The 65641-nt window shown below is 34.8% G+C and overlaps 6 protein-coding genes and 2 pseudogenes across 11 annotated transcripts; 5 read left to right on the top strand and 3 right to left on the bottom strand.

The window, feature by feature from the left end:
* Positions 1–5715: 5715 nt before the first annotated feature.
* On the bottom strand, positions 5716–9476 carry LOC122308131 (zinc finger protein 4-like). Of its 6 annotated transcripts, none has more exons than XM_043121310.1 (3): positions 9158–9476; positions 8743–8844; positions 5716–6747 (listed from the first exon to the last, which is right to left on the bottom strand). In XM_043121310.1, the coding sequence occupies exon 3, from the start codon at positions 6706–6708 to the stop codon at positions 5938–5940; it is 771 nt and encodes a 256-aa protein (XP_042977244.1). In that variant the 5' UTR covers positions 6709–6747; positions 8743–8844; positions 9158–9476; the 3' UTR covers positions 5716–5937. The 6 variants fall into 6 exon arrangements, with proteins under 6 accessions (XP_042977244.1, XP_042977245.1, XP_042977243.1 ...); XM_043121311.1 differs by having other exon boundaries at positions 8743–8789; XM_043121309.1 differs by having other exon boundaries at positions 5716–6802; positions 9158–9475.
* Positions 9477–14573: 5097 nt separating this feature from the next.
* On the top strand, positions 14574–16220 carry LOC122306129 (U-box domain-containing protein 21-like). The gene has a single exon (XM_043118540.1). It carries the CDS (start codon positions 14702–14704, stop codon positions 16034–16036), a length of 1335 nt encoding a protein of 444 aa, XP_042974474.1. The 5' UTR covers positions 14574–14701; the 3' UTR covers positions 16037–16220.
* Positions 16221–18320: 2100 nt separating this feature from the next.
* Positions 18321–25675, top strand: LOC122307188 (annotated as a pseudogene).
* A 2617-nt stretch (positions 25676–28292) lies between these two features.
* On the top strand, positions 28293–31941 carry LOC122307318 (annotated as a pseudogene).
* Positions 31942–32279: 338 nt separating this feature from the next.
* LOC122307317 (glutamine synthetase cytosolic isozyme 1) lies at positions 32280–36458 on the bottom strand. Its single transcript, XM_043120127.1, has 12 exons — positions 36260–36458; positions 34960–34999; positions 34762–34865; positions 34608–34656; positions 34381–34487; positions 34201–34288; positions 33876–34004; positions 33714–33788; positions 33563–33616; positions 33391–33428; positions 33112–33271; positions 32280–32701 (listed from the first exon to the last, which is right to left on the bottom strand). The coding sequence occupies exons 1-12, from the start codon at positions 36331–36333 to the stop codon at positions 32549–32551; spliced, it is 1071 nt and encodes a 356-aa protein (XP_042976061.1). The 5' UTR covers positions 36334–36458; the 3' UTR covers positions 32280–32548.
* A 17728-nt stretch (positions 36459–54186) lies between these two features.
* LOC122308524 (nudix hydrolase 18, mitochondrial-like) lies at positions 54187–57097 on the top strand. Its single transcript, XM_043121889.1, has 6 exons — positions 54187–54290; positions 54401–54552; positions 55636–55747; positions 55881–55964; positions 56287–56415; positions 56522–57097. The coding sequence occupies exons 2-6, from the start codon at positions 54455–54457 to the stop codon at positions 56651–56653; spliced, it is 555 nt and encodes a 184-aa protein (XP_042977823.1). The 5' UTR covers positions 54187–54290; positions 54401–54454; the 3' UTR covers positions 56654–57097.
* A 1947-nt stretch (positions 57098–59044) lies between these two features.
* Positions 59045–60224, top strand: LOC122307622 (15.7 kDa heat shock protein, peroxisomal-like). Its single transcript, XM_043120612.1, has 2 exons — positions 59045–59453; positions 59751–60224. The coding sequence occupies exons 1-2, from the start codon at positions 59315–59317 to the stop codon at positions 60035–60037; spliced, it is 426 nt and encodes a 141-aa protein (XP_042976546.1). The 5' UTR covers positions 59045–59314; the 3' UTR covers positions 60038–60224.
* A 422-nt stretch (positions 60225–60646) lies between these two features.
* LOC122307621 (ADP-ribosylation factor-like protein 8c) lies at positions 60647–64522 on the bottom strand. Its single transcript, XM_043120611.1, has 6 exons — positions 64196–64522; positions 62596–62677; positions 62488–62520; positions 62276–62397; positions 61178–61339; positions 60647–61071 (listed from the first exon to the last, which is right to left on the bottom strand). Exons 1-6 carry the CDS (start codon positions 64231–64233, stop codon positions 60954–60956), a joined length of 555 nt encoding a protein of 184 aa, XP_042976545.1. The 5' UTR covers positions 64234–64522; the 3' UTR covers positions 60647–60953.
* Between the last annotated feature and the right edge of the window lie 1119 nt (positions 64523–65641).

Raw genomic sequence — 65641 nt, 5'->3', positions numbered from 1 at the left:
ATGAATAAATATAAAAACCATTTAAAATTTTAATTTTTAATAATATACCATACTTTTTAAAAATAATTGCACGGCACTTGCATACTCCACAACTGTATATATTATTACTCATAATCGCAAAATTGTACTCCTTAATTGTAATTTGCATGATGCTCACAGCTCTATGATAAATATAGACACAGTATTCTATAATCTCAAAATATTAAATAATGTACGTAAGCAGTAGTACTGCATGTGGACTCCAACCTTAATAAACACAGTAAAATCGACATAATGTTTTTATATTATATTACCAAAAGGCGGGATGTATAAGAAATCATAATCTTTTTTTGTTGGAATCATGTTAATAATGTGGATTAATGGAAGGGAAAAACAGGGCTCGTTCCAGAATTTCATTCCCTTTGGCGATGGAGCGAATAAATTATGTACTTGTTGAGAGAACAACACATGACCATGAATATTGTACGTACTTGAAAACATGCAGAAACTGATCTATCAACCCTATACTCCCAACCACCATCCAAATAAAAACATCTCACCCACTTGCACTTTTTTTCTTCTTTTCTACTTTTCTTCCAATGAATTAAAGCGCGTCCAAGTTACTACCACATTTCATGGTTTATTTATACCTACGTACGTACACACAGAGCCGCGAAATAAATTAGCGGCGATGGATGGTTTCGGCAATGACAAACCTACTTCTTCAGTTAGCGAAAGTAATGTATTATGTATATATGTTCGGGTAATTTTAGGTTTTGAATGTTTAATGTCGGTACTGCGGTACTGGTACCGGCCCTAATACCTACAATTAACCGACCTCCCTCTCAAACTTAAATAATTACCCTAGCTAGGCGCTATTACAATCCGGTAGGGTCCTTCTTCCGGACCTAGCTATTCTACTCCATGGCTATATTCGACCCAGCTCCATCCCTAGTCTAGACAAGTACTTTTGTCTTTTTCTTAGTAGTCTGCATGCTTAGTGTGTCTTGACATGAATGCTCAATTCTCAAAAACTTGAGTGATGTTTTTTCCTCCGTACCAAGGACAATTTCCAGACGAAAGATAATGGTTTTTCTCTTTAAAAACCCTAGTTCACTTATTGGAAATATGGTAATTATATATAGGAGTGGGAGCTATTGATATGATTGAGCTATATGTGTTTTGAGTTGGATAATGTTCCAGTCATTCACTTATTTTTGTGGCTAAATATGTACCATAATTAGATTTAACCACCAACATATTCATATAGTACGCTTTAAATTGACATATGAGAGAGAGAGAGAGAGAGAGAGAGAGAGAGAGAGAGAGAGAGAGAGAGAGAGAGAGAGAGAGAGAGAGAGGTGTGTGGTCCGTTGTTGGGTGCGGTAACCCTAGATGGCCCGTTCCTCGAAAGAAGAGTAATAAATGGGAAGGATACAGGACTTCTTTGGCAGAACAAGAAAGAAAAGAATGATGTGAGAGGTGAAGAAATGATTTTGTAATCGATTGCTTTATGATTGATGAGGTTGAAAAGGAAAGAAAAAAATAAAAAGAAAAGTTATATATATTACATATGAGTGAGAAGGTGGAAGAAAAAGGCAATTTCACAAAACTTGCTACTTTTTCCATTCATTGATTTTCGCGACGCCAAAAAGTGACAAGATATGGAGCTATGATGAGCATATGATATAATGCACGCATGCTCTTATTGCAGGAGACTGGGAGTGGGAGAGAGGTGGGTTTCTTTTCTTTGTTTAGGGTTGGGTTGCTGACGGTAGCAAAGTTTGAGACAGCTTAAAAGAGGGATCAGGTAGCGAGAATGGTGGGGTTAATTTTTGTGTGGGGGGTTGTGCGGATGTGAGACTGAGCTTTCACATCCTGCCTTGTTAAGGGGCCTGAAGAGCGAGGCTGACATTGTCCTTCACGAAAGTCGCTGACCGTATTGTCTGCCCCGCATTTAAAGCGCGCTGTGTGTCCCTTTATATGTATACAGTCTCGTAAAATTCTTTTTTATTTCGTGTGGCCCCCTCATTTATATTCAATTTCAATAATAATAATAACAACAATAATGTGTTCTACTACTATTTCTGTCCTCACATCGATCACATTTTCTAGGGTTGTTTTTAATTGGTAGCTAGGATTTGGGCAACTCAATGTCCTGTATATTTTATTATCTTTACTGTTATAAAACGAGATAAAAAAATATTTATAAATAATAGCCATATAATATATGAATATGAGTTAAATGATTTGACTTTATACTTTTAATAAAATAGTAATGTTACATACAAGTCATAAATAGACAATATTTTTATAAAAATATGGATCTAATTAATAAATAATAGTTTTTTTTCACTTTTTAAAAGTGGGGTCTACCTTTTTACAAATAGAGTTTGTTTATTTAAGATTTGTATAAATCATTTTTCTTTATAAAATTTTAAAAAATGACATAAAGGGAGTTTGAATAAAAAATTATAAAATTAAAATATTGTTAGAATATAATTTTTATTTTGAAACTTTAAAAAGTTGTATTATTTTTTATGTTTTGTTTGACGGTTGAAAAAAGTATAATAATTAGGTAATGATTAAATGAAAAGTTTGAAAAGTTAAAAAATTTAAACTTAAAAAATATTTATTTTTTAGTGGTGTTTGGATATTGAGATAAGTTGAGACCATCTCAATAAAAACATAATTATTTCTTGTATTAAAAATTTTCATAAGTTCATTCCCAGATATTATTCAAATATAAAAAAATTTTAATTTTAAATTTTTAAATTTTTTATTTAATCATTATAACTTTTTCAAACGGTCAAACAAAATAAAAAAAATTAAAAAAATGACTTTTTCAAAATTTTTTAAAAAAATTAAAAAGTTAAATTCAAACAAAATTCTAACTTTACAATATTTATATTCAACTTTTTCTCTCTCATCTCCTAAAATCCAATAAAATATCTTAACTCAAATCATTTCATTACTATTCACATAATTATCATCCCATCTTCTTACTCAAATATTTCCTTAATTAGATGAAAGTAACTTAATAAAAACCATGCTAAAAACTAGGATTCTAACCAATTAATTATGTTAATTGTGTTGTTGATCATCATGTCTTGATGGCTTTTAGTGTCAAACTTAACTTGTGTTTATCATTTGTAACATAGGCCAAAGGCAATCATATTTGTTAGATTTAGTTTAGGGATTACATGTATGGGTAGAGTAGGGGCTGGATGACTTCTACTTTCTTTTCTTTTTTTTTGTGTGTGTGGATACGAAGGGGTTTCATTTTTGCTATCTCCCAATGGAGGAGGTACAAGCTACACCTAGACCTAAACCTAAACCTAACTCACATATGTGCTAGCTTATACTCCAAAATGTTTATAGGTATAATTGGAGTGTCGCTAGAATATTCATTATTATAAGAAACAAGAATTTCTAATTTTCAAATAATGTGATCCTACTCAATACCGTACGAAGTATGATCACAATCCTTATTCCTCCAAATGAGTTGGATAATTACAGTAATACAAAATGACAAAACATTTTCTTGTCAAATTGTTGCAATCGTTTTAAAGTATTCTTCAGACGGGAAAACAGTAACATCTGAGCTAGGAAGGAAATTGTAGTCAAGCTGGAATGCGCGCAGTGGCTTTTCTATTTGTCAAATAACATTATAAGGCCTAATTACAAGGAAGTCAATACTCGTACGACGTACGTGGTGGCCTTTGAATATCAAATTGATAGATCATCTTCTAGATTACACAACATCACTTGTAATTCTCTTATCCTCAAGAAAGGAAAGGAATAAAATATATAGTACTGCTAGACTTGTGTAGAAGATTTTTCTACGTGATCGATGACCTTTAAAGATAATATTGGGGACCAATCCAGAGAACAGATCATCATCAGGCCGCAGAGCCAGACCCAGTAATAAGTGGGCCAAAAACACATATATCTAGCTGCACGCTACCCCCCTACGAAATCCTTACTAGATAGATAGGCTAAAGTGTATTTCAATTTCTTTTCTTCCTGGATAACGTTTACTGGAGAGTTCTAGCTATGATCTATGTGCAATATTTGATGGTACCAGTACTCTAGTTCAAAAGTCGCCACCTGTAATGGTCTTCATGATCATGTACGTTTGTTAGGTCGAGGACGACATTAAAGAGCATTACATGGGGTTTTTTGACCAGCCAACATGATCGGTCTTTTTCATGACAAGTGTGGAGAAAGACTCTAAATCTCTTCTCTACACGAAGAAGTGGTCCGGTTTGGCTGTTTTCAAATGCGAGAAATAAATTATATTGTAGCCATAGAGTGCGCAAATGTCGACCATTATTTTTGAAAAAAGTGATGAACTCTACTATTTTTTTAAAAAAATGTGCGACGAATTACACAAGGTATAACTGCATCTAGCATTATTCAATCTAGATTGATGTTGTTTTAACCCGTTTCGGTGCAAAATCAGATGTCCAACATATATGCGACTTCAAAATATTTGGGCTTTGAGCCCGTTTAGCTCGTATGTGATTACATTTATTTGTGGGCTACTTGGGGAAGTCAGAATAAGAAAATGAGACTTCCCCAAGCAAGCCCAGTCCATAGACTTTCTAATTAGACGTTGTCCAGAGTTCAAAATACAAAACAGGCAGATTTAAAAGCAAAAAGGTTCTTCACGGAGAGGAGTTTGCAAATTGAAATGAGAGAGATATAGATACAATATTAAAATGTGTAGGGTCTAAAAATTCTATATAAATAATATTAAACGTACATGATGTATTTATCTCTTTATAATCTGACCATCCACTTCGATAAAACAATTGAAGAGGATCTCTATTAAAAGGCTTGTGTATTTTGTACTAGCCGAGTAATACAAGAGTGAGTTAACTTGTATTAGAGATGTACCAAAAATAATGATGCATACAATTATGAAGTGGGTAAGTGTCATGCAGTAGCTTTAAAAAAGAGTAGAGTCTACTATTAAAAAGTTAATATCTTTTTATGTAAATTTTGTATTCATTCACTTTTTTCAAAATGATTGTATAATGCCTGTATATTTACAACTGTAAGTATCATTTCTCTTTTTAAAATTGTAACGAGTTCTACCAGACAAGTATCATATAAGCCGACCTATGTGTAGCAAAACTTACCTGGATTTGTAAGTGCCATGTGCATTTGCTAGTAGGTCCTTTTAGCTTGAGATGATCAGGTCTTGGGGCCTTCGATATTTGAACGGCCTCATTTATTAAATTTAGCTATTCATTGGCCCAAAGTATCAACAGCTTTGAATAAACAAACGTTTTGGTGTTTGTATTCTTCTTTTTCTTTTCCCTAATTAAGGTTTTTGCATCCATATATATATCATACCATGCTCTCATGCCATATGTAGTTAGTCATTCCTTGTGGAGGTGTCCCAGCCATGTCATCGCTAGCATGAGATTCTTGATGGATTTTTCCCATTGACACCTCATTCATAGAATTATAGTCTTAGATGCATCAGATTTTGGACCACATGTTAGCTAAACTAGTAAGAACCTACTAGAAAATCGAACACCAAGGTTACAGGAAGACGCATATTGTTCTTACAGGTATAGCTAATTATTAGATAATCTCGAAGTATAGATGAAGGAATACCATCAACCTATCATAAGGTGACATTACTATTAAATTGTACAAGTAAACACGAGTTTTTAATGATGTGGAATGTAATGGTAGAATGAGAGTACAGAAGATGATACGTGTCACAACAAGCATATATAGGAGCAACACATTATCCATATTCCATGAGAAGCTCTTATACAATGACAAACATTCCAAGTAGAATATCAAAGCGAAGACTTGGGTAACCAAAGGAGAAAGAAAATATCTATCACAACAAAAGCTTGGCGGTCATTTGGCGAGGCACACCTCACTATACAGAAAGATAACACAAGTGAGATACTAAAAAAGCAACCAACCCTCTCAAAGTTTCAATGTGAGATCGGGTATGGAGTTATCTATGTTCACTTGTGGAGTCACCTCTACGAAATTTGTGTCTGAGCTTTCAGTCAGTACGAAACTCTGATGTGGGTTACCTGCCTCAGCAGCCTGATGGAAACTTCCAGGCCACAACAGCTCTGCCTCATCATCCTCCACGAAAATGGGCATACCCAAATAGCCATGTTGAAACTTTGCGGTGTTTCTGATCTCAGGGGACCTCACTGATGGCACAAATTCATAATGTGCAGAACCGTGTGCCTTGATTCCTAGTGACCTGAATGGAGATCCATGCAGAGGCAGAGATGCTAGGCTGGCATATCTCTCAGAGAAAACACCCATTCTCATAGCCCGCTTTGCCAGTGTTCTTTCCCTCTTGTGTGCATTCTGGTGGCCGCCAAGAGCCTGCGAGCTGAAGAACTTGCGTTGACAGTAATTGCAAGAAAAGACTCGAGGGATGGCAGCTGTTGTTGTATGGGATGCGGGCTCATTGCTGCTCTCGCTTGTGCTTGACAGTGAGAGTCCTGCGGAATCCTTTCCCACTAGATCATCAGTGTAGAAGCTGAGAGTTAAGTCAAGTGCGACTGGCTCTAACTCTGATTTAGTCACCAGTAGATTTGTGAGTTGGGAAGAGTTGACGAGGCTGCTTTTGCAGAGACCAGCAGAGGAGAAGGATTTGTTGGAAGCTACTTGGCTGCTAACTTCAGAATCATTTTCCCAAGAGGCCATTACTTCAAGGTCAAAGGCAGGTTTCATTGTTGGGCTGCGTGGTAGGCTGAGAAGCTATTTTACATCCTGGATTTACAACAAACAGGTTGAGCCACTCTGCATTTCAAGATATCTAGAGGACCTGAGAGATAGAGAGAGAGAGAGAGAACAGAATCCCTTAATTCCAAAAAGGCACAATCAAAGTCTAGTGACAAGTACAATCCAACATTTCTGTAATGGGAATCTTCAAAATTATATATTTATATCAGAAGCAGCATTGTTTAGAATTGAACTAGTCTTCTCTGCACGCTGTTTTCTATAATCTATTGTATGCTTCGAAGGAAGTCTCAACTCTGTCAACCGTTTGGCCCTACAATATCTCAAGCATTTGCAAAGTATCAAACATTTTTACAATTTCCACCAAGAAGAAAAGGAGGAAAAGGATGCATTAATGCTAGTGGATCTTCCTCTTCTCCAATGCTGTCTAGGGCAGCCTGTGAAGTAAAAACCAAACAGTGATTTTGTCTGAAACCTAAGAAGAAGCCTCAAGGCATACAACCTGTGTTTTGCAAGCCTTTCATGTTAAGCTTCAAAAGACAGACTTAACATTTTACTTCAAGGATTTCTTCAATCTCAATTAAAGTCCTCTTAAAGGAAGCAACTTTGCCCTTCTTAAAATCTGAAAGAACGGGAATGAGACTTAAAAAAAAAAAAAAAAATGAAAGCTCAAACAAAGTCTTCCATCACATTTTGTTGGAGATTGGGCATAAAAGTTGAAACTAACTCTACCTCTCCCAGGATACCAAGAATGGAGAAAGTAGGACATGTTCACATTATGTAAACCATAGATAAGGAAGAACATGTTTGATTGTTTATGTGCCATTGTTTGCACTTTCCATCTGATTTGATTTATATATGAAATCACACAATTTGAGAGCAATCCAATAAGTTCATTTCTTTTCACTAAAGGAACTACTTTTCAATCGTTCTCTTCTTGGAAATGATAACCAAGGGAACAAAATGTTCACTGGGTATTCCTTCCAAGTGTTGTGGCTGTGCCATCAAGTTTGAAAGGAATCTTATATGTTATTTTAAATTTTCCCAAAACATATATAGTCCTTTAAGTATATGAGAAGAGATGTATGTATCCGCAAAATAATCGATGGACAAAATATACCTATTGATATGATAAGGCCTTAGATTTAAGAAAAGATTGAAGTGTAAATATTTAGTCAGTATTACTATCATATGACAATTTTCTTTATACTTACAGGAAAAAGAAAAAAAAAAGGCTATCATATAACAATTGCGTTAGCAATGGACAACTTGCATAAACATCCTTTTAAGAATATGAATGGGTGTCTGAGCAAGTGTGTGCAGCAGATACAGAGAACATTGTTGTCCCATTCCCAAAACAATGGGACAACAATGTCAACAAACACTTTCTCACAGGAATATGGTATGATAACCAAGAGAATTAACCTCTATGACTCAGATAGTGATCGTAGTTACATAACTACTGAACGAGAGCTATAACTGGAAACTAAGGCCAGAAACGAAATGCACCCAATGATAAGAGAGGAAGGGATATGGGCAATTTAGATTCAAAGAATCCACGAGGATAAGTAGAGAATATATACAAACGAGTTCAGGCATATCTTAATCCTAGTTGAGGGAGGAAATTATCACAAAGCATATGTCATAGATCGATCGTGTAAAATTATGATTCCCAAAAGGAGTTGGTACAAGCTATCGGGAAGAACGAGAAGGACAAGAAAAAAGAGGCACATCAAAATCACACGAGCCATGTGAAATTCGATGTTCTGCCTAACCAATGTCAAATTAACCTAAGTCTACATATTTGGGTCTTTTTTGAGTTAAAGATCAACCGGTGTGGAAGATCTAATAGAATAAGGGAGACTCGGAATTCAATTCTTGGACGGTGACAGAATTTTACAAGCCAGCCTAAACACTATTTTTTCCTTTTTTTATCCGAGCAAAAGAAACAGAGGGCAAAAAGGCACAAGGAAAGGCCCGAGACATAAAAAAAAAACACTCGCTGAAAATACGAAACTCCAAGACCTGGACTTAGAGAACTGCATGCAGCAACGTCTTATTTCATCTTCATCCTGCAAATTTTCTGGAAATGGATCTCACTTTTCCACAGTAAACGAACATATCCAACTTTATGAATGGCAAACATTTAAAAGCTAATTAGCCCATATATAAAATTAAAAACGCTTGTCGAAAGCTCGCAGAGACAGAGAAAGAGAGACCACAGATTACAGGTTTAGACAAATATACATATGTGCACACCCACATATGTATATATGGATAAGCACAGATTACAGTAGTTGTCCTTTGCAGAAGCCTACGCTTACACTAGAACACCACAACCAGAGAAAACCAAAAGCCAGAAAACCAATCCACTTACTGCTAGTTGTATTTTTCATAAGATAAACAAGAGGGACTTATAAAAAGGACATAAGCACCGTACCGTCATGGAGATCAAGAAGCGGAATTGCAAAGTTCATGGATTTATTGTACTGTTTTGAAAGTTTAGACATCTGGTTCAGTTGTGCTTTCTGTATGGCTGATTATATCCCATGACCATTACACAATTAATGGAGGTTGAATGAAAGGACACAGCTAAAGAAAAAAAAAAAGAATAAGGAAACGGAAAAGGCCACACAGAGAGAGATGGTGGGTACTGATGTTTAATTATGGGAAAGCAAAGGAGTAAGGAGAGTGGTGGGGGGGGACAGTGGTGGGACGTCAGGGAAGTCAGAAGGAAAGGTGGTGTTGGGTGTTGGATAAAATTTAACTAAGGAAAAAGGCAGCAGCAAGATATATACATATATATATATATATATATATGACATAATAATACATAATAATACTTATCTCCACTCTCCAGTCTCAGCCAGTGTACTGTAGTACCTACGACTGCCTTGTTGATTCTTTTTTTTTGGGGGGGTTCTTTCCCTAAACACAAAAACAACTGCTTACTCACACTACTACAAATCTACAATCTACATTGTTCATTGGAAGCGATGGAAACACAAGCAGCAACAATCCAACAGCATTGGTTACATATCCGTCCCACCAAAGATTCTCTCTCTCTCTCTCTCTCTCTCTCTCTCTCTCCCCTTTAAAGTGCTTTAGATAACTCCACAGAGCATAGGGTCGGCTTCAGATTCACCATCAACTTTCCTGTACCCGTCCTTGCAGCTTAACTAATCGTTTCCCCTTCTTCCATGGAATACTAGGCATGCAACATGCATATAACCCCACTCCCCCATATTCTAATAATTTCTTAATCCTTATATTTCGAACTACGTACGTACCACCTCCCCCCCCCCCCCCCCCCCACCCCCAAAAACCAAAACTGGCGCGTTTACAATCTCACGTAAATCCAACATCTTGTTTCGAAAAGATCAAGCTAACAAGACTACTCTCTACTTTCAAAAGATTAGCCAGTGTAATGTTTAAAAAAAAAAAAAAAAGCGTACAGTATTTACGCAGTCGAAATATCGAAATTGTCATGCAGATAGCAGAGAAGCCTAGTGCTACGGAGGGAGTAGGTTAATTAGTAGAGAAGGCTAGTAGTCATGGACATGCTAAAAAAGTAAATAGTTTTTCTTTTTTAACGAATAAAGAAAAGAAAAGTATTGGGAATGAATGAAAAGTGAATTAAGCGTATCAAACGAAGTAATCCTATTTAGATTTTGCACGTAAAGAGCTACCTACCTATGTCTATAGTCATATCACAAGTAGCTAGCTAGGTTGGGCTCTTTTTTTTAGTCTGACCCAACAAAAAAACAATAGGGACGTGCAATATCCGACCAATGTAAACTCGACTTATCATTAAAATTCACTGGAGCTTTGGTCTATTTGTCGGATCAAGTTTTGCAATTAAAGAATGTGAATTATAAAAGGTATTATCTATATCTCATAATTTAGATAAATATATATTTAAAAATCTAATTAGTTTAAAAGATTTTTATAATAATTATTGAATATTTAAAATTATTTAAAATATTCACATGATAGATTATAAATGAAATAGAAATAGAAATGAATATTAATTATTCTCTAATCACGTCTTTTATATATATATATATATTATATATTAAAAGAAATATTAAATATGCACAAAAATTTTATACAAATTGAAAGTGGTTTGATGGACGTGGAATAGATCTACTTTCAATCAAAAATAACTTTACAACTTTGGCATCTCGCGTTTTCGATGCACTAAACTGACCCAATTCCTACGTTCTGATCACCAGCTGAAGATTCATGACAGAGACAAAAAATAATAATAATAATAATAATAATATATTGCAGGTCGTGAGGCATGCAATGACACACTTTGTTCCAGTATATGCAGAGCCCGACAGTGCCACGTACGTTTGCGCCGCTCGGTGTGTTTCCCAGGCGCCGGTGGGCCGTAATCCCAACTTCCTCCATGACCGACTTTAACGTGGTCCCCCACCACACGCTTGACGCTTGGCCTCTTCCAAAATTTTCGAGCTGGGTATCATTCTCCGGTATGTTACTTCAAAGAGGAATATTGATTCACCTTAACCATTTTATATCCATTTTTACGTGACTGATATCCAATATAGTTATAGGTTGCGTAAGTGTAATATATTTTTTTAATTAAATTTATAAATATAAATATTATTTACCTTTTCACATTGCATAAATTTAATTGGTATAATAACGCTGGAATGATTAATAAATTAGAGTATCTAAATGTTAAATATTTAATATATGTGCGCATTAATGTTCCACTATAATGGTGGCTCTTTGTCCTTTATTTATTCAATTATCAGGCTTAATTGCTTTATCATGTTTAACTATAAACGTCAATGGGCATAAGTGGGCAGATTAGTACGTAAGGCCCACTTAGGAGTATTATGCCCAACTTCTTCATTAGCATATCCATTAATAATTATTGCCCATAATACCCTAATATCTCTATACAATTAATTAAATTTCTTCTAATAAAAACTTAATATGGTTGCAATTTTATTAATTTTTGGCGAATCGATATTGCTGCCTCGGAATAAAACCGGGTGTCTGCTGTGCCTTAGGCTTAATGAAATTATGTGGATCATGCGGAATAATTCAGTTTGTGGTAGCATTACAACAATTAATTAATTCAATTTACTATACTTTTGAAATATGAAGAAAAAGTCGTTGGAAGAATTTAGATTTAAGTACTTTTGTTTTGGGTCCAAAGACGGCCCAAAACCACCCATAATGCTCTTTCATAAGATACCTTGAACATGCCCTAACACCCATGTAAAAATAATAATTTTTTTAAATATGAATCTTATTTTAAAAAAAATTTAAAAAAAAAAGAAGAAAAAAAAGAATGCAGGGCTTAAATACCCTAGACTTAACTAACATTACTTTTTTTTTTTTTTTCATAACTCAGAAGATCTCAGATAAAAAATAATGCGCACAATATTTATTAATATCGGTATAACTTACTTTACACACTTCTCTCACTTGAAGGATCTTAATCCAAAAATTTTATCACTTCTGCATACAAAAGTTTGAGAAATAAACTCTGTTTTTATTTTAATTAATAATAAAAAACTAATAATAAGATAGATGGAAGAAATAACGATGGTAGTGTTCTTAACATTGATTTGAAAAGAGGTAGTGATAGGGTTATTATCTTATTTTCATTTCAAGTTTTTTTTTTTAAATATTTTTTAACATTTTTAATCACTAAGAAAAAAATAAAAATATATATAATTGTACTAATATTTACTTTTTTTAATCATTAAATAAAAATAATAATTGATAGATAATAATAAGGTAATAACCTTATAATTATTCTTTGTAAAGATATTTATATTGCGTACACACACGACACATACAACTTCGTAACGCAGTACAACCCATAACCTTTAAATTACACGTCTATTAAAACATATGGTTGAGAAAAATCCTTCAAAGCGAGAAAAACGAAAGTGGGCGGAAGGGAAGGAAAAAGGTGCGGTTACAGGCTTGCAGCCTTCTAGACAATGGAAGCGTGTTGATATACTTGGGTGAATCGGTGACACCTAAGGAAAATTTGTGAATTTTGCATTACATAGCTTATAACTTAAAAGAGTAAAATGATAATATGAATATTAAATATGCTTATTAAATGTATCTATTTATATATTTTTATTTTTATTTTTTTAATAGTTAAAAAAGTAATTATCAGTAAATTTATATATTTTTATTTTTTTAATAGTTAATAATATTTAAAATGATTAAAAAAAAATTATTTATACTAGTGTACACATTTGGTGGGTACATTTAGTAGATACCTTAGCATTGTCCCAACTTAAATAGGTTTTAAGTGCAACCTTTTTTTCTTTGGTAGTCTCTAATGGTATGCTATTGCGATGTATGTGGAGATTGTGTAGATTTTTTGTTTAAAAGGGTAGATAATTAATTTAAAAATAACATTCGAAATTGGTATGGATGATAAACATAAAAAGAATTTAACATTATTTTTTTTCCTCAACAAAAAGGGAAGGTGGAGTAACCAATATAACAATTGTTCTTGGTTTTAAGGTATTACCCTCCACCATAATACTCCCAAAATATCCAGCTTATCTAAAGATCATCCCATAGCCTAAAGTTGAGATTTTACTATCACAAATAATTTTAACTTATATTCTCACTTGAACTCTTGACTTCAAAACTATGAAATACCAACTGATCATACCGATTGGACTACTCCCTTGATGGCAGAACTTAACATTGTTTGATTGATAAGACGATTTATTTTAGAATTTATTTTATAAATTAAATCTTATAACATAAGAATTTATTTTTCGTATTTATGAGTAGAAAAAATTGCTATATAATTATATAAACTATTTATATAAACCCTAATTTTTTAATTGATATGTCATTGCACAATAAATAAAACAAAAATTTTATGTGTATTTATTTTTACATACTTTTTAAATACTTTACTAATATGATTAGCTGTATCACTTTTTTTTAATATAAAATAATTATTTTAGTTAATTATATCGGTAGAGTATAGAAAAAATATATAAAAATAACTGAACGTAATAAAATTCTTAAAGCCTCATTTGTTTTATACAAATGAGATGAGATGAATTAAGATAAAAGTTAAAAGTTAAATAAAATATTGTTAAAATATTAAATAAAATATTGTTAGGATATTTATTTTTAATATTATTTTTATTTTAAATTTTAAAAAAATTAAATTATTTATTTTATTTTATATAAAAATTAAAAAAAATTATAATAATTAGATGAAAAAAAAAAAAAAAAAAGTTATGAATACAAACCAGGCTAAAAATACAATACTACGAGAGCGCGTAGTTTCCTAGTAATTACTCCTTAAAGTAGACTTCGCCGTGTACGTTTGATCATAATAACTGCACTCGTCCAAAGACTCAAATGAACGGATACTTGAAGACGACCCACCGACTAATCTTAAAAGGGTCAGTCCACCGAGACCAAGACAGCCGGTCAAGAAAAATGATTCATACATAATATTTTAAATGAATAGTTTTTATATAAAATATTTTATAATATTATTTTATAGAAATATTCTTGATTTTATAATATTATTATAAAATATGCTGCGAAAATGAATCAATACCATTACTCGCCGGTCAAACCTCAACCGACTTCATTCTATGTTGCCAGTAACTCCTTGTGCTGTGCGGCTGTGCCCAACCAAGGACAGCCTTGAACATTCGTTCAACGGTCAACATTCAAATGCTACACAATGTCCCTATCTCCTCAATTTCTTTATTTTGAACGTGTCTTTCTACTACCTTCTTTTTTCCCACCTTACCTTGCCTAGCTTTGACCCGCGTAGGAAGAACATATATATATATATATATGGGGCATATAAAGATCCTATCTTGCTTCATACACGCATATCTTAGATATAAATAGTCTCGAGTTCTCTGGCACTCAGCATAAGCAAAAGGCATAATATCATTTGTTGGAGAAGACGAATTCAAAACTGTTAAGCACTATGATTTTATCTTGGAGAAGACGGAGAGCCAGCCGTGGTGGCAACAAGAGCAGCGAGCTCTTGGATGGCAATTTACAAACGGAGATCACGATTCCGACCTACTTTCGCTGTCCGATCTCTCTTGATTTGATGAAAGATCCCGTCACGTTGTCTACGGGTATCACGTATGATCGAGAGAACATCGAGAAGTGGATCGAAGCCGGCAACCAAACCTGTCCGGTTAGTAACCAGGTGTTGATGAGCTTTGACCAGATCCCAAATCATGCGATACGCAAGATGATTCAAGATTGGTGTGTCCAGAATCATTCTAATGGGATCGAGAGGATTCCGACGCCTCGAATTCCCGTGACCCAGTACGAGGTTTCCAAGATTTGTTCAAGAATTGCGGTCTCAACTAAACGTGGGGATCACAAGAGTTGCCGGGAATTGGTGGGGAAGATCAAGGCATGGGGAAAGGAGAGCGACCGTAACAAGAAGTGCATTGTGAACAACGGCACTGGCTGCGTGTTGTCGGATGCATTCTATTCTTTCACGAGTAGTAATATCTCCATCGAGAAACATGCCGACCTCTTGAAGGAAATCTTATCAGTCTTGATATGGATGTTCCCCCTGGGCGAGGAAGGACGATTGAAATTAGGGTCGGCGACATCTTTAGGTGGCATGGTATGGCTTTTGAAGAGTGGGGATCTTTCCGCGAGGCAAAACGTGGTTGTAGTACTCAAAGAGCTTCTATCTTTGAATCAAAGACATGCTGATTCCTTGGCAGAGATCGAAGGAGTTGCTGAAGCTTTGGTTAAAATGATACGGGAGCCCATTTGTCCTAAGGCTACCAAGGCTTCTTTAACAGCTATTTTCTACATGATTTCTCCATCTGCAACCAGTGTGAGATCCACATCAAGATTTGTGGAACTGGGTCTCGTCCCCCTAATAGTAGAAATCCTTGTTGATGCGGAAAAAGGAATATGCGAGAGAGCTTTGGGTGTTTTGGCTGTTATTTGCGACTCCAAAGAAGGAAGAGAAGAGGCTTACAAGAATGCTCTAACCGTGCCTATTCTGGTCAAGAAGATGTTAGGGGTATCGAAGCTGGTGACTGAGTTTGCAGTCTGCATTCTTTGGAAGCTCTGCAAGAATGATAAGAAGGACGAGAACGGTGTTTTGCTCGAGGCACTTCAAGCGGGTGCTTTTCAGAAGTTCTTGTTTCTCTTGCAGGTTGGTTTTGGTGGGAGCTTAAAGGATAAGGCGACCGAATTGTTGAAATTGCTGAATCTTCGCAGGATTGGGTTGGACTGTGTTGATTCATCCATGGATTTCAAGTACCTCAAGAGGCCATTTTGAGTCATTACATGAGCACTTCTCTTTTTACTTCATCATGTTCAGCTCATCGGAGAAGAAAATTGCATACAAATCTACATAGAATAGGATTCAATTTTAAGAAGAAAATGTATAAAGAAATAGGAAAATTTTGTCAACATCATTCGTTGTGGTGAATTTAAGTCCATTAAACAGTTTTTGAGCTCAATGTTTGTATTTCTACGCTTGTGACGCTTCCTCCATGGAAGCAATTCTTGGAGCAGGACACTTTGATTCAAATGTCACCATGTGAAGATTGACGCCCACTAAGACTGACGTGACAAGTTGTCACATAATATAGGAAAAAAAAGTAGTAGTGTCTTAATATTTTTTATGACCGATTTGATTTTACAATAATAAGTAGAGAAATTCAAAACTAAATCAAAAAGTAAAGGAAAAAAAGATATGTTGCAGAACGTGCAGAAATGGCTGATTAATTATATGAAAGGATTAAAAGAAAAAAATAGAAAATGACAAAGAGATTTAATGTGGTTAAATATATCTATATAATTTATTATAAATTAATTTGGGTTATATAATATGTATTTATAATAATTCTAAATGTACGGATATATATCTAGCACATTCTTCAACAAGACAAAATAATGATGGACCATCGTCACAGTCAAAACATCCCCGCGTGCGATGTGGCTTGCTGGACAGCAGCAGGACCACATACAATATTCCAGCCTACAAAACCATTTGGTCACGATATATTAATGGCAGTTCTACTAGACAATTATTGCTTCGGAATTGCTTAATATAGTTGACAAGATTCCTTAGACAACCATACAAAAAAAAAAAGGTAAAGAAAAGAACGTTGATTTTGGAAATTAATATTATTAACAGCCAAAACGAAAGCCTCCAAAAGCGTCGTTGTGTTGTTAGAAAATTGAATTTAATTGAGAGGAGTATCAACTTTGACTTTGAGATTCAAAACTCTCTATGATCAAGATGCCTTAACAATTGGTGTAACAGTATAAAAATAACACGATGATACGAGAATGAAAATGATATCTTATGAGTTTCTCCTCTCAAAATTAATTAATATTTAGATATTTTTTAATAATTAAATAAGTAATTATTAGTGAAGTGGTGATCTTTAAAAAAAAAATTAAGAAAAATAAAATAGTACAATTTGTATTAGTAATAAATATGAGAGGGTAAACTCATGGTGCTGAGAAAATGTTAATTTGAAAAATTTCGAGAAACTTTTAGAACAAATTCTATTCATAAGTCGAAGTAAAAGATACACTCTATATTACTGATGCGTGGTAGGATTTACTATTTAGTTTGTAAAAAAAATTATAATTTCAATTATATCACATCAATAATGTGAATAATATATTTTTCATACTAGCTTATGAACAGAATGACTCAATTATAATTTATTGTAACACGTACGCAAGTAACAGAGATTGATATCAGTCGGCCACAAATGATATGGTTGAAGAAATCTGTCTCTTTCTTGTAAATACTTTAAAATACTTTGACCTAATTTGGATGGTGAAATGAAATGAGATGATCTCTCAATAGTAATGAAATGATATGTGTTGACATATTTTATATGATTTCGAAAAATAAGAGAGAAAAAATTGAGTAAAAATATTATAAAATTAAAATATTATTATAACATAATTTTTTAATATTAAGTTTGTTTTGAAATTTAAAAAATTAAATTATTTTTTATATTTTATTTAGAAATTTAGAAAAGTTATAATAATTAGGTAATGATTAAATAAAAAAGTTAAAAATTAAAAATTAAAAAGTATTTATATTTATAATGTTTAAATATTAAGATAAGGTAAAATATGATAAGATAAAATTAGAAACTTTTGCTATCCAAACCAAGCCTCATTTGGAAGCGTAAATGACGCATATGCATGTGCTTTTAAACTTACTCAATTATGTGTGCATTTAATAATTAACCTATCCTCAATAAAACAGATGATTTGGAGCTAAACATTTTTCTCTCCAGGGTTTGACTTTTTTGATCCACATACTGACATACACGTGTCTTGGTTCAGATTTTCACCAGCTTATGCGGATCTATCGATCTAGGCATAAATTGCATGAGTCAAATATTTCATATGCTAGTCCTTGCTCACATTGTTGTTTTAACAAGTTGTTTGCACGACCAGGTTGGATTTGTTTGAGCTTCATGAGAAGTGTTAACTTCCGCGATGAGTCCCACTGCCTACTATCCTAGTTTATTTATAAGGCTATCTCCAATTCTAAGCTAAAGCTAATCAAACAGAAACAAAAACACATGGAATCCCCTCATAAACACTAGTCTCTCCACACCAATCTCTTCTTCCTTTTCATCCTCTTGTCGACAAATCTTGTCACCTTGTTTCTTTCCTCTATCTTCTACTCCTCCTCCTCCTCCTCCTCTTGCTCTTTCAACCCCTTCACCAACTCAGCCACCGTGCATAATAAGACTACACTATGCGAGCCAAAATAGAGCTGTTGTGAAGGCAGTCCAGACTTGAAAAAATCTCACGTAAAAGATAGCCACCTATCCAAGACTCTAGAAGAATCCATAATAACAAACTGATCAATATTAATCGTGCAATCAATTGTATGATCAAATTCTGTTATGAGAAATCGTGTATAAAAAGGATGGTATTACTGTGCAAATGTATGAAAATGAAATACATGAAAGAGAAATGGAAAGTAATTCTATTATTCTCTTTAACTTTGCGTCGAACACATGTGCCTCTCTGTTTTTGTTCTGCATCATTTCTCATTGCTTCTTTATGGTACCATAGCTATTACAAGACTAACGTTTAGCTCTCATCGATCCAAATGGCCGATTCCTCCTCATCCTCTTCAGTTTCCCCACCACCCTCTCCCTCCCTCCCTCCCATCCTCTCTCAACACAACTCTTATCAATTCCTCCACCCACTGTTACCGTTGAACTCTCCATTGATAACTATTTGTTATGGAAGGCACAAATTGTGCCATTCCTCAAAGGTCACAAACTTTTCGGATTTGTTGATGGGTTCCACCCACCTCCTCCTCCTTTCATCATTGATGCTCCTAAACCAGAACACTTTGCTTGGGTTTTACAAGACCAACTTCTTATCTCCATGATCAACGCTTCCCTCGCTGATTATGTTCTCGCCCAAGTCTTAAATTGTACTACCTCTCATGAGGTCTAGACTACTCTTCATACTCTATTTTCTGCTCAAAGCTCTGCTCACATCATGCAAACAAAGTATCAGTTAGTAACTAGGAAAAAAGGGTCGAACTCTATCACCCACTTATTTCAACAAAGTCACTTCTCTTGCTGCTAATCTTGGTGCCGCTGGCCATCCCCTGTCTTCCTCCGAGTTTATCACCTGTTTACTCGCTGGCCTTGGAAATGACTATGAATCCTTGGTTACTTCCATTACCACTCGGCCTGAATCCCTTTCCACCCCCAAAGTGTTTAGTTATCTTCTTAATCATGAGTTCAGACTTGCACATCAGACTACCTCTCTTCTTGCAGGTACTCCTCTTGCAGCCAACATCACCACTCAACATGCTCCTACTACTAATCCCTCCAGCCGTGGTCGTGGAGGATTCTCTCGTGGACGACGTGGTCGTGGTACGTATAGAGGTGGTTCCACGTCTCATTTCACTGGACGAGGTCGTGGTGGTCCCATTTGTCAAGTGTGTCAAAAACCTGGACATTTGGCAGCAGTTTGTTATCACCGATTTGATCAGGCCTTCCAAACACCACCTCCTGCTTCTCTTGCTGCTCATTTTACATCTCTGAATCCGTCATCCACGCCCAACAATAGCATGTGGTTCCCAGACACAGCAGCTACCAACCATTTCACTGCCAATTTTGCTAATCTCAACTTGGATGTTGCGTCTTATCAGGGGACTGACCAAGTCAGCATAGGAGATGGTTCCAATCTTCCCATCCAAAACATTGGTTCTGCTCACCTTCACTCACCATCTCATACTTTTCTTTTACATAAGTTACTGCATGTTCCATCCATTACACAAAATTTACTCTCTATCAGACAATTTTGCTTAGACAACTCGGTCTTCTTTGAATTTCACTCTCACTTCTTTCTTGTGAAAGATTTGCATACCAGGCGGAACTCCTTTGGGGCAGCGTTAACGATGGGTTGTACGTGCTTCCTACTGATGTCTCAACTGTAACAGCCCGCTAGAAATTCAATTGTAGAATTTCTTTTGACCTTAAGAACCTCGTGAAAATTCCGTAAGTTTACACGAATCGACTAATCGCATAGGTTTTAGCCTGTCAACATAGTTAGTGTTATCACTCACTATGGTGCCAGAAATGCGATTTTAATTATTTGAGATAGTTAGAAGTGTCAGAATACATTATAGTCTACACCACTAGGCTTAATTGAATATTTAGGATTTTTCAGTACTAAGTTTATTACGTTTATTTTTTGAGTGAATAGTAATCTCGGTAAACGTACTAAATGCAGTGTTTTCAAAATCACAGTGTGAAATGTCCAAATTAGGTTAGCGAAATTTTATTTGGATACTTGGCAAGATCTTAACAATCCAAATGTTATTTTGTGATTTTGGTGACTTTAGTTTGATGATTTAAAGCATGGTTGATGTTAGGATGATATTATGAATATGTTAGAAGTAAGATTTGATTTTTTGAAATTCTTGGAGATGTTTTGATTTAAGGTCAAAACTTGTGATTCAAGTGCTTGGATCTTTTTACAAAAAAGTTTGGTGTTGATTATTAGCTTTTTCTAAATGGATGTTTTAAGTATGGTTTTGAACTTAGGATTGGAAGATGTTTGTTGCAAAATTTTGGTTTAAGCATGAGTTTTGAAGTTGGAAGGAATTGCAATAAAAAATAAAGGGAAATGGCCTATGGATGTTTCGACCATAGTGTGTTCTTCATAGTTGTGTTTTGTTTTAAATTTTTCTGAGTTGATATTTAAGTTTAGGACAAGATTTACATGAGGAATGTAAATTTTGGAAACTTTTGGAGTTAGTATGCAAAATCCTTAAGTTATGGGTAAAACGGTCATTTTTCCATATGTAGAGAGTAAAATGAAAATTTTACTCTTTAAGTTAGTATTTTCCATATTTCAAATTATTAGTGATTTAGTTCTAACTTTTAGAATCACTAATTACAGTTCCTCGTGATCACACTTGAAGTTTTATAAGAAACGCGGAGATTGAGGTAAGTTAGCTTTTAACTTACTAGCAGTCTACTGTGTATGTGTGCTAAGTAAAAGAACTACAGTGTATGTATGTATGTTATCATATGTGTCATGACATGTCAAGTTATCATGTAATTGTCTATTATACAGAATTTATTCTGTCATCAATTTTTATCTGTTACATAATATATTCTGTTATATATTACGGTACATTACAAGTACGTCATGCTAAGTATGTCATCCATTACATGTAAGTCAAGTCATGTAATATTCACTGTTGCAAGTATGTCATGTTAAATATGTTGTCTATTATATGTTATGCCATGTTACGAAATGTTTCTATCTCAAGTTGGTCATGTATTCTAAGTTATGTTCAAGTCACGTTATGTTACGTCAGGATTTCAGTCCTTTCGTATTCCAGTCACATTTCATCTTGAGTACATTATGATGTGTAGAATACATGGGGCCACAACAACTGTGGAGTATGTATTTTTTCATGTTAAGTCAAGTTTGTGTAGAATACATGGGGCCACAACAACTGTGGAGTATGTATTTAACTACAATTGTGATGCGTAAAATACATGGGGCCACAACAACTGTGGAGTATGTATTTTTCATGTTAAGTCAAGTTTGTGTAGAATACATGGGGCCACAACAATTGTGGAGTATGTATTTTTAATGTTAAGTCAAGTTTGTGTAGAATACATGGGGTCACAACAACTGTGGAGTATGTATTTTTCATGTTAATTCAAGTTTCAGAGCAAGTTCATGCTAAGTCAAGTTCAGTTCATGTTTCAATTTAAGTTATGTCAATTATGCTATGTTGTACGCTAAGTTATTCTTTAATTACTTATGAATTTGATTATGCATTTATGCTTTTACTGTCATCCATGCATCATTAGTCTGTGTGGAAGTTTTTTGTTAACTTGCTGAGATTTGATTACAAATCTCACTGTGGTAGTCCCAACTACCATTCCTCCCGAATGGTAGATCTTGTTACAGGACCTGAAGGAGGACTAGGAGCTGACTAACTAGACACAGTCGACTGAACGACGGTGCGTCGTTAATGTTAATATAGTAGTTAAATTACTACTTGTACGATGGAGTTGCATCTCCAGTACTTTTGGATCATAACTATTTTGGAATAATGATGTGATCTTAGTTATTCAATGGATCTTTATGTATGAAGTATGTTTTAAGTATTGGGATATTTTCAGTTTGGTGCATAGTATTGCTAAGAAAAAAATTATCCGCTGCGAATATTGCATAATGTTAGATGCATGTTAGGATTATTGCATCTTATATGTCATGAACGGGGGCAGGTAACCTTGTGTTGCATGTCTCGACGCTTCAAATGTCCGTCCGATCCCAAACGGAATTTGGGGGCGTCACATCAACCATGCCTTCCACCTTATCTACCAGTCCATCTCCTCAAGCATTGATCGGTGAACGCACCTCTCTATCATTTTGGCACTCTCGTTTGGGTCATCCGAGTCCTCGTACAACCTCCCTTACTATCAATAAATATAAACTTCCCACCACAACCAATAGCCGTCTTCTACCATGCACCAGCTGTCCTCAAGCCAAATCTCATTCTCTCCCTCGCCCCCATCTTCATCTACGTCTAGTAGGCCTTTTCAATTATTATTTTTGGATGTGTGGGGTCTGGCACCTGTGCTGTCCTCTAATAGTTGTCGTTTTTACTTATCAATAGTGGATGACAATACAAAATATATATGGTTGTTTCCTCTTCAAGCTAAATCCAATGTTTAGACCATTTTTTTTGGCTTTCATTAACTATGTGTGTAATTATTTTTCCTCATCTATTGCGTCTATACAAACTGATGGAGGGGGCGAGTTTCGGCGTCTTCATAACATTTTCTAAACCATTGGAATTGTTCATCGAGTTACCTCTCCATACTCCTATTCTCAAAATGGAACAGTTGAGAGATGACATCGACACATTGTCGAAACTGGACTTTCGCTTATGGCCCATGCATCGGTTCCACAAAAATATTGGCCTGAGGCCTTCTTAACCTCATTGTTTCTCATAAATCGAATGCCGACACCTGTTCTACATAACAAATCGCCATTTGAAAAATTATTTCTTCATCCACCTGATTATACCTTCCTTCGAACATTTGGGTGCCAATGTTGGCCCAACTTGAGACCATATAACCATCACAAAATAGATTATCGGTCAAAATCTTGTGTATCCATAGGCTATAGTCCCAATCATAAGGGCTATTTCCGTCTTCATCCTCCCACGGGTCATATTTACACCTATCGCGATGTCCAGTTTGAGGAATCTGTATTCCCCTTTCAGCAAACTCAACTCCGTGTTCTATTTCACCGATTCACATCCCAACTCATATGATTGGGCCCTCCTTCACAGCCTCCTCTCTCAAACCTTCGTCCATTTCAATTTCTTCTCCTTCTACTGGGCCCTCATCTTCTCAGCCCATAACAACCACTTCATCACCTCATTTGAGCCCATCATCCTTTTCAAACCCGGATCCCATTTTTCCCATTCCTACTTCGCCCGATCTAGAATCCTCATCTTCAAACCCTAGGTCTTCATCTCTGTCAGAACACCCTAATGACCAGTCGCCTATGTCTTCCTCTCCACCCTCACTACAACCTCCTCCTTCTTCAACCCATCCTATGCTCACTCGATCCAAACACAACATTCACAAACCCATTCAACGCACCGATGACTCCATTCCTTGGCCCCGAAACCCACCTCCCAAACCTACTCTCCATGTCGCTAGTTCAGTTTCACCACCTGTTCCCGAAGAACCTGCCAACTTCACTGAAGTTATCAAATATACAGAGTGGTGTGAGGCCATGGCCTCTGAATTTGCAGCCCTTCTCCATAACAACACCTGGGACTTAGTTTCATTTTCTACCTCCTATAACATTCTCGGTTCCAAATGGGTACTAAAATCAAAACGGCGAGCTGATGGGTCCCTTGAGCGTCGCAAGGCACGCCTTGTTGCCAAGGGATTTCACCAGCAAGTGGGTGTTGATTTTAGTGAGACTTACAGTCCAGTTGTTAAATCCGTTACAATCCGCCTTCTCCTTTCCATTGTCATTTCTTCTGGCTGGCCATTACATCAATTAGATGTGCAACCGCACAAGTTTGTCCATCCCGACTTCCCCACTCATGTCTGCAAGCTACTTAAGTCAATCTACGGCCTCAAACAAGCCCCTAGGGCTTGGTTCTCTAAATTAAGTTCCAAATTACTCTCGTTTGATTTTCATGCTTCTAAGTCTGATTCATCTCTGTTCATTTACAATAATTCTTCTATTTCATTATATGTTTTAATTTATGTCGATGATATTATCGTAACTGGTTCTAGCTCATCCTTAATTTTCGAGTTTCTAGCTGTCTTGAGTTCATATTTTCCTGTAAAAGATTTGGGGCCCCTTCATTATTTTTTGGGTATTGAGGCTTAAAGTTAAAAAAGCATCCATTGTCTCGGATAATACTACTTTGAACCATCCACCAGAATTTATTGCCTTTGCGTCTGGACATACACTTCCGTTTGGATTCAATGGCAACTTTGATTCCGACACCATATACCCCCCAGTTAGTCAAGCATGCACCCTATTTCCTGAAAAACTCCGCCGCTTCATGTCTTACAAAGTTAACGGATCCTGCCCCGACGACGAGCTCCTTGCCCAAAAGCTTCTCCTCAAGGGCTGTTAGCCGCTCCCTTGTCGCCGTTGCCACCCTGCCGCCCCTCCTATGTATGCTGAACCATACCCTCTTCCAACCAGTTTATGGACCACGCCGTCCAACGACTCCGTTGTATGGACGGCTTACACTTGCAAGAACAACGAGTGCCTCGTTAACCGAAAGCACAAGGAAAAGGGATTCAGCGATTGTAAAGATTGTTTCGATCTGGATGGAGTTGAGAAAACTCGTTGGGCCGCATCTGGAGGTAGTTATGGAGGACTTGACTTCAGTATCGATGAAGTATTAGCAACGAAGAGTCCCGGCACGATACGTATCGGGCTCGACATTGGAGGTGGGGTGGCTACTTTTGCTGTGAGAATGATGGCAAGGAACATAACCATTGTTACAACCTCCATGAATTTGAATGGTCCATTCAACAATTTCATCGCCTCGAGAGGGGTTGTGCCTTTGTACATTAGCATTTCTCAAAGGCTACCGTTCTTCGACAACACGTTGGACATCGTGCACTCCATGCACGTATCGAGTAACGACGTTGCTGCACTTCTTGATGTTTATATATACAGGGTTCTCAGGCCCGGGGGGTTGTTTTGGCTCGACCATTTCTTCTGTGTGGAAGAGCAGTTCGAGGAGGTTTACAAGCCGCTGATAGAGAGCCGTGGATACAAGAAGTTGAAGTGGGTGATGGGGAAGAAGCTCGATCGCGGTCCTGAGCACAGAGAGATGTACCTTTCTGCTTTGTTGGAGAAGCCATTGAACAACTCCTGGTGATCATCTTCCTTTCTTGATTCTATCAAATCGAGATTTGACTTTTTGATTTTTGCTTTACTTATTTTCAACGAATGGTTGCAATCTATATGGAGCAAATTCATGAGCACAGATGAAAAACTCACTAGCATAAATTATAATATTCTTTATCTGTCCCCCGCGGCCCTGTTCCCCTTCTGTTGTCGTCTCTACGGGTTGACATTAGATTTGCTAGTAATTCTTTCGTCTGTGGCAAAGTGTACTCTCTATTTGAGATGTAAAGGAAAATACCATTCTCTAGTTAATATTAAATAACCAAAGATTGATGGTTTCATTTTTTTGCGATTTTAAAATATAGGATTTATAGTGATAAATGCGGAGAAATATAGGATATATGCATTAATACAAGCATATCTAACAGGTGTATCATTGCAAGGGAAGTTTCGCCTTGCCTCAAAAAATATTAGGGTGTGAATGCATAAACCAAGAATGAAACGTAATAAATTGAGAAATATTTTAGCCAGAATTATATAAAAATAATTTCATAAATTGTCATATCTTGATGTAGTTGATCAAATTTACAAATTTACTTTTATTATAAAGTAAATATAATGGATCTAATAAAATTACGTTAGTTTGTAAAATTACTTTTATAGAATTAAGCAAAATAGAAACAAATAAATGAACACGTAGCAAAGAACTTGCAGAGACTTCAAAGATTACATCCATTTAAGCAAGTTGGAAACGTACAAAATTTTACAATCCTCACTTCGTGTCAAGTGATTTCATTTATCTCATCCTAAATGAGCAAGGAAAAGAGCAAGGCTGAATAAGATGGGAAAAAGGGTATTCATGACCTTCAAGATGGGAAACAATGAGGAAGGGCAATTCTCTGTGCTTTTTTACTAGCTCCAATCATATAACAAGAAGGATATAGCAGGCAGTGAACAATTCATTTCACAGCAAATCTTGATACCCAAGCTCGAGTCCATAAGTCTCTGTAGGCATGAGCAGAGTGCATGAACACTCAAATGCACAGGAAGATTCATTTTTTGAGGACGGAACAAGTGAGCCGCAGCATCCTGAGCACACAAATAGAGGTGGAACAGCTTCAGTGTCCCCAATGCCAGAGCAGCGAGTGTGCTGCCACACACACCTCACAAATGTCGCATTCCACAGTTGCTGCTAAACATTCGGACGAAGACCTGCCTGTAATTGGAAACTCTAGAAACAACACTACCCAAAGATTAAGGCACCAGATCAGCTTGTATTAAATCAAATATTCTGTGAATATTAGCATATTATACTGATGTAAATGCTAGCATATTATACTGATGTAAACAGAATTTAGAAGTCTATAAATGAAGATCAATCACACACGTTTCTGGTGTGGTGAGATTTCTACATCATCGTTTCTTTTTTCTTCTATAAGCAGAACGGTGACTCGTGAACCGAAAATTCTTATATATATATCCAAAATCAAAACACCAAATTATGCGGTAGTAAGACAATCGGATTTCTTCAACGAAATTAATATAATAAAACACCAGGAAAGATGCAAAGGAATTGCTAGTGAGAAAACCCCTATTCCAAACAACAGCCCAAAATCCAATAATAAAAATATCACCAGTTGAGGAAGAGGGGGAAAAATGGAACAATATTGGTATAGAAAATGAGAGCCTAACCTGCGTATCGGCAGTGATCGCAGTAGGGCTTCGGAGAGCACACGACGTTCTCTTCAATGGTGTAGAGGGGGACAAGGAATTTCCTGGTGTCGTGCACAAGGAGGGTACACCAAGCGGGCATTCCTTTGACAACGACGTCATGAAGCTGTCCGCATTCTTGAAGGAAAACCCGGATATTGTTGCAGAAGGCGCCCTTGGAGTGGATGGGGCAACCAGGGTCGCCGAACGTGTGAAAGCCGTAAAGCTTTGGCCTTCGCTTCCTCTTCTTACAGACCTCGAGAATTGGGATCGACATGGTTTCCAGAGCTTGGTTTGAAGGAAGGGAAATCAGTTGGGAGGTTCGAAGGCTCTTAATGCATTGGCATGTTTGTTACGGAGGCTCTCTCTTCCTTGTCGATCTTTGTTGCAGTTCGAAATGGAGAGTTCAAGGCGGGAATCCGCTCTTTCTTTCGATCTCTGGTGATTTATTAAGCATGAAGGGATCGAACGGTTATATCCCGTTGAGCAAGAGGTAGTTAAGAGAAGCGGCAAATTGAAGCTACGACGTTTGCATCTCACGTGAATTGAAGCTGAACACTTCCAAGCTTTTGTCTAGCCACCACCCTCGCCAATTGGGTCACTTCCTTATCCCATTTCTCTCCCGTCACATTTTGAATTTAATTATTTTAAATATTAAATATTTATTTTAATATAGTATAGATGAGTTTATTACAACTTTTAACTTTTAATATTAAATGTTTATATAATCACCGTGAGATTCTATAAAAATAAATTTATATATTAACACGACTTTATATAATATGTTATATTAATTTTATAATAAAAATAATTTTATAATCAAATTACTACTTCAAGTTGGTTTTGTAGATTTAAGTTTTGTATATCTCTTTATAGCTTCTTTTGTTTTTTGTTTTTTTGGTTTTTTTGGCCCTCTATTGAGATGTGTAAAGAAGATAATTTGAACCAATTCCTAATTTTGGATTTTCTGATACTTTCAATCAAATTGTTTCGGTCTGTTTGTGCGACGCAATGGAAGATGGTAAGGATTGAAAAGAGGGCCCAAATCCCGTTATATTAATGCAACCGAAGAAGTAGTACCGGATGAAGAAGAGGAGGATGGATATCTGTTGAACTACATGCGATACACAATTAAATCATAATGAAAGTTTTGAAGAAGCTGATGGAGGAATGAAAAAGGCAACAACTTTGGAATTAGGTGTCGCTGGGTGTCTGTCTGTCTCCATCACATTCCTAGCTCTCAGAGGACACAATCTGAGTGCACATAAAACTTGTTTCTGTATGAATGAAATCATTACTAAAAGGTGAAATAGGTTTGCGATAGCTGTAGTTATGTGATAAATGGTGCTATTTTGTACTAGTGTAGTTAGGTGTTGGTGTTGACCATTCAACACAACGAGCCTTTGTATTCAAAACTAAAATACCACATCGATGAAAAGCAAGAAAGTTCCAAACTTTATATAGCCACGCAGAGGCTGTATGATTTGCCGGGCTTGGCAACGCGAGCCTGTAACCTGAGTAGGGGCACAAAAGTGATGGGACACTGGCATGTGAGGCTGGTTTCACAGAGCAGCGACTACCTCCCGCTCCTGGCAGTGGAAGGATAACGGGCTAGTGCCCGCTCGGACCTAACAAAGATTCGGTGGATTTGATCCAGCTGAACCATCACTTTTATTTGTTGATTTACTTCGTTTTTGTAACCCAATCAGTCTTCATCATAACAGCAATCATTTGGCTTCCAACTTACGTCGCAACCCATTTCTAAATTGTCGTCCATGGTAAATTTCATAATGAACGGTTTAATGCTATAATTTGGTTCTGGGTTTGTTGCAAGTGCCGAGTAATTCATTTTTTTGGATGATGTTCATCAGTGTGTTTGATTTTTAGGGATGAAAAGTAACTGATACCCCAGTGGCAAAGAACGCTCTAGGGTGGAGAATGTGATCTCCAGGATCAATCTATGGGCCATTTGGATCCGATCGTGGTCGGTTCTCAGAGATCAGTGGTGGATAAGAATCTTGGTCCTCTGGTAAGACTGTGACTCGGTGCATCCAGTATATAGGGCCAGAATCAGGGATTTCTTATATTTTAACCATAGAGCTGATCATTTGACTGCCCGCAAAAAACTTTTCTCCTCTTTCACGGAATGCCATATGGCGCTTCCAATCCCCAAAAGAATGGGAAGCAAGGTATGATTCAACTTGCCCTGGGATTGGAAGGTAATTGGTACCTTTCAATTGACAATTAGAGAGAGCTTGATTTCCACTAAGAATTCTGCCCCACGATACATTACTAAGATTATGTAAATTCTGTTAATTTCAAATTTCAATGCTAGTTCTCCAATCTTTTTAATATCTGTTTCAAGATCATCATGCCCTATTATTTTAAAAGAAAGTTCTATTTTTGGCCTTGTATTAGTGATTCCGGAATTCAGTTTTTTTTTTTTTGGGTGTGCTTAGAGATTCTTCCAAGGGTGTACTGTTAGCAATCCTTTTGGGTTTCTCTTGAGGTGCATTTTGTTTTCTGGGATTTACCTTAGTTCTCATGCTTTAATGTAATGAAAGAGCCCTAGAGAAGTGCAGATCAATTACAGGACAGAAGCTTCATTTTGATCTTTCTAATTTGTGAGTCCACATGTGCGTGATCACTGTTTTGTTTGTTGCTTTGGTGGAAATATTGATTGGGTTTTGACACATGGTACTGGAGCATATTAACATATAATATATTTCAAATTCAACATAACCTTGAGAACTTCTCTTTTTAACTTTTGTTTTTCAAAACAATGTGAAATTGTCCAACAGAGATTGCTGGGTTCCAGGATCTTGGCATGTTAGGTCATGGCAGCGGAGAGGAATTTGGAACTTATGTTGAAAAACTTACGACGAGCGAGCTTTATGGAAATGTGATAGATGAAAAATGATTTATATATTCTTTCATGCAGTCATCTTGGGAAAAAAAAGGCACAACTAGGATCCACATAAAGAAATCCACTTCTTCATAGTGGATCCCAGTTGTGAATAGTATCAGCTGATGTTAATCTGCAATCAAGACATCTGATGAGAAGTAGCATTGCTGGTCTTGAAAAACCAGATGTGTTCCTCTCGGTCGATACCCAGGTAAGTTTCTGATGTAGTCAATTCTTCGGGTAGGGGACACATGGTCCTAACTAATGCTTCCTTAACTAAAACTTCTTCTAAATTAATCCATCACATTGTCCAAAGTATCAGCGTCCATTTGTTTGCTATTCATGTGAGGTTCCAAAGGTGTTCTTTGTTAGGGAATTACATCTGTGCACCCTTCCCCCTTCTTGTTCTCTTTCTCCTTTACTCCATTATTCAGCATCTCCAGTCCCAGTTTCCTATTACTTCGATTGTGGGGTGAACTGCGACCTTTATATCTTCTTCTTTTTTTTAATTTAATTTAATTTTATTTTTTTAATGTATTGAGATTGTGAATCAGTGGATGAGTAGTGCGTTTTTGTTGCAGACGCTAGTAAATCTTGTTTTTATATGTATATGTCTGGATTTAGTTATATAATGTTTCTCATAGTAATATTGCCAGCCTTGGGTCGAAGCTGCCATGGTAAATGCTAGAATCCAAAAGGCAGTCTGTGCAACCCAAACTAAGGTTGGGGTTACATGGGCCCTGCAGCTGATTTCAACCATGATCACCAACATCTTGGCAGACCCTCAAAACACTTGCTGAAATCGCTGAGGGTCCGCTACCCGTTTTCCTCTGCTCTAGTGAATGCCAAAAACCCTGTGATCAGTGTTGGTGCAGGTCTTTTTGAGAGGAAGGACATGGATGCCATTTTTTCTGCTATTTCACCATTGCAAAACGTGCCAACGTTGTCAGACCTGATTGGAATGGTTTCAATGTATTGCTTCTTAATGCAGCCCAAGCTGCAGCAATTGACCTTGAATTTGTGCCCGAATCTGAAAAAGCATTGTATCATTCAAACTTGTGTATTTGATGGGCGCTGATGATGTGGAATTAGAAAAGGTTCCGGCTGATGCCTTTGTGGTTATGTCAAGGTCATCACAGGAACTGGACCGTATATCATGCCAACGTCATTCTTCCCGCGGCAGTGAGAGGGAACGGCCATATGAAAATACAGAAGGGTGCACTCAACAAATCTTGCCTGCAGTTCCAACTGTTGGTGATGTTAGGGATGATTGGAAGACTATTCGAGCTCTGTCTGAGGTGGCAGGGCTGAGTTTCCCCAATGATTCACTTGAGGCAATTCGATCCAGGATCCGGACAGTGTTGCCAAACCTCTGCGCATGGATGAGAGAGAGCAACAGCTCCCTTGAAGCCTGACTTCAGTCACAATATGAGTTTAGGCTCCATTTGGGACAGCTGTAGAAAATTTCTATATGACTACCCAGGCATCCAAGATCATGGCTCATAAAGGCCCTGTTTGGCCGAAGCTTCTACTTTGAATAAAAATTTTAGGTAGTTATGTTCTGTTTGTTTCCTCGTAATGTGAGTTTTTCTGTTACTTTTCGGATGTAAAACTTGGGATCCTTCCGATCCCCTGGCCCCATTGCATTGGCCCAACCATGAAAATATGCTGAAGTTTTCCTACACGAGTTTTTGATCAATCTACACAACGCAGTCTTGGGGAGAATTAAACCTTCTATTTGACCCCTAATTTTGCAATTATTATCCCCACTTGTGGCATTAGATCAGCGAACAAGTGCAGCTAAGTCCTTGTATCTATCTACGTGGTGTCCAGAATGTGTTTTTGGTCTTGGTGAGGTGTAGAGAGGGAATAAGGGTAGCTTTGCAGAGGAAAAAGAAAAAGAAAAGGATTGTTCCCGACAATTTGAGTGTTCAAGCGTCAAATAATAGTGTATAGAGCATGGAATAAAGTAACTACATATAACCATGCGCTTCTCATAAATTTACAAGGAGAAGGGCAATAAAGATACCAATATAACTATTTCAATAATGGAGATCAACCCTTTCGTTTTGTTATTGATACAAAACCCATTATTTAACACGAGGGAGATTCATGAAGGAAGCAATAAGCTCACCTTACATCCCCGTATACAGGGGCAAATTATGCAGAAAATAACAGGACAGTACTACTCTAATGGAAAGTACATCTTAGAATCATAAAGAAACGCATTTCATTCCTCATCTCACGGAGATGTCAACAATATACCAATGGCGTGTGTAGCCCAGGTACTCAAGGCTTCCACAGGAGGGTGGTCTCTGCGATCATTGAAGTGACCACATATGGATCCATGTTAGACGCAGGCCTCCTGTCCTCAAAATAGCCTTTGCCTGCATTTTCTGTGTCCCTGCCAACTCGGATGGAAGCCCCACGGTTGGCAACGCCCTGTACACCAGTCAAATGTAAGTAAATAGATTCGCGTGTTTTGTATCAATAGAACAATTTTAATATTGTGAACCAAACGATGCTACTCTAATCATATCAATCTGTAGCAACTGTTGGAGCAGCATGGAAAGTTCACAAGATATGATATTCGTTTGAGCAAAAATACTCAAATTGCAACAGATGAAATGAATAGTTTTTGGTATTAAGATTTTTCTAATTCAGCCTAAATGTTCATTTTAACTTAAAATAGTTCATTGAACAGAGCCAATAATCACGGCCAATTATCACTATTATATATTTCCAAACAACAGGTAGTAAGTACTTAGTAACTATGCAGAACCTAGGCACTCATGAGAAAAGTTTATGCAGTAATGAGTAACTGTCCATCCTGGTCAGTCGTAATTTTTTACCCATAAGAAAGTGTTGATGTCAGCTGTTTCGTGTCGACCAGTGAGACGACGCTCATTGCCTTCCCCGTATGCAGCAATGTGCTCTTTGTGCCTCAGCCCAAGCTTTCCAATTGCTTTCTTTATGACCTCAAAGCCTCCATCATTTCTCATGGACTTGGTGCTGAAAAAATACCAAAAACGTTTATGTGAAAGGAGAGATTCTTAGCTTCAAGCTCACTTACACTAGAGAATTGTCCCCCATATTGTATAATAACATATGTTACAAATGACTTAAATTACCTGTAGTTTGTATGAGCCCCAGCTCCATTCCAATCACCCTAATGCGACCAGGGGATCCAATATGTCAATCAATAATCATAATAAATGCGAGAATTAAACAGAAAAATAAAGGTAATGGTGGTTACAGCAAAAACAAGATTAAAAGAAAAACGAGGTGAAGAATAATTCTTACCTGAATTGGCTTGGGATCAAAGGAGAGCACCACCCCAGCAATTTCAGTAATCCTCTGTCCAGACGAAGGGATTGAGAAAAAATTAAGACAACTTGTATTTCGCAGTAGACAATGGTAACATTATCTTCTCAATTTGAGTATGTAAAATTACCTCCAAAATGTAACGAGCAGCCCACAACTCATCCCCAGCAGAGATTCCAACAGAAGGACCAACTTGGAATTCCCACTACATAATATGAACAAGTTAAAGATTGAAACATGATGAGAAGGTATAGAACACGAAAAAGAGATAGCATCAAATTTGTTATATCACCTGGCCTGGCATCACTTCTCCATTGATGCCACTGATGTTGATGCCTGCATATAGGCAAGCCTTGTAATGAGCATCAACTATATCACGGCCCCAGGCTTTGTCAGCACCAATACCACAGTAGTATGGTCCCTGTTGGGCAACAATAAAAATTTGCTATCACACAGCAGCTATAGGTGATTAATTCACAAAAACATTCTTTAATAATGAAAATGGAACAAAATTTTTGGCAGTGAGGGTCATAAAATCATATTTTAAAATTCACAGGGAAAAACAACAGACATGGGTGAAAAACGATGAAAGCTGTATAATTAAAAATTTCAATTACCTGAGGGCCAGGATAACCACCAACAGGCCATCCAAGAGGCCATTTGACATCTTTCTGCAACAGCGTGTACTCCTGCTCAATACCATACCTGATTTTCATTACAAGTACAGTCACATGGTTAAAAGACACGTTAAACATGGTACTCAAAACAATTTTAACATGAGATGAGATGGAAGTTACCAGGTTTCTTCAGCAGCAACGTCAGGATGGCTAAATATCTTAGCAGCATGATGTCTCTTGTTTGTTGGAATTGGTTCTCCCGCTGGAGTGTAAGCATCACAGATGACCTAGGTCGATCAACACAGAAAATAGACATAAAATGTGATATACAAATAAGGGGTAGCAATAAATGTTATCAGATGATACACACACACATGCAGTGTATATAGTACATAAGAAAAACTCACTAGAATATTGTTGCCTCCCCTGAATGGATCCCTGAAAATTGCCTGAGGACTGGAAATATAAACATAAATAAGTGAAAAAGAAAGGCCCAAACATTAAGAATGACCACAAGTAGGGTACGCTCTAGTAATGGTGAAAAAAAAACAAAAATCTTACTATAAGATCACTTCACTATCTTCACCGGGAGCTTGACCCGTACTGGAACCATCATAGTTCCACTTGGGAAGCTTTGAAGGATCACTAACAGGTCCTGGAAGGGTCTTTGTGTATCCAAAAGTACATTTGAACAAATTAGTAAAAAGAAAGAAGAATAACAACAAGGTTTGATATTATTTTTAGGAGTATAAACATTACCCTTGCTTTGCTTCTGAGGTCCATACCAGATCCACCAATCCTGTTCAAAGAATTAGAGAAAACCAAAGAAAATTAATCTCAAGCACAGAATCAAAAAGAACCAATAAGGCAAAGCACTAAAAGTCCAAGTAAATTTGAGTTAAAACACAAATTACAAGCAGAACAACGAATTAACAATGAAATTTTAATAGAAGACAACACAAATACCGTCTGAAGACGAAAAAGAAAAACTAAAAGAGGGCACATCCCTCGTTACCATTATTAACTCTGAAATCCCCAAGAAAACTCCACGATTCGTACAAATAGCAAGAACTAGAAGGGATGAAATGTGAGACTTCAGAAAAGGAAAAATGATACTAACTATCCGTCTTGATTGTGAAATGTTGGAATACTAAGAATGATAAAACAGTGCGACATGAATTGGCCTGATACAACTTTCCGGCCATGCTTTCTTTTTTCCTTTTCGGGTCTGGAGAAAGGGAAGTATAGGGCATATTTAAAGCAAGTTTTGCTACATACAGGTAAAGTCGCGTATTAATCTGCGTACCAATACTGATTCCTTCGTACTTAAATTTTAAATTAGCAATGTTTTCAATAAAATCTACTTTTTGTCCAATCACAATAAATTGATGCACATATTAGTACACAATTGTGCTTACAACTAGATTTTTTCATTTAAAGCCAGCTTCCCAATTTTTGACAACTCCGTAACAACATATAACATGTAAGACTCCAACATAACATTTTCTCAGCAAACAACCAAAAAAGGGCGTTAGAAAAAAAGGGGTAAACAGAAAAAAAGTAAATCTTACAACCAGTCGCTAAACAGTAAAAAAAAAATCTTTAAATGGAATTTTTTTCAAAGAGACTTAAGCCTAAAGAACACAGGAAGAGCAACTCCATAGAATAGTAAAAGTTAAAAGAGAGATTATATCAAAACAGAACATACTGATCAAGAGAAGAGTATCACAGGGGCAGGGTGATTCAAAAACAAAAAATACTGATACAGCACGAAGAAACTTGTGGTATCAGAGTATTCAGATATGATATTACCTTTTCTTTTTCACCATCCCCTCAGTAACTAGAAAGAAAATATAAAAGATATAAACCCAACAAAAAAGAGATTTCATAGCCTCTGTGGCCGATCACAAGGAAGAATACACAAAAAGCAAAGTAAGCCCTTGTCATTAGCATGCCCAGTAGCAAACATACCAAACATACATACAAACAAATACTTACACGTAAAAATACGTCCAGAAAACAGAAGAGGAAGAATAGGAGAAGGTAAAGAGGGGCTCACCATATGTACTCAGCTATGACCTTCTTAGTGGTGTCTGAGAGGTTAAGGTTGATGAGATCTGAGAGTAGCGCCATATCCAGAAAAAAGCAAGAGAGCAAGAAATGCAGAGACTTCCAAATAAATCTCAGTTTTGAATGAATGAATACGGAGTTATGAACAGAGCAGGGTTTGTTGGGTTATATGGTGGGAGGCTGTGTTGGAAATATCAAACTTTGTTTGTATATAATGAAAATAAAAAATAAAATAGTCAGATCTTATGAGGCATATTAAAGTAAGGAAAATTTTATGTGCAGTCATTTTTACGAATTTTTTTATGTATTTCAGTGATATGATTAGTTGTATATTAAAAAAAAATTAATCCAGCCAATTATATTAGTGAAATGTACAAAAAAATATATAAAAATAACTGTACGTAACAATACTCTTAAAGAAAACTTCAAATAATAATTTGTAACATTGAATGTGATATTATTATTTTAGGTTATGTTTGGAGTAGCTTTTCAAAAAAGGTTGCTTTGCCCTGTGGATGGAATCTTCTCCGTGGTTTCCGTCTCCACCTTACCGGCTGTTTTTTTCCTTTTTCTTTCTTTGTAAATAAAAATTTTAAAAACTTACTTTTACCAACCACAACTCCTTTTTCATTTTCGCTTTTGTAATTATGCTATAAAAAAATAAATAAATACATAAAATAAATCTCATAATATTTATTAACTTTTTAGTATTGCCCAAAAATATAAAAAGCTAAATAAAATGGATATGGAAGGGTTTCATATTTGATTTAATTTATAAAGTTTCATACCTAATAATGAAAGATGAATGAGTAAACAAGAAAATTATTTAAATGCTTATACCGGAATTAATTGCTAATTAATATTATTTAAAGTACAATTGCAAGCTCTACCAGGCTACTAGTTTAGAGACATATCATCTTTGTAATAGCAAGAAAAATCATCAAAACCTATTCAAATTAAGAGAGTCAAGAGCTTGATTGCCTGATGGCATATGACCTGATTCTTCAAATTAAAAATTTCTATTTAAAACCCGCACTCATTTATTAAATATATATATATATCAATCCATCTCATATTTACTCGCAAAGCCTTCAAAAGTCTAAGAAGTTCAAAAATATAAAAAAATAAATCACCGGTTTTAAAATTGATTTGTATGCTTAGAGATGCAATGAGCCGCAACTGTTTAATAAATACTTTGAAATGTACTCTAATTTTTTAAACAAACTTCAGCTATATCCACCTTTCTAATTTCTTATCTATGTCGCAATCTGATCATGGGTTTTTATTTTTATGACTTTTATTATGAATGAACGTGATTAGAGAAAAAAAAAATGTAGGAAAAATTAAAAATTAAAAAAAAAAAAAAAAAAAAAAAAAAAAAAAAAAAAAAAACTGCTATTGGAAGGAAAAATAGTGGTTGGGAGACCTGCATCGTAGGTAGGTAAGGATGACCTCGTTCTTTTTTTGCTGCCAAACGTGTCGTGTCGTGCCGTAGAAAACTAGTGGAAAACGACACAGGTTGAGTTCCCATTGCCATTAGGTTGGACCCACCGTCATCTGGAAATTCCCAACCAGCTAGTTCATCCCATAATATGTTTTTTTTTTTCCCCTAATTTTATAAAAAATAATAATAATTCGCACTACAAAAGTTTTTATTTATATGAAGAATAATGTTCCTCGTTATTTTAATTTTCATTATATTTTTATTATGATGTGTATTTAATAATTAGATATTATTTTTATATTTTATTTATATATTTATCATTTAATTTCATATCATGAAATGATGAAAAAATAATAAAAAATAGATGATAAATATATTTTTTTCTTATATATTTTATTATTTTTATACATTTCATTTATAATATTTAGTTGGAAGATTTAACGTGCCCACTAACTCAAATTTTTTTTTTTTAAAAAAACACTCTTTATAAAATGAATGCTTGACAAACAAACAAAAATATTTATGTTGTTTTAATTGTTTTCATTAAACGATCCAATTTTATGGGAGCTAACACATCCGGTATAAATATTTTTGAATAAAAATAAAAATGACCAGAGTGTTTTTTTGTCAGACTAATAATACAATAGCCCTTTCTTATTGAATTGAGATCTTCTAGATTCTTAGAATTTTAGAAGTCTTCATCGAAATTACTAACAGCTTTGATATTTATTTCAAGGAAAATGCTCAATATATTTAAAAAAAATTATAAAAAATTGATTTTTTCACATGTTAATTATTAATAAACTAAAAATCATGAAATTTAAAATTTAAAATTTAAATTTTTTTAAAAAAATTAATAAAATGAGTCTTATAAATAAAACTGTAAATATATATAACTCTTCTCTTATTTTAAAATCACTATAATTATAAGAAAAAAAAAGTAGTAACAATCCAAAACGGCTTTACCTGATTTTTTTTTTTAATTAGTGTGTAAATTAAAAATAAAATGGTAAAATGTCTGTTTGGGGGTTCTTTTTCTTTTTTATTATTTTTTCTTTTTTTTTTTTAAAAAAAAAAAAGACTATTTCAACCTGAATGATTTTTTTTTTTTAGTTAGAGTAAATAAAAAATAAAAAGGTAAAATGCCTGAGCTTCGAGGTGATAGAATAACATAAAGTGAAACCTCAACCGACGAGGCCTCATCGTGTGAGTCTGGGACTTGGGGGGGTGATAAAATGTTGACCTAATAATTACTCGTTGAGATTTTGTGGATAGATTTAGGGAGAAAACGATACCCATCCACCCACTCTTATACGCAATCATCTTGCCTTCCATTCTTTATTCGAATACTAATTTTTATATATTCCTTATCTTTTCTATTCTATGTTGGGAATTTTTATGATAATCAACTTAAAATAATATTTTTTTAAGTAAAAAATAAATACATTAATAAGGTATATTAGAATTATGTAATAATTATGCATTATTTAATACTCACCAAAACTACTTCGGATTTGTATTAAAAAAATCTTGAGACAATTGCATCCAACGAAGATTTCACTCCAACAAAAAAAAAAAAAAAAAAGAACTGACTAGGATTCCCCTTCCTCTTCTGAGTCTTCTCTATCAATCTTTCTTCCTTCTTTTTTGTTTAATTTAATGCTTTTTTTTTTCCACCTGTTATCGTAGAAGTTCCGCCTTGACCCAAAAAATAATGAAAGTCCATCCACTTTGGCAAAGAATGTCATACCATCTGTCCAATCAAAAGGCCGGTAGGACTTGACTTTTTGGCCAAAAGAGGAGGCTGAGGCTGCCACATGGCTACTTTGCATCTATTTTAATTCCACTGTCTCCAAAATCAGGCCACTAGTGGTTGTTAAAAATTAGCAAAAATTACCAAAAAATTCTTTAAATATTTTGGTCCAACCAAATTATCGATATAGCTTTTCATTTACGTCGGGCATTTGGTCAAAAGTAGCCGTCTAGGTGGAGAAATTCGGGGATTATGGGAGTAGGCAGGCATGCATGGGATATTAATTTTTGGTCATTCCATAATAATATTGAGCAACCACAATTTATAAGTTATATCATGTCCTGGCCACAGCAATTAACTATCTAAATTTGGTTAGTCACTATAATATTAAGTTATTATTTCAAATCTAGATAGTGAAATGAGATGAAATAATCTGTAAATAATAATAAAATAATTTGAATTTAAATATTTTATAAAAATTTTAATAAAGGAGATAGAATATTTTGAATAAAAATATTATAAAGTTAAAATATTATTATAATATAATTTTTTAATATTATATATGTTTCGAGATTCTAAAAAGTTGAATTTTTTTTTTGTTTAAAAATTTAGAAAACTTGTAATGATTAGATAAAAAAATTAAAGATTTGAAATTGAAAAATATTTGTATTTATTGTGTTTAGATATTGTGATAATATAAGATGAAATGAGATAAGAAGAGAGATTCTTATTATCAAAACCAAACCAAAAATACAACATAAAAGCCTTACACCACATAAATCTATCTAACCAACATATGATTTGTTATTTTTAACATTCTATCTAAACTCACATATATATATATATATATATATATTAAAGCATTAAAATAGAATAACGAAAATGATAATTATGTGTTAATTAATTAGATGAAGATGTATAGTGTAAAGCACGCATTCATGTAGAATTTCTCTAATAGCTGATGGCATGCAACATTGTTTTTGCTTTTGTTTTTATTTCTTTGTGATAAATTAGAACCACAAAGGTCACAGGAAAAGCTAGCTATAACGTTATCTTCTATGAATTTACGAAAGGACGATAAGAAAATAACATATGGGATAGCTGGGGTTATATGTATTCAAAGGATAAGGTATAGATTGACCATTATATCTTATTTGCATTGTGAGTGGTCATCGTTAGTTGCTATATATGTTTTATATGTGTTTGAATAATATTATATTATATTATATATATAATCGATTCACTACATTCTAGATGGATCTATGTCAATTAGCTAATCACATTACTTATTATAAGCAATTAATTATTTGTTAAATAATATTTGCAGTCATAGAGTATGTAAATACTATATATTCATTTAAAAAATAAATAAATATATAATCAACTTTAAAAAATTAAATCTTTTAAAATAGATTCTATTATTTTTTAAAATGAGTGTTGTATTTGCCCAACCCATAATTATATATAGTATCACTATTTAATTAAGCTCTTGGTGACAGTTTTATTATCATCTTCTAATGGGTATTGGGGAGGCTGTATTCGATTCTAGACATCTTTTATGAGAGAGAGAGATAGACAGACTATCAAAATGTGATTTTTTATTTTTTATTTTTTTGATAAAGAAAATGTGAATCTTTTAACAACTCATGATCATAATTTTGCGACCAGAAATAAAACTTTTTGTTGCGAAAAAATATATTCACAAATATGTTTATTGAAATTAATGCCTTGATCGATTTTGAGTGCATCCTAGCCTTCATCGTCAAGTGATGTCCCGTTAGTTGCGAAGGAATTTCGTCGAGAGTACTATATCTACAGACTACCTTGTATGTCTCTATCACGTTAAGAAGGCAGGGGGATAAAAAGAAAACGCATAGCGTGTATATATATATATATATATTACAAAGCTTTTGTAGATATATTTGGAAGAATCAAGAACAATAATTAATATTGATCTCTATAAACAACTATATTATAGATAATGGAGCTCAAATGCCAAACACACAAGATTTAGAGATATGAATTATATGTGACAGAAACCGATAGGGACATAATCTTTTTAATACGAAATTAGCAGTAATTTGTATTTAACATTTTAATTTTTTTTAGGTTTTGTTTGATTGCAACACTCAGTCAAAATCAACCCAGTTCGTCGAATCTTAAACTGAATCTAATATCTAAATACTAAACTCTCAAATTATTAAATTTATTTTAATTTAAAACTTATTTACAGTTACACATAAGACTCATAACCCTTTTCAACTCAACACATATTTATATATGAGATCCATAATCTTTTTTAATTTTTTATAAATAGTATTAAACTCATCTTAACATTTAAATACATTTTAACTCATTTTAAATGAGGCTCACATAACTCATTCTATCTACTCAACTTACTATCATTCATAAAAAATTCAATTCAGTTTAACATTCAAATGCAACCTAAAATATATCAACTAAAGCCTCCATTTTCGGGGCTCATTATTTATAGGTACACATGGATAAACTATTTATTTATTTTGTTTCTAATTTATATCATTTATTTTATGGTCTTGGTATAACATCACGTGATTTATTAAAATATATATAAATATTAAAAAATAGAGAAAATATTAGAATTTTTATATTCTTCGTACTTTTATATATTTGGGTGTTATTTTATTTTAAATATATATTTTTAAAATTTTTTTAATAAGCCATTGTGTGCCATGTCGTGACAGTATCTTTTACTTAAGTAATGTTATATACAATTATGAAATTGTAAACATCGCGTAATTGCTTTAAAAAAGAGTAAGATTTACGATTAAAAAATTAATTTTTTTTCATATAAATCTTATATTAATTTATTTTTTTCAAAATAACTATATACTATTTATACAATTACGACTGCAAATATCATTTCTCCTCCCACTTTTACTTATTTTTATCATCCGAATTGTCTCAGGCCGATTGGATGGCATCTGGTGCAGCGTTGGCAGTCTTTGCGCATCTGTGGTATCACTGTAATCAACAACGTTAGCAGCTGGATAATAATTACAAGATGGTTGACTGGGCGGTTAAGTACAAGCAGTACTTGTCTGCATTACCGACGAGCCTACATATTCTACCGAAAACGTTCCCGACTACGTATCTACGACGTCCCAAACCAATGTTTTTGCTCCAGAAATATTAAATTCACCGAACGTGGATTTCGAATTTGTCTCCAGATTTTTTATTTTTTACGTTTTAATGATGTTTTGAATTTTTTTATTTTTAAAACATATTTAAGAGTATAAAAAAATAAATCAAAAAATTCAAAAAATAATTAAAACATAATTCTTTTTTTTTTAAAAAAAAAACGAATGCCTAGCAATAATGGTCAGTAGTACATACTACGTGATAAAATAAATAATCTAATTAAATATTCTATGTATCAGATCCATTCATTAAAACCAGTCTCATTCTTTCCAGACGAAAACAATTAAAAATATAACATAAATAATTAAAATTAACATCTTTTAAGACAAAGTGAGCATGATTTCACAAGTGCTTCTTATCCATAAAACTTTGAATTAATTATCAGGGAAAAAAGTTGTTCCTTTAGCTTTTCATTACGTTCACGCAAGTAGCAAGCAGTGTTTTGGATAATTCTAAATTCTGCCTCCAAACTTTGTTGCGAGCAATGGCAGGAGCTAGCTAGCTAGTGATGTTTGATTTTTGAGTCGACTAAGAAATACCATATACATATATATGTATATGTGTGTGCGTATACACACACAGAAAGATAGATAGAAAACGTCACACTAACACCGGTGCAATTAATGAGAGTGATATTTGCTCTATATCTAGGATTTGCAGCATTTGAAAAAAAAAAAATGGAAATTAAGCACATATTAATATGTTTGAATTTGATAGGATCGTGGGCCTACAACTAGGAAAGGCCATGAAAGCAAAAAAGTGATCTTTTACTGATGAAGATGCAAGTTCATGAGCCCAGGCTGAAAGAGGGGCAAGGCCCGGCCCAAGCCCTACTCAAATTCAGTACGAAAAAGGCCGGGACGCATCACAGATGATGTTGATTATTGATTAATCCTTAGTGAGAAGTGGCATGAATTCCCGTTGGAATGAATCTTTGAATTGTATTTTCGCAGGCCCAATTAATATATAAACTCTTAAAGGTTCTAATGATCTTTTTATGTTTTGTCTCTAGGTTTCGGCTCTAGCTATATGTGTAGAATATTTGTCTTGCTCCATGTTAACAACCTAGGAGGGCTCCTAGTTCATGTGGCTGGATCTGTCGCAAAAGATCGAGATCAAGGATTTTGTGAAAGGAACTGAAGCGGCTGGACGGCTGAAGATGAAGAAGGCTCTTAGGTGATAGCATTGGCTGGCAGATTTTAATAGATAGACATAGAGTAAATATCAGCAAGCTCGCTCTTATACGTGTGTGTGTGTATGCTTGTCCTGAGAACTTCGCCAAACCAAAACGAATAACGACACTACTCTTGAACTCATTTTGTCCATCCTGCCCTGTGCTACATCTATGCTAGCTTCCAAGCTATCTGATCCGCCTCGGCCTAGTCCGATAAAAGAAACCCAGGTTGCCCTAATGACTGATGCTGATCATCTACTTAGAGCTAATGGAACAATTTCCAAATAAATATTGACAGGATACTTGGCACCAAATCAACAACAAAATCAGCAACACCCTGTTTTTAGGAATTAGCCATGATTCTAGGAATTGTATATTTTTTCCATTTTTTATTTGTTACCATATACAGCTTATGCTCATGTATCTATTTATTTGTAGATGTCTTCATTGTAAAAATAAGTTTAGAAATGAAAAAGACTCATGTTTTAGAAATTTGACATGGTATCAGCCTAACCACGATCCTTTCTCTATTGCCTACATGGCCTCCTCTTCCAACCCTCACCAACCCTCTTCCTTCGTATACCTCCTACATCCTTCTGATTCTCCTAGTTCTATTCTTGTTTCTAGCCACAACCCACGCTCCATGCCATGGCCCTCTCTGTTTAGCAAATTGAAAACTAGGTTATCGCCCACTGTGAACAACACCGGCGTCTCCTCTCTCTCATCATCGGTGCCTGGTTTGTCAATGGACCTCTACCAGAAATTGCTCGACTTGCTCAATTCAACCACCTCCTCAGCCAACTTTATGGGTAATGTTTTCTCCTCCTCCCTTTTCAACAGCCACGGTGACTGGGTTGTGGACAGTGATGCCAAAGACCACATGTGCCACAACTGAACCCTCTTCACCTCCCCCTCTGCCTCTTCTCCTGAACATAAGGTCGCTTTACCCAATGGTCACACTCTTCACATTGAAGATGTTGGCACTTGTATTTTAGCCCCAAACCTAGTTTTGCAAAATGTCTTTTATGTCCGTCATTAAACTCTTAATCTTCTATCTGTCCTTCAACTTACTATTAATCATTCTTGCCTTGTTTCTTTTTCCTCTACAAAATCTTTTTTCCAAGACCCACACTCGACGAGGTTGATTGGTGCGAGTGAGCTTTACGATGGGCTTTATATGTATTAGCCCCAACCCATTACGGCCCTCTCTATGCAAATTACTACAAATAAAACCTTATGGCATCAACGCCTAAGTCATCATTCCTGCTTAATTATTCATAGTCTTTTCAATAATCCTTGTGTTCTTTTTTATTGTGATGTTTGTGCTTGTTCTAAGCACACAAGATTACCTTTCCCTTCTCATAATAATGAAAGTACTTTTGCTTTTAATCGCATTTTCTGTGATATATGGGATGGTTATCGTACATTTTTTTTTTTTTTTTTTTTTTTTTTTTTTTCTATTGTACTCATTATTTTTTTACAATAGTTGATGATATTTCCTGCACTTCTTGGATCTATCTTATGCATTATAAATATGAGGCCTATAATCATCTTGTGCCTTTTTTTGCACTATACAAAATTAGTTCAACACCATGATAAAAAATAATTAGAACTGATAATAGACACGAATTTCTTTCTCAAATTCCAAACCTATCTTCATGATCATGACATTATTTATAAACGTACTTATGTTGAAACTCTGCAACAAAATAGTGTTGCGGAACAAAAACATCAGCATCTCTTGAATGTTGCTTGCAATCTCCGTTTTCAAGCTCATTTACCTTTAATTTTTTGAAGTGAATGTATTCTCACCGCGGCATATCTCATCAACCACACACCAAGCTGTATTCTCCAAAATAAATCTCATTTTGAAATTTTGTTCAACACTGTTCTCAACTATGATCACCTCCATGTGTTTAGTTGTATTTGTTATGCTCAAACTCTCTATGCTTTTTGTGATAAATTCTCTCCATGTGGCTCTAAATGTGTCTTTCTTGGATATCCTAGCACTCATAAAGCTTACAAACTTTATAATCTCGACACTCAAGTCACCTTCTATTTCCGTGATGTCACCTTCCATGAACAACAATTTCTCTTTCAGGAAATTCCTAATCTTCCACCTACCTCTCTCCCTATCCTTCCTCTCCCTCTCCTTGAACCTATTTAGCCATCTCCTTCTTCCACTCATTCCATTAGCACTCCCCCCTCCCCCCTTCTCTCTCTCTCCCACTTCTCTTCGCCCTCATCGCATAACTACCCGACTAGCATATTTTCAATATTATATATGCTCGACCCTACACATGGAGCCCATGGTAGCCTCAATTGCTGTACATCCCTCAGGTACTGCTCATCCTCCATCTACTTTCCTTTCATATTCTCATTTCTCAAATGCTCACCTTAAGTTTTTGACAATCCTCACTACTTCTGTTGAACTTTCCTGTTATTCTACTGCTCTTCCTCATTCTCATTAGCGCAGAGTTATGTCTACTGAACTTCGTGCTCTTGAAGAAAATTCTACTTGGACACTTGAGCCGCTACCTCTTGATAAGAAACCAATTGGTTGCAAATAGGTATTCAAAACAAAGCTTAAAGTGGATGCCTTCATCAAAAGATACAAAGCTTGGTTAGTCTCCAAAGGCTACACTCAAGTAGAATGTTTTGACTATGATGAGACCTTTACCCTTGTTGCCAAAATAACCACGGTTAGTGTTTGTTGGTTGTTGCTGCTACCCAACAATGGATCATCCATAAACTTGATATCAACAATGCTTTTTTACATGACGACCTTGATGAGAAAGTATACATGACCCTCCTCTTGGTTATTGTCCCAAGGTGAAGACTCGTGTTTCCTGCCTTTGCAAATCCCTCTACGGCTTCAAACAAGCATCCTGCAATTGTTTTTTTTTTTTTAAACTAACCATTGTGCTTATAGTTGCAGGTTTTTCTCAATCTCAGGCAGATCATTTTTTATTTACTTCGATCATTTCTACTAATATCACTATTGTTCTCGTCTATATTGATGACATTCTAGTTGCTGGCAATGATCTCTCACAAATTAAGGTTTTTAAATATGTTCTCTTCACGCATTTCAAAACCAAATATCTCAATTTTCTCAAATATGTTATTGGTCTTGAGGTTGCTCGTTCTCCGCAAGGGATCTTCCTTAAATTAATGAAAATATACTCTTGATATTTTGTTTGACAGTGGACAACTTGGTGCCTGGATCGTCCATTTTTTCATGGAACAAAACTAGAAGTTGACCAATCACAATGGCACTCTTCTTCCCAATTCTTACACCTATCGATGGCTTGTTGGATATCTCATTTACCTAATTATCACTCGCCCCAATATTGTATTTATAGTGAATATTTTTAGTCAGTTTATGCGTGCTTGTTGTGTTCCTCACCTACAAGCTAAATTTGACAATAGAGAGGCTCTTAAAATAAAATGGATAAAAATAAATGGAGTTGGTTCAAACACAAAATGATTTCATTGGACTTTTTAGAAATTAACGTCACGCACAAAACGTACAAATTACAATATTTGCTCCGCCGACAAACGACCAAAGTCTCAAACAATGGACAGTATCATGTGTACGTACGCGTGAAGCATGGTATTGGTTGACACGAAAGCCTCTCTTTTTTTTCTTTCCTTTTTTTTTTTTGTTTTTTTAGCTGGCACGTAAGCTATTTGATTTTAGAAAAAAGTTACCATGTCCATTCTGCTCAAGTATACTGTTTAATAAAAATTTTAAATATTTTTACTTAATAATAAAAGAATTAATTTTAAGTGTATGGGTATATTTTTTTTATAATTTTTAAAAATATTTAAATTTATTAAAAAATTATAAAAAAAATTAAAAAAAATATTTGACGATCAAATAAAACGGTGCTACTCAAACGACAAAATAATATGCTATTTAAGAAAAAACTATTATACCCACTCAAATTATATACGAAAAGAAAAAAAGAAAGACCAGAAGAAAAAGAAAGAAAAGAGACCAATTAGGTCTGGCTTTTGGTTAGGTCTCTTGAAGGGACCTGCCCTCGATCGATGATCCCATGCAAATAGATCAAAATTTGGTCCGCCGAAAGAGTGAATAGGACTATTAATTTCCTTTATAATAAAGTTTTCAAGAGGTGTAGTACTCCACAAAGTCACCAAAATCAATCATTTTAGCCAGCCTACAAAACAAGATCAAGTGGATGTTAAGATCAGAAACTTCATGCGCCAATTAGTGAAATGTCATTTTCCCTACACTTCGTGGAAATTTTCCAGGATCACACCACTTCTACTCTGATGCACGTACGGCTCTCCTTATTTTTCAGTTTCCAAAGATAATTATAAAATAATCGAAAACAGTCGAAATCTGGAAAAGATCAATATATATATATATATATATATATATATGTATATGTGTGCAAATTGTTCAAAGAAAGAAAGCAATGTGGCCGCACCATATTGCGGTTTCTTTGTCTCATCCATGAACTTTTTATTCTTTAATTTCCATGTTTGCCAATTATCTCAAGAGTTACTTAAGAGCTAGGGCATGTTTTTTGTGCCATATTGTTTAATTTACTACTTGTTGCCAGATGTACGTAGGATTATCTCTAGAGTTTTGTTACATACAAACGAATTCGTGTATTAATTTGTATATTAATACTGTTGTCTTCATATTCAAAATTTAAATTGACATAATTTTCATTAAAATCTGACTTTTTAACTAATCAAATTGGATAGGTGCATATATTAGTGCACAGAATCACTTACAATAAGATATTTTCTTATCTCTTAAGTATTGTAAATGCTTATAGTGGGTAAACTCATGAACCCATGATCTATGTTGTATCTACATGAGTGAAAAGTTATTAATTAATTCTCTACCACTATCACAATTTTAGAAAAGTTAATTAACTTCTCATGTTAAAATTCTTTAAATAAGAATTTACGTAAAAAATGTCTGCATCAAAAAAAGAAAAATTCTCATCTTTATATAATTTTCAAGAAAAATCATCTAGATCTCTTGATTTTAAAGTATGGAATTTTTTAGAGACTCTAATAGCCTCCTAAATGACGTAAAAGTGTAAACAATAAAGTGACATGAGCTGTAAGACAAGCAAAAATTTGACCTTTTAAAAATTTTATTTTTTGAAATAATTCGAATTAACTTTATTTAACACATGTACGAGTTATGTGAAGTTAATTAATTTGAAACTGAACACTTGACTTGACCAATACAGGCACACGAGATTCCTGCGCAGCAACATGTTAATAAAGGTTAGGGCTGAGCAGAAATCTGAAAATCCGACTCCGACCCCGACTCTGCTCCGACTCCGCTTCGACTTCGACAAGTCGGAGTCGGAGTCGGAGTCAGAGGTAGAGGTGTCCCGACTCCGATCCGATCCGATCCGACTTCGACTCCGACACACCGACTCCAACTCCGACACACCGACTCCGACTCCGACTTACAATCCGACTCCGACTCCGACTTCCAATCCGACTCCGACTCCGACTTCTACTCCGACTCCGACTCCGATATTATGCATATTTTATAAAAATATTTGTTATCAATATATTAACATCTAATAAATAATAATCTATAAACATTATAATGAATAATATAAGTTAATATAGTTACTATAAGTGAATTTACATTACTAATTTACTATAAGTTAGTAAGTTACTATAAGTTAATATAGTTATTAGTTACACTATAAGTTACTAATTACTATACCTTATATAGTTAATTTACATTACTAATTTACTATAAGTTACTATATAAGTTACTATACCTTATTTTATATTTTACATTACTAGTTTACTATAAGTCAATATATAATATATAGTTATATATATACTATATATATATTAAGGGCTTGTATAGTATATAGTTACTATACTATCTATAGTAATTAACTATACTTATATAATATATATAGTTATACTTATATAATATAATATATATAGTTATATATTAACTTACTAATTAACTATATTTATATAATATATTGGAGGAGTACTTATATAATATAATATATATAGTTATATATTAACTTACTAATTAACTATATTTATATAATATATTGGAGGAGTACTTATATACTATAATATATATAGTTATATATTAACTTACTAATTAACTATATTTATATAATATATATAGTTATACTTATATACTATAATATATATAGTTATATATTAACTTACTAATTAACTATATTTATATAATATATATATAGTTATAACTGTTGGCAACAAACGGCGCCGTTTGGGGTTAAAATAACCCCAAACGGCGCCGTTTGGGTGCAACAGTTATAAACATTTCACTTCCCCCCAACAAACGGCGCCGTTTGGGGTTAAAATAATCCCAAACGGCGCCGTTTCTGTGCAACCCATTAGGGTTCCCCCCCCCCCCCTCGCTGTCACTTATCACTTTCCTTCCTCTGCCGTTTCCTCTCATCACTTTCCTTCCTCTGCCGTTTCCTCTCAAGCTCTCATCTGAGTGCCGGAGCTCCTTCGTCGTTTCTGTGCAACCCATTAGGGTTCCCTCCCCCCCCCCCCCCCCCCCCAAACGGCGCCCCCCCCCCCCCCCCAGGCCCGAATTCCCTCTGAAGATTCTTTTCTTCCTTAGTGGGTTTTCACTTTCCTCTCATTTGAGTCATCCCAGATTCCCAACCTTCATCGACCCCAGCCCGTACCTCTCATCTGAAGATTCTGAAGCCGTGCCGTGCCGGAGCTCCTCCGTCGTCCCTTCGTGAACCCGTATGCCGTATATCCAAATCCCATTTTGAGTTGTAAGTTGTAACTGAGGTGCCTCTCTCACCTCTCATCTCAGATTCTCTCTCCCCCCCGATTCCCTCCCCTCCCCGGCTCCCCCTGCGCCGGAATCCCATTTTGATTTGTTTTTTTGTTTTTTGGTTTTGATTCCCTCCCCTCCCCCTGCGCCGAATCCGTCGTTTGGGTAAGTTACCCTATTGGGTTTATCCGCCGAATCCCTCCCCTCCCCCTGCGCCGAAACCATACCTTGCTGGGTTTGTTTTTTTGAAGATTTCTCACCGGCTCCGTCCCGACTCCGCTCCGACTTGCCGGAGCGGAGCATATACCCTTCGGAGCTGGAGTCGGAGGTCGCACTCGGCCTCCGACAAAGTCGGAGTCGGAGTCAGACGACCCAGATACCGACTCCGGTTGTGTCGGTGCTCAGCCCTAATAAAGGTTGTTAGCGTTAAAAGTTTTTGTTTTAATGAGTTTTGAATTAAAATTGATAGAAAGAGATAAATTATATATTATAACATCCATTCTTAATATATAATTGGATGTCACTCAAATGTTTAATATCTAATTAAATATTGTGAAGTATACTGTTTCATGATCTGATCATATATATCATTATAATTTATCTCATTATATCATGTGGCAGAGATTCACATGGAAAGATGCTGATTCTTGATGATGACATATAAGGGTGAGTTTGATACTGTGTTCGATCCGCTCGAAAGGGAGTGCATATATATGGTCAATATATATGAATCTACTACTACTGCAAATTATAAAAGGTGTTTCACTCTCAGATTTCTCAATGTATTTATTTCTAGAAAGGGGTGGGGGGCATGCATGCACATGACATAGAATTCTTAATCATGTTCAACATGAGACGTAACTCATTAGCTAACAATTCGCAATTTCCTGGATGATCCCAGTACTTTTCTACACAATACTTGTTTATTTATGATATATATATGCCCTTTATTTTTTAAAATAAAGTTTTTTTTTTTTTAAAGTTTATTTCTCTTAACCAGATGATAAATTATAATTATATATGTTAATATTTTGATGAACGATAATTATCTAGACACAACTACTAGAACTTCATTGATCTGCACATTGATCAATAATTCATGAAATCCTATAAATAATTAGTATTTAGAAACTACAATTAATATCCAACCGATCGACCATTAATGTGTATAACGGATATCTATATATATATATATATATATACTTTTGTGTTTTAATTATTAAATAAAATATTTCTACCGATTATAAGATGCCCTTCACATTAATTGACGTCTGCAGTTGCGGGAGATTATATCAATACGTTATATTTAGTGTTAATAAGTCTATGGAGTTGACAATTATGCAAAATGAATATAAATTAAAGGGGTTGATCTTATGATTTTCTCCATGGCCAGGCGGGCGGGAGGGCGGGCGTGATAGCTGAGGCGGATCATGCTTTTTCATGGCAGAGGTATCAAGTTCGATGCAAAGGACAAAAGAGTTGTTCTCCATTATCATCCACTTCTTTGAAGATTACACGTGAGTTGATGACTACTGCATGCTTAATTTGATCATTCTTGGCATGTGTTTATTGAACAGTTTTGAATACCCTTCCGAGTTCGTATTAGTCAAGATATTAAAATAAAATATTTCGATAATAGTACTGTCTTATATATCATTTCAGAATAGTCAATATATAAATAAATTATATATATATATTACATTTTAAAATAATAATCTATATATGAATAATTTATTTATATATATAAATTATAAATAGTCTAATCTAAATTAATGATTAAAAAATGAGTTTGTAGTTTAAAGAAATGAAAAAAAAAAAGAGTAAATGCCAAAATATCGGCTAGTATGGATTGAAATTTTGACCGGTACAAAACTATATCCTTCTTTGTACTCGCTAAGTCATGAAAAGGAAATATTTCGACCATACCAGCCGGTATGGTGGGAAATTCAAAACTATGGTTTCTAGTGCCAATTAGCTAGGGCATGTGTTTCACTCTTGTTTTTAACTTTTTATTCCATAAAAAAAAATATTCTTTTCAATATTTACATTCATAAAAAGAACTTATTAATTGTAATTTATCTTAATTAAATATTACATGTTGAAATAAAAAATAAATAAGTTTTTTTATAATTTCAAAAAAGAAAATACTATCTATACTTACAATTTCACTTATCTAATAAACATACGTGGTGATGTGTCAACTCCTGGAGGTGGTGAAAATTTTAAAAATGAAAATTCAAATTAAAAAATTATACATTATTAAAATAAAATTTTCACTCAATATATATAAAATATTGTGCATAAAATTATTCGCATATGTCAGTCCATCACCAAGTCATACAAAAATCAGTACTCAATGATAGCAGCAAATTAAAGCATCTATACTTGGTCCCATTTGAGAAAGATTCCAACAACGTCTAAGAACTGATCATGTAGGCCGTATTTTATTCCTATGAGATCTCTTTCTTGATGCCATGCATATCCATACTCAACAACTTTAATTTGGTAAACGATGATCATTATCATACAAATAATATTATTAAAATTATCATGATTTTGATAGATTTTGTGCATAATATTATCACGGCCCAAATAAAGTACAAGGTCACCCATTAGGTATTGTTTAAGATGAGATAAAAGTTGAAAGTTGAATAAAATATTATTTTTTAATATTATTATTATTTTAAAATTTATAAAAATTTAATTATTTATTATATTTTATATAAGAATTTAAAAATATTATAATGATAAAATAAAATGAAATATTTTCATTATCTAAACTATGGATCTCTCCTCATAACGACAGATTATATATAGAAATATTTTTCAGATGATTTATTTATTATTTTGTAACGACTCTCAAATGTTGTGGAGAAGAAATTGGGTAGGAATAAGTAGTCGAGGATGTGTACGTACGTGTCTCTCTTTGGATATTTGCAATTTGAAAAAATTTAATTGTAAAAACAATTGTATACTAATACGTGCACCAATCTATTATGATTGGATAAAAAATAGATTTTATTGAAAGCAGTACTAATTTAAAATTTAAGTATGAAGGAATCAGTATTGGTACGTAAATTAATACACGACTTTACTTGTATGTAATAAAACTCTTACAATTTTGCATCATACGTATCTGGTGACAAAATAAAAAGAATATACCATCCGTCCAATAGGTCTAACTTTAACTGAAACCAGACCGACCTAAATTCTGGTTTTTTAGTTTAATCTGTACAGCACGTAGTTTTTACAGAGGAAATGAATGTCAAAACCAAGCATCTACAGGAGGAGGTCGAGAGCTCAAAGACATATTTCAACTTGCGCCCATATTTTCGTGTGAATTCAGTAGAACAAATCATATCTCAAGTACTCATGTCCCCAGAAACAGAAATGTGTTATTATTTACTTACTATTTTATTTAGGGATTTCTGTTTTTTCCTAGCCTCATACATACAAATCCACGCCGTTCGATGTTGACAACCACGTAAAAAAGTTACGAGACTAGTCAGCAACACGTGGGCTTGGGTACGTGCAAGCGGCATTTCCCTCAAGCTGGTCCCACGTGGACGTCTCTCTCCCGCTCAAGCTCATCTTCTCACCATTACCATAATAAAAAGGGTAGTTCCGCTGTCCATTTTCTCTCACCATATCCACTAGTAGCAGAAACGAAACCGTAAGATCATCACCAGTTTTTCTTGTGATCATTACATCCAGCGAGCTAGAGGAGCAATCCCTTCATCTTCTTCTTCTTTTTAAAAGGGCTTTGGCTTTGTTACTCTGCAGATAGGATTTCTCTGTTTTCTTTGTTTACATACGCGAAAAGAGAGGCATAGCAATATGGTGACCTTGATGTCTCAAGAAAACATGGTTGCTTTGGTTTCTCGCACCGGAAGGCATTTGCAACGGTACAGCAAGGGTCGTCGCCAAGTTGTAGGGTTCGTCTCTTTCTCTCTCTGTCTCACTCACATTACTCTGCTTCATTATGAAATGGGGAAATATTAAGCTGTGTAAATTGTAATGTGTTCTTCTATTAAATTGTGTTAATGGGTTAATTCCCTGTAAGTTCAATATATACCTGAAATTGAAATGATTAGAGTTAATCGGCTTTTATTGCAATGACTACGCTCTCAAATTGCAACCAAATATACAGATTCCAAATTTCATACGAACGACAAATTCGGTGTTTTTCTCTGAGTCTGAGCGGCGTGTAAAACATAATGTAGAGCAGCTAGAGCCATTTCTTTCTTTTTGTCTTCAATCAATTTTAAGACATAAAGTTAGGAATATAGGCAGTGGGGTTTATAGCATTTCGGAAAATTTACATGGAAATCTATAAATCTTAAAGATCCCACTCACTATATCCATCTTTCCCTCCCACTTGCAAAATTTTGACATTTTTTAGTAGTTAAAGTGGTCAAACAAACACGGATAGAAACTTAACTAGCTACTTCTTGTTGGTATTAGAGATTTGTGTGTTCCTCACATTTTTCACGTGTATTTTTATTAGTTTTCATTGGCTTGTTAGTTAGTTAGTTAGTTTTCCAACTGTTAATTGTTGGATTGTCTTTTGTATTTTACCGTGTGCTCTTTTTCATCTTGTATATAAGTAGAGCACTTGATGTAAATCAATCACGGATTCACGGTTACTTGACAAAGTTTTTCTTTCTTTGTTTCCCTTTGTTTCTTGACAGGGGCCACGAGCCGACATTTATGTATATTGACATGTGGTTTTCTGTTAAAATCCTCCAGATTTATGTCCTATAACCTTATCTAGAGTTCTTAAAATATTAGTTAACTGTTCTTCAATTAAACATTGCAGTTTTTTTGCTTAATATTTATGTTAAATGGAAAAATATAACAACATAGTATCAACATTTTTCTGAGCAAGTGGAATGTTAAAAAAGGATCATATGGTCAATCCAGTCGTAGTTAATATTTGAAACTTTGTCGATTCAACTAATTTATTGCTTTAGTAAGTGAAATTAATGTACCATACTCTTATGTATTCTATTTTGCAGATGTATACCTTACAGATACAAGAATGCAAAGCAGACTTCCTTGGTAGAGGCAGGAGAATTAGAAGTTCTTGTCATCAGTTCACAGAAAGGCAAAGGGATGTTGTTTCCAAAGGTACCTGGATTATTGTCTTGTCTTTGATTGAACAAATGATTCAATATCATTTCTGATTTGTGTTTATATCAGTTAAATTTTAATAACATGTTGTTTCAGATATTTTAACACGATTCCTTTATGTAATTACCAGGGAGGTTGGGAAAAAGATGAATCCATAAAGGAGGCGGCTTTACGAGAGACCCTAGAGGAAGCAGGGGTACGAGGCGTTGTTCAGGTCAGTGCTTCTCTTGTAGTTCCTATTCCGGCAGAACGCTTTTGCCTCAACTGAACATTAGCATTAGCATATGATCGTTTCACCTCACACAATTCCCCAGACAATTTTGAAGAACTTTTTATCTAAATAACAAGAAAGAAAACATATCCAAGAAATGAAGGGAACTGGTCCTCTTGGGTATTAGGCAGCGTAGCAGGGTGGAGTAGAGTGAAAATTTCTGACAAATTTGCTTGTATGAACATTAGAACTGATGCGTGACTCTTTTTGCATTGTGAGCATTTGAATCTATAATGTTTTTGACAAATAAAAGGTCTACTTGCAGCGTGAATTGGGAAAGTGGAATTTCAAGAGCAAAACCCATGATACTTATTATGAAGGATACATGTTCCCATTGCTTGTGGAAGAGCAGTTAGATTTCTGGCCAGAGAAGGACGTGCGTCAAAGAAAATGGGTATGGCACTCGAACGAGATTGCTTTGCCGAAACATTGCATCATTAAAACTTATTTTAAACAATTGCTGATGTTTATATGGTATATATGTTTGTTATCCGGTATAGATGACTGTGCAAGAAGCAAGAGAAGTTTGTCAATATTTGTGGATGAAGGAAGCTCTAGATAAACTTGTAAATCGGCTGACGACTCAACAACATGTTGATGAGGAACAAGTAGGACCGTGTTTGGTATGCTAGGAGGATGGCATATCTGACTTGTAAATAGGGAAATGTTGCAGCGCACTGCAATGCTACTTTAAGACCAGATAAGGTGAACCGAGGAAAAGTTGGATCCAAACAGACAAGAAAGATCGACGACTTTGGAAAAGTGATAATAGAAGTTGGCATTCTGGTTCTTCTTGTTTTTGTCTGTTGGAATTCTATGACCCAGAATCATAGGAAACAGTCCGACATTAGATGAGGATTAGAAACATGTTCACAAGAATTTCAAACATGGTTTCTAATTATATAAAAATGTTTTGTTTCAGAATTCATCTTTGTGCATATCTTATATATTAGGATCATGGCGCTCTCTGTATGTCAACATCGACCTGAAAGCTTCCATGTAATTTGATATGCATCTGTATATACACTTTAAAATGCTATATTATATGATCACATGCCCCGAAGACTTTAGCAATAGAAATCTTCTTAAATAATTTATGCAAAAGGAAAGGGGTTGGAGCGCTAGCTGAAAGATTCCATTGTATTTTAGCCTTTTCCATCCTCGCCGGCTTGGCAATCTGCACTCTACACAAGGGAAAAATTGGTGTTTGGAAAGGCACGGATTTATATTATATAAAAGAGAGAGTTATGGAGCAGGGTTCCTTAATTAGAAGATTGGGATGCAGCCAACATCAGCAACCCTCCTACTAACAATCCTTAAAAAACTTCATTATAATTAATGACGGTCAAGTCATCAATCCACGTGATCAAAAGTTTGAAATTTAAATTTTAAAGTATAACCTCTATTAATGTCTGCCACATCAATAGCATTATGTAAAGTATTAAAGTGGTGTAACAACTAGAATCAAATATATACACGTGTATATATTTGAGTAATACTATATATAATTATTTTTACATATTTTTTATGCATTTTATTGATATGATTAGTTGGATTAATTTTTTTTAATACATAATTAATCATATCACTGAAGTGTACAAAGAAATCTATAAAAATGACTGTATATAGAATTTTTGTATATATTTATATATTAAAAAATTGATTATTATGGTCCAATTTGAATACAAGAAATATTTTATCTCATCATATAAATTTTCATATAAAATATAATAAACAATTCAATTTTTTTAAAATTTAAAATAATAATATTAAAAAAATAACGTCACTGTAGTAAAGTTAAACGACTCAACAACAATTTTTACCAAGCGTACCTTTTCTCTCTCCTTCGAGCTTGAATTCCATAAAGATGGCCGAGTTGTTGAGACGAGAGTATGCGTGCCATTGTTCTTTCTGAATTGGGCTGAGCTGCTACCAGGCCTTAATGACTATGTGATGAAGCCCAACGTTGATTCGTTGTACTTTTACTTGCCTCGTTAAAAGGTCGTCGTCCTTGAAACCACATTTACAATTTTAATTGAACAGCGTAACTCTTTCTAACATGTACGGCAAGCAAGTTAATTCAAATGGTACAGCCCTATGTAACGACTTATGCATGGTAGCTTTTGGGTAAAGGTTTATCTATCATAAGTAATATTATTATATCTCTTCGGTTATACAATTTATTTTATTTTTATTGATAACTTGACGTGACATCACCTCATGCCACCTCTTTAATTATATCGCTCACTTTATTTCTATTGAAGACACATAACTTATTAAATTTAAAAGTAAAAAATAAAAACACAAATATAAAAAGGTAGAAACTATAAAGAATCTATAATTTCAGTTTGTATTTTTTAGTATTTTCGGACACTATTTTATTTTGAATACATTTTATTATTTTTTAATAGGCCACATGGCCCCAAGTAGTGTGTGAACATAATAAGATAAAGTGAACGGTATAATTGAGGCAGCATAGTAACATTTCTCACGTATTATTATTACATTTCAAATGAAGTTGGGATATGAGAGAAAATCAGAATCTAAAACCATTTAAAATGGGTTGCCCGACGAGAGCTAATTGCCTACAATGGAGGCTGGAGGTGTATACAGATTTCAAAGAGGAAAGCCTCGTTCCAACCCTATCCATTTATGTCACCTTATTTTGCCCAGCACAATTGATTATCCACTAATGCTAAAATCACGTAAGGTTTTACTCGATTCACAAGTACCCTTGCATGAATATTACTTGCGAGCTCAATGGCAACCTTAACCTCAAATAACCTATAGCGGCCGCCGGTTCTCTTGTTTATCAATAGACAAACAGATTATGAGGACAGTTAATTACGAGGTTGATAATTGAGAAATGATACCGTCCCTTGTAATTTATATATATATATATATATATATTTAATTTCTTTGACATGTGGTGTCACATAGTTTATTAAAAAATTTTAAAATATATATATATATATATATAAACTAGATCGTTTGTTTGTTTGGGTCTCATAAATATATGCAAGTCCAATCGTCAAACTAGATCACCCTTTCGCCCAAAGCAAAACGAGGATTAGCCCCACAGAAGCTTCTGGGATGTCTCTCTGTTTTGTCTCGTTTTGTTTATTTATTTGTACGTTCTTTCCTTAGCTACTGGTTTCTTTCCGATAACTCTAGAACCTTAGAAGGAAAACACCACCATATCACCCAATTCATAGAAGGTGATACCAAGAGGCAAATAGTGCGAAGGAGCAAGCGAAGAGAAGAGAAGAGAGCAAGCTTACTTCATAATCGATATGGCTGACAGTATATTTGGGCACCCTTTCAGACGCATCTTCTGGAGCCCTCCTATCTTCCGGGAATGGTCCGGATCGACGGCCCTTATGGACTGGCTCGAATCCCCTACTGCTCATATCCTCAAGATCAATGTCCCAGGTACCACACCTCTCTTTCTCTCTCTCTCTCTCTCTCAAGTGGGATTGAGCAATTTTGTTGAGCTGTGTTTTAACTTCATATGTCACGATGTGGAATCGTTGTATGCTTTAGACGAAGCAATTTTACGAGTTGGCTTTTCTTTTCTTCTTCCTTTGGAGGGGAGTTTTTCGTGGGTTTTCAAATTTTAGTAATTTTTGTATTTTTTATGCTAACTGGGATATTCTAGCACAGTTTACCAACGAATTTTGGAGTCTGTTCTTGGTGAGTTTTCTCAACGGTGCAAGTTTCTGTGAATAGGTTTCAGCAAAGATGACATAAAGGTACAGATAGAGGAGGGAAACATCTTACAGATCAAAGGAAAGGGTGGGAAGGAGGAGCCCCATGAAAAAGACGCCGTTTGGCTTGTAGCTGAGAGAGGCACAGGGAAAAGGGAATTTTCTCGGGAAATAGAATTGCCGGAAAATGTGAAGGTGGATCAGATCAAGGGTCAGGTGGAGAATGGTGTTCTCACAATCGTTGTCCCAAAAGATACAACCCCAAAGTCATCCAAAGCTAGAAACATCAACATCACTAGCAAGCTCTGAAATCCAAGCTTCTACTTAGAATGACCATCAGATGGTTCGAGAATAACAGTGAATAATGTATCAAGAGATCCCGTGTGTAATAAAATTAACTCTGAGCTAAATTTTGCTCTCTCTTTCTCTCTGTATAATGGGATCTTGCGTATAATATCATATCAGATGTCGGTGATCAGATGCGATTATATTTTTATGAACTGGGCTTCCTTTTTCCATATTATTCATTCTATATAAATGATATTTGTTGTTATGAAGTTCATAAGTGTTGATCAATTTCTTAAAAAAATAATAAGTAAATATGAAATTCAGAAGAAAAAAATATAACCTTAATGTAATCATTACGGTCAGAACACAAACGGTAAGAAATATGGACTCGTGGGCAAAATTAAGCTTTTAACGCAATTCAATACCCAATGGACTTTCAAGGTAAGAGCATCAATCATCTTATCTACCAATAAACAATTCATGTCCGCAGAAATAGTAGTGAAATCACATCTGACGGCAGTGACCAAAGTGTCCCTCATGTAGTGATCTCGATCATCATAATCGAGCTCAATATCAGAAGACAATGTGCTAATTGCAGGTGGGGGTAATGTACTTGTTGAAGGACAATTATACAAGGAAAGAAAAAAGAAATCAATAAATAAACAATCCAAACACCAGCTAATCAGGCTAGTGGCAACTACCTATCCTCCGCAAAATTTAGAAACACCAGGAAAGGAACGGTATAAATATAAGGAAAGGTGACAGAGCATGAAAGACTGGCTACAATTGTCAAAGTACTATACAATTCACTTATTTGGGGGCACAACTAAAGCCGAATTGGGGAAAAGCTTCAACCCGGCAGGATTTTTATCACCGAATTTGCTTCTCAGGCTTTGCTCATTCTTCATCCAAACACCGAAGAAAAAAGACCCATGAATCATTTTGCTGTTTTTGAGTGCTTGATTAGCCAATCAATGACAACATCCATGTTTATGGAATCCTTGCACGAGATCATATAGCAGCACACCTCTCTGTCTTTAAGTGATTCAAGGCCCCTGAAACCACTCAACAAAGATTTAGAAATCATATAGAGAATGAGAACTAGAAACAAATATTTATTTGCAATATAATTCCACTTTTTGTAAGGTTCTTTGAACTTACAGCTGATCCATCAATGCTTGCTTGGAAAGTGCTTCTGACTTGTCAATTTTGTTGCCGAGCACAAGTAAAGGAATTCCACTTAAAGATGGTTTCATCAAAAGGTCATGTAGCTCACTTCGAGATATGGGAACACTGTCTCTATCAGCAGCATCAACTACATACCTGTCTTTGCATCCATCAAGAACAAGAACAAAGAAGTGAATATAATTGAATATAACTTTGCCATTGACTTAAATGAAACATATAGAGGCTGTCACGCCCATCTGAACAAAGAAACTACCATTCATCATGTGCTAATATGGTTAATAAAATGGACAACTTGCAATAGGAATAAATGGATTACTTGCATCTATTTGGACGGAATAGATCATTAAGATTCCACCTTTGTCTACCCCTTCCACTTCTTAAATATCGAATTGATCTTTCAAGTTTCCTTTGTTTTGAGAAGTTTGGCAAATGGCGTAGAGGAAATATACAGCATGGTCATTTTGGTAATCCTCATATTGCTGTCTTTTTTAAAATGGCCATATGATACCATAATATTATGCAATTTATAAAAGATAAAACCCACATGAATGCATAGTAATCACACCCCGGCGCTCAAAGAAAAAAAAGGTGCACAAAAGTGAAAAGAAACCAGGACGTGAAACGCCTTGAGGACTAACATAAAGTGGCAGATTTATTTATTTTCTTATGATAAATTCAATTTTCAAGCAAATCATCAATTTTCTTGAGTTCCAAGATGGGGTTCTATGCCCTTATAAACTCTATGCTTTTCTGCAGAACTGCAAACTTGGATGCCTAATTTCAATTTTAACACAGGTCTGCTGGACCAGGAGTAAAGGTAGTTTCTGCAGTCAACCTTAATAAAACACGGCTGTCAGGGGCCAGCAGGGAAAATATACATTAATAAATGACTTTTATCGTAGCACATGATCAGAGGTTTATCTCAAATAGTCAAATTTTTCCTGTAAATGATGCTTCAGTGTGTCTCTAGAGGGAGTAAAAATTCGATTTCTACAGATTATGACATGGCCAGTGGCGTGTATAGAGTATTTAAAAATAACAGAGAGGAAGATCAAAGATTAGAGGCATTACACAATTGCTGAAACACCACGGCAATAGCGCTCCCACATTGTACGAAACCTCCTTTGCCCTCCTAGGTCCCAGAGCTTGATTGTCACATTTCCCTTTGTAACTTTTCGCATATTGAACCCAACCTGGTTTTACAGTATTAATAACCCATAGTAAGATATATTCCAGGTATCAGAAAAGACTTACGTAATTTATTCAGGGAAAAAGATACCCACAGTTGGAATCATGTCTTCACTGTATCCCCCTGTCTGGAAAACATAAAACGACTGTCAAAAGAAAGCCACTCACAACCAGAATGAATAGAAGAGATTGCGTTCACTCACAGCAATGGCATTAACGAGAGATGTCTTTCCAGCATTCTGAAGGCCAACGAGGGAAAGTTCCATTTCCTGTTTAAAGAATAGGCTGACATACAGACAGCCAGTAAGAAGGAAACAACTTTAGTTTCCAGTATCCAATCATGGTAAAGGCACCAATATTGAATTCACAACAACATAATAATATAACAGTGTCTCCAGCATGAGTAAATTTCTAACCTATGTAAAGCCTAAACGGGTTCCTTGTAATCATTGTAGTATATTAATGACATATACTATTCATAAAACATACATATGGCACAGCAATTTTATTGAAAATATCTGGAGCAGATTAAGGAATAAGGAACTCGACAGTCAGTCCCCATGATCATAGCAGTTCAAAATTTTGGTATCTAAAGAAATGCATAACACTATCTATGCTCTCATATTTCACAAATTGTTTCAAAATTCTGTATATATGACATCCTGCAAAGTCACAATAGATCATGGAGGACATTCAACAATCAATTAATACCACAAACTGATAAAGCCATTCATAAAGGATACGTTTCCAGAAAGACATGAAAACATACTGGATTTCAAATATTTGAAGATGAAAGCAGGGAAGCCAAACAAAGGGCAAGCTCAGCTTGAATTAAGCACAAGTTCATCTTGAATGGCTATTTTCAAAGTACTCTTTCGTTTTGGTTCCAAGTATATTTGGGGAAAAATGAAAAATGTTAAGCTTTTATTATTTACTGCTTTGCAAGCAACGGAGATGAAGAAAATAAACTAAAACCATTGACATGGATTTGAGTGTCCATGTAAGCTTGATTACACCTTCCGATGCCATTCAATTACCTGAAGTGAGTAGGATAGAAAAACGATTAATGGTTGCTGACTAATACTTGTCAACAACAATATTCTCTTGTCCCACACTTTCTAAGTAACCAAGCATCTATATAATCCATTATGCCATTATTTTAACGAGTTGCTTGTTTATGGTGACAAATTACAAAATGCAATGCTAGTTTTCATTTTAAATTTGTCATCCTCAGCCACACAGTTGATGCTGAAAATTTTAAGTAGTTTTATATATATCAATCAATTAATTAAAAAGCTACTTAAATGGGACATATTAACGGGTGTGATTAAGTAACAAATCTAAGATGAAGAAGGCAAAATTTCTCATCAATTACCAATATAGCTTGAAGATGAAACTATGACAACATCTGAATCTACATTGAGAGAGATTAACAAAAACGAATAAGTTTCCCGTTGTCAAGAAATTATACTATTTGAATTAAGAGTTTCCCCCATATATGCTCCTCCTACAAACAGAATCCCAAGTTGGAAACAGAGAGTTGTGAGATAACAAAGACGCACAAATCCACTTAAAGAAACCTTTTGCACTTATTATATTGCGTTCTACGTTTTCTGAGGAAGCACCAAACAAACGTCACGAAACTTCACGATTTTTTCTGCGTTTTCTCGGCAAACCGAGCAGGAGCAGAATTTCCAAAAAAACTCATACAATCAAAACAAAACCCACAAATCAAAAGCACAAAACAAGAAGAAGGAACACAGAGAAGGAAAAAAAAGGAAAAGAAAAGCTCAAAGAGGTCACCTCTGGAGCCAATTGAGAAAAGAATCCCAGAGACCCATCTCGAAAGAACTGAGCTTTGGAAGAATGGAGCAGTAGAATCCGGGGTTTTTCTAGGACAAGAAAACGAAAGGAAGAAAAGAAGCGAAGGGGAAGAAGGAAGCTTCTTGTGCGGATGAAGGAATCGCCTTTCAAGGAAAATACCGTCGGTTTTCAGGTAATTTGTTGGAATATGTATAATGACTACTTGTTCACCAAAATGATCCAAAAGTGGTGGGGGTGGAGGGGTAAAAACTAGAAGCCAAACAGTAGATGATAAGCTACGGCTAATGCTTTCTTCCTAGTCGTTTGAGCTGTTCCTTCTATTTAAAGCCCTGAATTTTGAAGTGCCATTTAAAACTCTCCTTCCGTTTAAAGTCGGTCACGTTGCTTTGGATTTTTGAGTGCTCTATACATCTCTGCAATTTGGAGTATGCTTACCATCCAGTTTCAATTTTTGTTAACGCCCAACACATTTCTCATGTGAAAACTTTTTAAATTTATAATATTAAAAAATGACAGATATTTTGTTAGAATGTACAAATTTTATATATTTTAAAACTATATCTAATATTATTCTTTGTTAAACTGATGGAAAATGTAGTGACATACACATAAATAGGCAAGTTAATATAATTTAATTATATAATTAAGAAACATTCTTGGATTTGTCCGTCCTACACGATAGCAATAGGGTCACACCAAGTATAATTTCTTTTCGTATTAATTAAAGTCATTTTTCTTATATAAAAAATAAATAAATTTATTAACTTCTGTTATTCCTCTTTGTAGGTTAATTATAAACAAATCAAGAGTACCTAATAATTTTTTTTCTCAATTATCCAATTCAAAAATCATAGTGATTTGAATTATCGATCCAAGAGGTCAATGTATCCTTGTTTATTTTTATTTATTTATTTTTGTGGTGACGATATCAACACAATCCCTTTCCTGGGCTTATGGTGGGAGTACATGATTGGGCACTGATCCATCACCTATTAAATTTGGACCTTGAATCTTAACGGACATTTTGGGCCCAAGAATCTTATATTATGTACGGATTGGGCCAATCAACTTCTCTTTGAAAGGAACAAGCCCATAAAACTCTAAACTCTCTGCTCAAAAAGCATGGTTGAAGTCTTGAAGATCCCAATAAGTAGAAGATTATCAATAATTCTTGATACGTTCTGTATCTGTTAGCAATAATCTAACAAGAACTATCTATGCTAGGTTGACAAGTAGAGATCTTATTATTTATGTTTATAGCCTAATATTAGACATACACTTTTACGAGTAGTCAATAAGTAAACTACGTGATTTATTGATATATAATATATAAGAAGAGTACTGCTACATTTATAAAAAAAAATACATAAAAATAATTTTATAAATTGAAATGACTTTATATGATATGTTAAATCTACTTTATAA

Source organism: Carya illinoinensis, chromosome 4 (genome assembly GCF_018687715.1).
Source record: "Carya illinoinensis cultivar Pawnee chromosome 4, C.illinoinensisPawnee_v1, whole genome shotgun sequence".
Classification (NCBI taxonomy): domain Eukaryota; kingdom Viridiplantae; phylum Streptophyta; class Magnoliopsida; order Fagales; family Juglandaceae; genus Carya; species Carya illinoinensis.
This window is presented reverse-complemented; position numbering and strand designations above follow the sequence as displayed.

Bases quoted from the DNA above. Each gene is read 5' to 3' on its own strand.
- LOC122308131 (XM_043121310.1), bottom strand. From the start codon at position 6,708: ATGAAACCTGCCTTTGACCTTGAAGTAATGGCCTCTTGGGAAAATGAT.
- LOC122306129 (XM_043118540.1), top strand. From the start codon at position 14,702: ATGATTTTATCTTGGAGAAGACGGAGAGCCAGCCGTGGTGGCAACAAG.
- LOC122307317 (XM_043120127.1), bottom strand. From the start codon at position 36,333: ATGGCGCTACTCTCAGATCTCATCAACCTTAACCTCTCAGACACCACT. The intron at 34,488-34,607 runs GTGAGTTTTTCT...TGATCGACCTAG, and splicing joins GGGGAGGCAACAATATTCTA to GTCATCTGTGATGCTTACAC. The intron at 34,005-34,200 runs GTAATTGAAATT...GTTGCCCAACAG, and splicing joins GTGGTTATCCTGGCCCTCAG to GGACCATACTACTGTGGTAT.
- LOC122308524 (XM_043121889.1), top strand. From the start codon at position 54,455: ATGGTGACCTTGATGTCTCAAGAAAACATGGTTGCTTTGGTTTCTCGC. The intron at 54,553-55,635 runs GTTCGTCTCTTT...TCTATTTTGCAG, and splicing joins GGTCGTCGCCAAGTTGTAGG to ATGTATACCTTACAGATACA. The intron at 55,965-56,286 runs GTCAGTGCTTCT...GTCTACTTGCAG, and splicing joins GGGTACGAGGCGTTGTTCAG to CGTGAATTGGGAAAGTGGAA.
- LOC122307622 (XM_043120612.1), top strand. From the start codon at position 59,315: ATGGCTGACAGTATATTTGGGCACCCTTTCAGACGCATCTTCTGGAGC. The intron at 59,454-59,750 runs GTACCACACCTC...TTCTGTGAATAG, and splicing joins CCTCAAGATCAATGTCCCAG to GTTTCAGCAAAGATGACATA.
- LOC122307621 (XM_043120611.1), bottom strand. From the start codon at position 64,233: ATGGGTCTCTGGGATTCTTTTCTCAATTGGCTCCAGAG. The intron at 62,398-62,487 runs GTGGGTATCTTT...CTGTAAAACCAG, and splicing joins GTGAAGACATGATTCCAACT to GTTGGGTTCAATATGCGAAA. The intron at 61,340-62,275 runs GTAATGCCTCTA...ATGCAAAGACAG, and splicing joins CGTGGTGTTTCAGCAATTGT to GTATGTAGTTGATGCTGCTG.